This window comes from Paramormyrops kingsleyae, chromosome 13 (assembly GCF_048594095.1).
Source record: "Paramormyrops kingsleyae isolate MSU_618 chromosome 13, PKINGS_0.4, whole genome shotgun sequence".
In the NCBI taxonomy this organism is placed as follows: domain Eukaryota; kingdom Metazoa; phylum Chordata; class Actinopteri; order Osteoglossiformes; family Mormyridae; genus Paramormyrops; species Paramormyrops kingsleyae.
The window spans coordinates 25,712,946-25,766,072 of record NC_132809.1 but is presented as its reverse complement, the minus strand read 5'-3'; the positions used below and the strand labels follow the sequence as shown (position 1 = coordinate 25,766,072).

Here is a 53,127-nt window from a genome sequence, read left to right as displayed (position 1 = left end):
AAAGCGGAATGACATTTAAATTCTGGCGACTGTCCGATACAGATTACAGAATCAGAATCAGAATCAGAATCAGAATCAGAATCAGAAAAACTTTATTTATCCCGGAGGAAATTGCTCATGTTACTACAAACGGTCACACATAGACACAGGACAAGAACATAGAAGAAAAGAATATCCGATGTAAGTAAGAAGTCTCTTGCCTGTAAGTCTCTTGCCTGGTTTAAAATCCATACAATTATTGTACCATTATTATTATTATGATCTTGAATTTAATTCCGTATTGAAATGTTAACGAGATAAGATAAGATAATCATTTATACAAGTGGGAAATCTGAATCGTCACGGCAGAAAGCGTACAGTACAAGAATAAAGAAGCAAAAATGAAAAACAATGGGATAAAAACTATATATATATATATATATATATATATATATATATATATATATATATATATATATACTGGAGATATATAAATATAAATAAATGCACAACACTGTGGAATTGCACTCAAAGAAATATTGCACATAGAAACTACCATGGTGTATTGGATGTGTGTGTTTTGTCTATTTGTCTATTTTTTGTGTGGTCAGCTACAAGGATTTTGTTATAGAGTCTGACAGCGGATGGAAGGAAAGACCTTCTGAATCTCTCCTTCCCACATCGTGGATGCAGAAGCCTGCCACTGAAGGAGCTGCTCAGTGCTGTCAGAGTCTCCTGCATGGGGTGGGAGATGTTATCCAACAGGGATAACAGCTTAGCCACCATTCTCCTGTCACTCACAACCTCCGGATCAGCCTGTTCAGTCTCTCCCTGTCCCCAGCAGAGATGCTGCTGCCCCAACAGACCACACCGTAAAAGATGGCTGATGTCACTACAGAGTCATGAAAGGTCCGAAAGACCTAAACCTCTGCAGCAGGTACAGGCTGCTCTGACTTTTTTTGCATCTGTGTTATGAGTCCAGTCCAGTTTATTGTTCAGGTGAACACCAAGGCACCTGTAGCTCTCCACAGCCTCGATGTCCAAACCCTGGATGTTCAGTGGTTGCAGTGGAGGATGTTTGCACCTGCGGAAGTCTACCACCAGCTCCTTGGTTTTTCCAGTGTTGATCTGGAGGTAATTCTGCTGGCACCAGTGCACAAAGTCCCGGGCCAGTTCTCTGTACTCCTTGTCGTCCCCATCAGTGATGAGGCCGACTATTGCAGAGTCATCAGAGAACTTTTGCAAGAAGCAGTTGGTGGAGTTGTAGGAGAAGTCTGCAGTGTAGATAGTGAAGAGGAATGGCATCAGAACCGTTCCCTGCGGGGCCCCCGTACTACAGATGACCCTGTCTGACACACAGCCCTGAGTTCTCACATACTGTGGTCAGTTAGTGAGGTAGTCCTGGATCCATGTGAAGAGGTGATGGTCCACTCCTGTGTACTCCAGCATGTCCCCCAGGATTGTGGGTAGGATGGTGTTGAAGGCACTGGAGAAATCAAAGAACATGATTCTCACAGTGCTCCCAGTGGGCTCCAGGTGAGAGAGGGAACGATGTAGGAAGTGGATGACAGCATCATCTACCCCAATGCCAGGCTGATAGGCAAACTGAAGTGGGCCCAGTGATGAGCTCACCAGGGGCCGAAGCTGCGCAAGGACCAGCCGCTCCAGGGTCTTCATCAGGTGTGATGTCAGAGCCACCGGCCTGTAGCAGTTGAAGTCCTTTGGATGTGGAGTCTTCGGCACTGGTACCACACAAGAGGCTTTCCAGAGCTGTGGTACTCTCCCCAACTTTAGGCTCAGGTTAAAGATGTGCACCATTACCCCACAAAGTTCATACGCGCAGAGCTTGACAACCCTTGAGCAGTGAACCAGTGAAGCTTAGCTAAAATGGAAGCAATATCCTGTCACATTTTGCTTCTTGCAGGTAATTTGGCATTTTGTACTGACTTGTTCTGAATTCCTGGAAAGAGGTTTTATTGCTACAGGCAAAATGTTGTGCACCAATGACTAAAATCTCTGTTTTGTCTGAGTTAACATCTTATCATCATTAATATATGCTTGAAAAATTGATTCTTTAGAAACATCAGTAGGACTTATTGACACATAAAGTTATAAATCTTATAACAATGGAAATTAATGCAGTATTGCAGATAATGTGACCCAAAGGAAGCATGTCCCAAAACAGGTCCCAAAATAGAGCCTGGAGGGACACCACAAGAAAGTGTAGAAAATGAAGACATTTAATTTCCAACTTTAACCACAAATCTTTTGTTAGACAAATAAGATAAGAAACACTCCAGAGTAGTCCGTGACATTCCAGCCTTGTGCCTTAGTCTATTGATCATGGTTGAATGACCAATGGTATCAAAAGCTGCACTTGAATCAAACACTACTAAGACAGAAACCTCCTTGCATTTATTAAAAGATCTTTAGTAACCTTCGGTAGTGCTGTTTTTATGCTGTGATTTTCTCTAAAACCAGACTAATTGATTTTTGTTGTAATACTTCAAATAATTGCTTTGCTGCTATTTCTTCCTAGTATCTCTGAGATAAATGGGAGTTTAGACACTGGCCTATAATTATTTAAATTGGTACTATCCAAGCCAGGTTACGAGTTAAAACATTTTATTCAAAGTAAAAGGGGTTAATTCTCACATTTTTACTCTGTCAATGAAACCTGCTTCTCAGACCTTTCCACTGATGTTAGAAGGTGTAGTCAGCAGAGTGACCCTTGCACGGTCTGTGTCTTTGCAGTCCCTTTTAGTTCACGGACATTTCCCGTTGATGTAGAGTTTATGACTGTATTTATCATAGAGGATATCAAGTTCTGCTCCCTATCATGGCTGATGTCTCTGTTTTCTGGTTTGTGTTAAAATGTGTGCATTTGCATGCAAGTCTGCTTGGTAAATCAGCTAAATGCATTCATGTTTGCGCTTGACCAGCCTGCCACTGGAGGTCTCTTGTTCCTCTGCAAAGGGAGCAGACTTTAAATCTCAGAGTGTGCCAGGGCTGGACTGGGATTAAAATGCAGCCCTGGATTTTGGGGTCCCGCATGGCTACAAAGTTTGTCAAGTGTCCCCCACAATAAATTCCTGGTTTGGCAAATGCCCAGTCCAGTCCATGGAGTGGGTGGTGTCAACCAACCCTCAGACCACACATGTGCATGAGGCGCCTGAAGTTTGGGGACCCTCTGTTGGCCACAAACAGTCACTACACTATATATTAAATAAATATGTTTCTTATTAAGGACATGCCGAAACAGCATGTTCCGCTAACTAACTAGCTAGCTATGATATTCTGATTGTACTTGCTAGCTAATTATTTCGTTTTTGAAACATCTGGGAAGGAGGGCACAGGGTTCAGGTTTCTTTTTGAGTGGGGCCCCTGTACTGGCATATGGGACATTTTCCAGGTGGGCCGATGGGTGTGTGGGGCGGGAATAAAAATGGGGGGGGACTGCCTCCATTAGCAGATTTGTCACTGGGCAACCAGAAACAAAAACCCCATTCCTTGTCATATGCTGTCAATCACCCAAACCCAGATTCAAAGTAGGCTCCTTAATTCATTGAATGTTTAGCTTTGCATGTTTGTCATACTTATTCATGCTAACCTTATATTTTTTGTGTTTATGCCAAAGTTCAGAATCATGGTCAAGGCAAAGATAAACGAGATGATGGTGCAGAAACGCATCGTGACAGACAGGGTAGGGGCTCCTGCACGTGCGGGAGGCATCGGGGGGCTCGAGCCAGCACCCCCCATAAACAAAGAAACACTCCCACCCGGGCTTCCACAACTGTTCAGTACATTAAACATAACATGGAATTTTTAACACTCTCATACCTTCGAAAAGTAACAGGCACGTAACATGCAAATAATAAACGAAAATCTACGTGATTGGTATTTGGGTTTGGATATTGCCATCAACTGATATTTTACAGCATCCTGGATTACAGGAATAAATCAATTAGTTAAACGGCTGGTTGGCATCGATAAGATTATCGTCAGTAGCAGGGAGCCGGAGGATGTGCGTTGTGTCTGGAAGGCAGAGAGCAGTTAAGCCGTTTTTCGGTGGGCAGGCTTTCTTGGGCTGGGTGTTGCCCGTTTGCGCTCATTAACCGGGTCCCACCATTAAGCGAGCCGAGCTCCCCTTTTACTCTGCATTTCGCTCATTTCCCAACAGTGATACCTCAACGATGGCGGTGCAAGGCTGCACAAAATGCATCAAGTACATGCTCTTTTTCTTCAATTTCATTTTTTGGGTGAGTCGCTTCTTCTTACGCGTTTAAATAATCTGGCTTTTATGCGTGGTAATTTCACCAACCGCGCGTGGAGTCGTTTTCCGCGCGCTGTTTATGTTTACATGTAAACAAATGCAAAATACATTTTGTTGCATTGGCTTTAGAAAATTGTAATGTTGAGGTGTGAAGTTAAGCTAACGAAAAAAAACAGCAGAACTTTACTTGGAAAGTCTACCTAACTTTCGCCTGCTGTTGCTGTACGCACTTCATTGTTATATCATTGATATAACTGTTATCATCATAGGCATGGAATGTCTCAGTATTTAGCCATAACTGACACAATATGCATGTTATGATGATCTATTAGCATCAGTGTACCCAAGGGACCCCCAGTCGGACGCTGCCCCGTCTTCATATTAGGCTATAAGGGCTAAAATAAGACAAACCCCGTGCGCGTTTGAGTTTTCTACCCTTTTTAAAACGACCATAAAGCAGTTAGACATATTTAAACTATAACGCTGTCATCATAAGTCATTCTTTATTTGTACCGGCGTTGAAACCAATACCAAACAAATGAGGCTGCTTTACTTTATTGGTTTTTTTTAATAAATAAAAATGTGGGATTTTCTTTAGTTCTTTCGCTGCGATTTTAGTGTATGAAATGTCAGGACAGGGCTGTGGTGTTTATGGCTGGAAAAAAAACTGGAAAATGGTCTGGAAAACATTTATCACTATTTTCCTAGGCTGCAGAAAACAAAGAAAAGACTTCCTAGTAGAGTCTGGCCGTAAAATGTGCGTGAAGTTTCATATAGGAACCAATGTGATAATATGTGGGTATTAAAAACTGGATGTTTATTCACAGAAAACGCGCGTAGACTAGGAGTTGATCTGAGAAGCTTCCTCGGGTAAAACAAGACGAAAGCTTTCTGGTTTTAAGTATTAATCATTTTAACAATTACATTTAGCAATAAATAACCTTTATTTCAAATCGTGTCTTATTAAATCTGCATGATATAACTGTATACGTAACTGAGCACATTAAAGCCTTTATTATTATATTACTCTCCAACTACGTTTGTGGTTATTTTTTCAGTATTCGGTTGCATAATTAGTAAGATGTATGTAGTGATACGGCCAACCTATATAGCTTAGATTCTCTGCCCAGACGTGTGTAAGACATACCAATGCTATTTTAACATTTCTAGTTCTTGGTTATTCAGAGCAGGTTTACTACGTGTGCAAAAAAAAAAAAAACAATACGCAATGCTAGCATGCCAGTGGTTAATTTCGCCCGGGTTGTTATAGTGCTCCAGTGCGCATCTGGTTTCCATTAAGTGGCGTTCATCTTGTCTTGTGACTAACCGTGTTTTGTTTAAAAAAAAAAAATATATATATATATATATATATATATATATATATATATACATATATTTATATGTAAATATATACACACACACACACACACCAACAGGCTTAGCCAATTTCCAAGGAATTTAAAATGCTTACTTCTTGATTACACCTACGGTGAATGCATCACCCAAGAGGAAACTTTTCTTTCCAGAATTCAAAGGAAAAGGGGAATTTGAGTGGGGTGAAAAGATGAAAAATATCGAGTCACAGGACAACGAAACGCATATAGCCCCCTGCACCCACCCCTCCTGTCTTCCCCGACTGCCTTATGAAAGAGTGAGCAGGTTTATTGAGGTCTTGAATGTGATTTTCAAAATCCTGCTGTAAAAATGTACCAAAGTAAAACATTCCCTGGATACAATACTCAAAAGAGATACTGGAGGTTAAAGGATGCCTTGATATGCAGTGCTGCTTATCTCTGTGAGATACTCCAATGTCGGGTGGTCTTTCCAAAGGCGTGAGTGTGTTTTTATGGCTGGTCTGTGTTGTAATAGATTATGTTGGACTGGCCATGCCCATAGGCAGCTGCATGCTGAGATGAGGGGTATCGCCCCCTACAGGGCAGGCATTGCACACTGCTTTCCTGCTAACTGGGCACACGGCCTCTGGATGGCGCTTCAGCGCAGGGTCTCTGCGCTTTTGCTGCGTTTCTGTGGTTTTCACTGGCGCCGTAGACAGAGTTCCCTGTAACTGCCTTATCCATTACCTCAAGTAACCAAATATTTTTAGCTTTCCAGTCGACGCTCTGAAGGGCATGATAGCTGGGAACACTGGGAACTGGTTCATTATAAACAGTTTCACATCTGCATGGGGACTGTTTAGATTCGGTTGGGTTTGCTCTTTGATCGGCTGCAGAGCTGTAGTTGAATGCATCACTAACCAGGACCTGCATTTGCTCCTGAAGACCAGAGGCAGTGTATATCGCTACTCAAACCGCACATTTGTGTGGGGCCCCTGAGGCTTGGGGCCCCACCTGTTGACTACAAACAGGCACTACATTGATTTAACATATGAACACGTTCCTTATTTGCGAAGTTCTGAAGTAGCATGCTCTGCTAACCAGTTAGCTACTGTAGCTATGATCTTCGGAGTCTGCTCACTAATTATTTAGTTTTTAAAATATCTGAGGGGGCCCCAAAAACAGCAAACCTGCCCCTGCACATGGATGTATGGTTAGACTTTCTGGTCTCCGTTGCCTAGACCTTTCAGGTTGCCTGGATGTTTTAATGATTACTGGTTTCTTGTCTGCTCTGGCCATTTACTTCATTTTGTCCTCAAGCTCTCAGCTGTGTGTATTTTGCAAACACCTGACCTGCATCTGAGAACAGTGATTGGTTCCTCATGAGAGACTTCATTGATCAATGTGTGGAGAAGATTATGCTCTAGGGCCCTGAACATCATGTTCACTAGTGGACAGAAGCCCATAAATCTCGGAAAAGGGAAGCAGGTCATCGGAAATCTACTTTCTTCATCATCTCTTTCATTCATGCTGATTCAAATAATTTGGGCTCTTCTGTGAATGGGATTGGGAAATGGAGTTTAGGTATATAGACCTGTAATCCCAACCTGCCCAGATAATTTTTTTAAATGATCAGCAATTTTTTGATTTGTATGTTCCCAGCCTGAAATGAAATTTTAGGTTAGTCTCCCCTAGATCATTTCAGAGTTCCAAGGCAAGTTTATACAGCACAATTCAGATGTAAGGCAATTCAAAGTGCTTTACAAAGGCAATAGGGTCATATGAAAAATAGAACACAATACAATCACATTTAAAAGACAATAAAAACAAAAACCTAAAAGCCAAAACAAACAAATGAATATTTATCTACAAAGGAGTTACACTGTAGTTGCAATTGCCGAGTCGCAATGGAAGCCGCGCTTGATGAGAAAACGTTAACTCCTGCTGAGGATCAGGAACCTCTGTGCCCCATTAAAAGAAAGGCAGTGAAGTTGCTATGATCATGCTGTTTGCATCTCCTTACTCACCTAGCAGCCCAATCTGCTCATTCTTGTAGATAATGACTCTGCTATATCATACCAGAACGTTCAAACTGTAGTAAGTCCAGGAAGTCCTTCATTACTCTGAGTTACTGTAGGACCACCTCCCATTGCGTCTTCATTATAGGGGCTGCAGTGCCACTGGGTTTCAGGAACAGAGACTGTTCATAGCGTTTTCTGGGGGAAACCTTTTGTGCTCTTAGGGACAATTTAAACATGTTTTAGAACCACTGCTGGAGCACAGAAGCTTTAAGGACTTTGGGTCTGATTCCTTCCTCCTTGCCCATGGATACCCATCCTATCTGTCATCTAATTTGAGTTGGGAGCATCTGAGATCTTTAACGCATGTCTCCAGCAAAACTTCTCTTACATTCTGAGTGAGCCTGGAGACATTGAGCCTGAATGGGCAATGTTCCGTGCCTCTGTTGCTGAGCCAGCTGTGTGGCGCCCTGGCTATAAGGTTGTTGGTGCCTGTCATGGTGGCAATCCCCGATCCCGGTGTTGGACACCAGCAGTAAAGGGAGACTGAAGATGGAGGCCTTAGGGGCTTGGTTAGTTTGTGGGACTCTGGAGGTGGCTGACAGGTACCGGAGTTGGCAGTTGCGGAAGCAAACACTCAGTTGTAGGAGTTCAGTAAGGCCATGGAATATAACTTTTGGTCGGCTTCGAAGACGTTCTGACAAACCATCAAGCTACTCAGGAGGGGGAGTAGATCTTTACTCATGCTGCTCACAGCAGGGATGGAGTGTTGTTGACCTCAACAGGGAAAATAGTTGGACGGTGGAAGGAGCACTTCCTGGCCTCCTGAATCTCGCTGACACGCCTTCCTGGGAGGAAGTTGAGTTGGTGGACATTGGAGGAGGACCTCCTCCGTGACTAGGGCTGAGGTCATTGAGATACTGGAAAAACTCCAGAGTGGTAAGGCTCTGAGGGTGGATGAGAATCACATGGACCACAGTGTTGCCAGGTCATATCCCAGAAAATTATGTGTTGAGTGAGGTACCCAATCTGAAATTAACCCATAAATAGCATTTTGGTGAGAAGTATAGAACATTTAAATATAGTTAGAAATATCATGAAACAAGCTTAATGTTAAGCAAAAGTACAGGTAGTTTGAGTGTGTGAGTTTTAGTGGGCACCCATATAGTGAGTTTACTAAAACAATAACTGTGTATTAAAGAATAAGACCCCCACTCTCTCTGCCTGGAGTGCAAGCAGGGTGATTTGGAGGAAGCAGTGCTTGTTGGCTTTGGCCTTGATGTCCTTCAGCCTCCCTCCACCCGCCCTGCCTTGGATTTGCCTTTTGAACTTGGACATTTCGAGATGTTTATAAAGGTGTCAGACGCAGCCAAGCCAGCTCTTTGTTTACATGCCAGAGTGGCTGCGTGTCATTTTTCACTCTACAGAGCAAAAATAGGTAAAGTCCGAAGACATGAAGCTTGCTAATATTTCGGTGTCAGAGTCCTGTGAATTTATACGCAGTTTTAAAACACGGCTATTCTGCTTGAGATGAGTTTGGTGACTGTGTGGATTGGGGGAGAGGGAGACCCAATTCATGAGGGAAAGTCAGGTGGCTGTCTGTAGCTCTGCCCCTCCCATTCCTGGTCTTGGTAAAACGTGGTTGATTCCCCCTTCTTTCCACCCCTCCCCCATATAAGCTGAAGTTCACACACCATCTGCAAGACCCATATCTCTGGTTTGGATGTATTTTTCCCTCTTATTTGACATATCTTCTTCCTGGGTTTGGTCAATCCCAGACCAGCCCCCTTCCTTTTTCCCTATAAATCCTCCTCTGTCCCCCCTTGCCCTGCTCCCGGGGCACCTGGTTCTATTTAGTGTTCTGTTCCAGTGGCGTCCCACCCTAATAAGCTGGATCCCTAAGACACGCTGCAGGTGCCTTAAAGTGTTCCTGCTGCCAGAGGAAGTATGGTAGATTTTTCTTTGGCTGATTGCGCTGTGAGCTAGCAACTCCTGCATGTTCTCCACCGTGCAGGTTGCGGGTTAAAGCACACGTGCTTCCTCTGAACCCCATGTGACTGAGTTAGCCAATCAGCTGCTTGGACAGCTACCGGCCTTACCCTCAGCTATTTATAACCACTTGTTGCGAATTGATTGTCACGTCAGAGAAGGATGTGCTGCCTGTTTGGGGCGGGGCCTGTTGTGAGCAAGCTGATTGTTGCCATACGGAAAATGTTTTTGTGGTATATAGCACATTTAAACGTAGTCATCATAAAACAATCGTAATGTTAAGCAAAAGTATAGCTAGCAAAATGTGTGAGAGTTCCAGTGGACACCTGCATAGTGAGCTTACTAAACTGTCTATTAAAGAATAACCTTAAAACCAGAATAAGGCAAAGCAGATTCACCATGTACTTTGAGGATTGTACTATGTAACCTCTGCTTACATTTTATTATGCTTGTAAAGAACTTTATGTTGCTTTGGACAGAACGCCTGCTGAATAAATGTAGAGTAAATGTAAGGTCAGGTGTGGCTGCTGGTTGGTACGGACTTCACATAAAGCAGTGAAACCTGCCCCATTCGGGACCTGTGAGAACGGGGCAGGGTGGGGGCTAGGGTGAAAACGCAGACGGGTATAGGCAGAGGACACACAGTGACATACACACACCACTGCACTCTGTGGCACCCCCAGACAGTGGCCTCCCCCAGCAGCCTCCTGTGCTGCTGTCTCCTTGGCGTCGGTCGCCGTGGTAACCTCCCTTCCAGCCTGCTCTGATACTAAGAAAACTGGTTGCTCAGTAACCAGACAAATACAGTCACAGCCAAAGGGTGAGGTTTTGAAACATCTGTTCAGCAGCAGCAGGGCAGACTGGCCCCACCTCCCAAAAAGGCACCCCCCCCCCCCCCCCACAACCCGTGACAGCCGATCTTGTCCCGGTATATTAGAGTTTCTATACTGTACCCTCTATATACCCTCTGTGTGACTCTCTCTGCCAGTGCTGCTCTTAAAACATGGATCACTGGGTCTTCGGGGGCCTCTGAGGTGACTGGGTTTTTCAGTAGCATGTGGTCTCATGCCGGAACAACATGTGTTCGCATAACAGAAGCACCGGCTTTGGGACTGCAGCATCAACCGCTGCATGTAGGGTGTGTTTATGATGGGATGTTGCTGCCAGAGATTGGTAAAAGAAAGAGGAATGCAATGGTGATCCTTGGAAAGTAGAGGCGCGACGTGTCGACCGGCTGAGACGTCACACGCGGACTTGGATCCGACTCTCTGTGAAGCCAGATGATGAAACTGCACATTTCACTGTTAGTCACGCGAGCCTGACAGATGCTGAAAACCAAATATATGAAAAAAGAATATTATGGGGGGGGTGAAGATTTTTCCGTCTTATTCAAATGTATTTTGCTCTAACCATGAGTCTGTGAAAAACAGCCTATTATTTCTCTCTAGACAGTTACATTTTTATCTTGGCAGATATTTTTATCTAAAGCAATATACCTTTTTAACAGGTAACATCATAGTCAGGGGATCTCTTGCCCAAGGGCCCAATGGCAACATCACACTGCCAACCAAAGGATTTGAACCAGTGACCTTCCTATCTTAGACACAGCATTCTAACCCACCGCCAGACAAACGTGTGATTCCCAAACCGAGTGAGAAAGGCACAGAAATCCAGGCTCGCAGACAGGATCGAATCTCCTGATAGTACCAGATACAAAACAATGTATCCCACTGAGAAAGTACCATGCAGACTGATTTGCTGTTTACAGATGATGAACAGATTATTAAGGAAAGCCCTTTAAAGGCAATGGCAGTAATAAGTTAGGCCCGGTGGTTAAAAAATGCATTACACTGGCTGACTGTATTGATTATATTATGTATCTTTGTTATAGAGGCTAAATAAAATGTTAAGTCAATCTGGAAACCTGTCCTGTGTACAGTGCTCACAGAAAGTTTTAGGATGCTTTCAGTAAAAATATTGCAAATTGATGTTTTTTTTTTTTTTAATAAAAATCTTTACTTGGTTCATTTACAAAAAATATATGTCACATTAGAAACAAACGGAAGTCTTAGAACATGAGAACATAAGAAATTTACAAACGAGAGGAGGCCCATCAAGCTCGTTTGGAGAGAACTTAACTAATAGCTCAGTAAAATATTAATTTCAAGAACTAATAAATTGAAATCCAAATTGCTGTTCTAAGTTAAAAAGTTAATTGACCAGCAGTCTTATTGGGTGTTTTTTTAATTAGTAACACCTTTACAATAACATAAAACACCAAACATTTGTGATTAGTATCTCTTTGGGAGGCAAGGACTACAATTGCAATTAATAGCAACAAGTTAAGAACAGAACTGAATGGAGTCAGTCTTAAAATTATGACATTTAATAACAAGAAAATGTCTGTGTATTAGATATGTGCAGATGCATTAAACACTGCTTGTCAATTGACTTTTGTTATGAAATCAGTAAATTTGCAACATTATTACTGAATTAAGCAAGTGCCCCAAGACTTTCAGTGAGCACTGTACAGTAGGTGTCAGTGTACTGAATGTAATACAGGTGCAGCATTAATCATATGAAATGTTTTTAAACGACTTAAATCTTGTTTCATTCCATACTGATACAGGACAGCAGCAGGAAACTACAGGGCAGTAAACTGTGTGTTTTACATATAGCTATAAAAATCCAGTATATTTTACTGGAATAAACTGTGACCCTGTACTGGTTAGACCACTGTGTCTGTGATCAGAAGCCCAACTGGGCCTCTGAGCGAGGTCGTTAAGCCCCCGGAAAATGCTGATTCAGTTGATTCAGTCTGCACTCGGGGACCCAAGGAGAGTAAGGTGGGGTATGTGAATATGTACCTCTACTTATACAAATGACAAATAAAGCCCTCATGCCATTTAATCATCTGAATAAGCAGTTGGAATGTGAATCGGACTGAAACACGGTGGCACCGTGTGACGTTATCACTGACATTTCTCCTATATTAATTTCCCAAGAAACCAGTTGTACCATGACTAATATTGCTAAATGAAAATGAGCAGAGACTCATCACCTTGTGCTGAGGCTAAGTTAATTAAGTGATGGGAATAATTACGGATTTCTGCAAAGCTTGTTTTACATGCATGCCTTTCTTCTGCCATGTGGAACACGGTGATGTAAATACGTAAATTCTCACGGATGGTAACGGCCCAGAATTTCCTACTGAGTAATAAAATTATGCGTAACTTTGTTTAGTGTTGTGTATGTAGGTATAAAATGTATGAGCAGGTAAGCTACAGAGCCTGAAACAAGGTGGGAGTCTTCCTCGACTCTCAGCCTTCCTCCTCGTTGTCAGACTTCCTGTCCTTCAGTGGCCCCTGTGCCTGGATCCTCAACACGAGAGGAAACATCTGTGTTTGTGGCCCAGCTGGTTGGGACTGTGTGCCTGCTGCTGCCAGAGGGATGTCGCTCTTGGTTTCTTGAGCACGGTCTTGGTTGCTTCAGGGACGCTGACTGTGCCTACACTGTGACTGCCTAAGCTGACTGTCACCTGTACGTGTGTCTCAGGGAGAGCGTGACGGGGTCAGAGCAAAGACCGTGTCCCCATGGCAACGAAGGCAGTGTCGTAATTCACAAGGACCGCGCTATACGTCGCTCACAAGTCTAAGACCCATATCTAGATTCGGTTTAATTTTTCCCGCCTTCTTTTACGGGTCTCCTTACAGATTTAGACAGCCCCCACTTTCCAGACAGCTTGGCGGTGGATGTTGCTCCTGCAGATCATGCCTTGCTGTGCAGTAACAGCCGAGTAAAAGCCAAAGGTTACTTCTCACCGGGGGCCCGAATGTTTACATTACTCACTGCCTGACGCCACTCTGGTTTGCTGCCTAACGCACGTCCATTTCATCGTGATCTCTGGTAGGGATCGCTGTTGTGGCTAATAATCAGCTTTCCTTTGAGGTTTTTTTCCCCAAGAAGGGAAGTCTGCTTTGATTTCAGACACCCAAACCCTGCTTTAGACCATTTTGTTTTTCAAGGGAACCATTTTGAAATTTGTTTCTAAACGTACAATGGCAGCAGACCTCTTCAGAAACTCGTTCCTTGAGAAATATATATGACGGATGAAAATCCATTTGGAGAATCCTGAATCGTGAAAATATAAGTTATATGCAATTTTAGGGAACCTAAACTGACTCAAGAGCACATGTCATATGGAAATTAGTGGTTGGATAAGGTCCAGAGCTTTTAGAAATCCCCCCTTTCCGGATAAATTAAATTGAATAGAGTGAATATTTACAGGGGAGACACTACATTTGAGAAACTGTGCACAGATAATGGGCTTTGCCTTAAAATAGACTCAATAAAAACATCATGTGTCATATTCATGGAAAGTCCAAACGTGTAGACTGATATTCCTTTGTTGTTGAGTGTTTCGGCTGGGGCTGTTTTTATGGGCCAGTCTTTACTGCTGCTTTGGTCACATGACCAGACAGTTGGCTTCAGATGGTGATGTGACGTAGCCCCGTGGTGTAGCCCATGGCATGTGGATACTCGGCCACTAACTCTTTTATACATTCTTCTCTATCTTTCTGGAAGCTGGCGGGTGGCCTCATCCTGGGCGTGGCGCTCTGGCTTCGACATGACAACCAGACCAGCAAACTCCTGATGCTGCAGCTCGGAGACCAGCAGGCGCCCAGCACCTTCTACATAAGTAAACAACCGCTTCCGGCCTTATCGCCATGACAACACCTTTCTGTAAACTATCGACGTCATCTCCAACCTAACTTTTTGACTTTTTTTATACAGTGGTACCTCAGTTCTCGAACTCATTAGAACTCAAATTTCTTAAAAGTCGAACCAACCAGTTCGAAAAAAAATGACCTAGAACTTGATCTGAATCTCAGAAGTCGAACCGTGATAAGATAAGATAACTTGTGCACACGGGGAAATGAGTCAAGCGGCACGTCTCTCAGCGGAAACAAAGGGTAACGCTTCAGTCTCCGCCTCGCATTCGCTGTGATAGCATCGTTTGTTGATACAGCATTTTTTATTGAAAATACTGTATCAGGTAATACACTGTACTTTATATCATTTTGGTAGCCATTGCTCACCGAAATGTTACGCAATTTGCGATTTGCGAACAAATTAACAAATTCAGATTAATAATAAAAATAAACAATGGACCGCATGGCATAGTCTAGTGTTGGCGCAGTGTTGGGGTATGGCTTTGGGTTGTCACGATCTACCGAGCCGGGACCGGGGAAGCAGGGACAGGACTCAAGCAATCGGGAAACACGGGGTTTAATTGAGAACAGGCAGAACAACACAATGACGTTACAATGACCGGACTGGGGAAACAAACTGAAACGCGGACTAAATACAGAGGACTAATGACAACAACCAGAAACAGCTGATCAGACGGGGATTCCACACGAGGTTAATGAGGGAACGTGGCACACATGGAAGGAGCGGACGATCGGGGCAGGGGTACATTCTTTATCGTTTTGGAAACCATTAAGGAAAAATGCTCTTCTTGTTTTATCCTGTTCATTTTGTGTTTAAATGCTAAGAAAAACGATTGCCTGAAACTATTACTCAGCTCTTAAAGAGACTGAAAGGCTGTGCAGGCAATCGCCGCCTGAGGACTTTTATGTGTCTGTTTACAGCCTGGAAAGTTGTCTGGTAAGTAAATAAGTAAGGAAGGGGGATGTGTGACCCCCCCGATGACCAGGGGTTTGTGGGGGGGGGGGGGACTACATCCGGATCATGTGACCCACCTTCCTGGGGTCACATCGGCAGACTGCTCACAGCTACAGGGAAGGCAGTTGCCTTTTTAACCCTTTCCTTTCAGTATACAAAGACAGTGCTTGTGGTCTAGTCCCCATGGACACCTCCTAGCCCGTTCAGGGTATTTTCTCCCGTTTCTCTGAAGAGACACCTTAACGTCCAGTTGTTTACCAAAGCTTTACATTCTTTATTTTATTGGTGTTCTTTTGGCATCTCTCCCAGTTATCCCTGTGCTCCCAAACCCGGCATAGTAAACGGCCCATGTGCATTGGTTATGGGAACCTACATCCCAGATGCACCGGGGCGGAGGGAAGCTCACCAGCCTGGCCTGATACCAGCTGGCTGCTGCCTCCTCCCTCTACCACAAGCTGACAGCCCAGAACATCTGAGAAGGTCCCAGAACTCCTCGACCGCAGACTGCAGGGTTCTTGGGTCACAGAGCTCTGCACTGCAGATGCGTCTTTGCAGTGTTCAAATTTACACATGAGTAGTGAGGGCTTCAAAGAATCATATGCACTGTATATAGGTACATTAGGAGTTTTATTCCAGCATTCACCAAAGGGTGAATTTTATTGGGCTCCTTTGAATAGACGGGCCTCCATGAGATGAAGACAGAGAGAGTAGCGATGCGTCTGAGATGCTGGCAGGATGTAAACAGTCAGAATGCATCTACAGATGGGCGGAGGGTGAGAAAGAATGGGGGCGTTTGGACAGTGAAAGGCTGCCTGCATCTTCAGCTATGAGCGTCTGGTGGGGGGAGGGGGGTGGTCCAGGGCGGAGGGTGCTGCTGATAGGTCATCACACCCTTCTGCTCCAGACTACAGGACAGCTCTGGTTTGTTTAAAATTATACTCATTCAGTGCAGTAAAATAATCACACTGGCATGTTACAGTGATGGCATTTTCAGCAAGAATGCTTTAAAATTTGTGCAAAGAGTAGAAAATCACTTAATAGACTTCACAGTCTAACCAATGATCATAAAAATTATACGATTTTTCATAATTTTTTCCATTTGTTGGGCTTGGACATCTGATTTTATGGGTTCGTAAGAATGAGCCATATACTGTATGTGTATATTACACTCAGTTATCAATACATAACTTTTTGACATTTATAAAGTACTGTGGAAAAATCTTAGGCAAAGCAAATGAAAGCTATGTATTTGTGTAGTAAATGTATATTTGCTCAGAACAAAAAACAGAATTTAACTTTATAACACATGCAAATTAACAAGAAAAATGATCAAGAATTTCCTCTGTTCTCCAAAAAGTTACTGATATCTAGTTGAAGGATCAGATAATCACCCCCCAAACTTCTCCTCAGGGACAACTCAGCCATTCTGTGTATCTGTCAAATTTCACCACCAGCTCACGTAATTAATTAAATTAATTAATTAATTTAGTTTAAAAAGTAAATGAGATGCTGATTACTGATATGGGTATGCTAATGGTTGAGCCAAAAAATGCACGTGTGTTTTGGATGGTAGCTGCAATTTTAGCAGAAGATTTGAAATGATTCGAAAAGCTGACACACTTTGACAGGCAAAATATCATAGTTTCACACCAACATGAAGATCATTAAACATCGTTTTCTTTGACTGCCTAAGACAGGGGTCTAACACTCCAGTCCTCAAGGGCTGCAGCCCTGTGTAGTTTAGTTCTTTCTCTTTTCCACCACAAATGATTCAGCTGAAGAGCTGTGTGGTAATTAGCATAAGGAGTTGAATCAGGTGTGTTAAATAAGGGTGAACCAAAAACCGTGTAGGGCTCCGGCTCCCCAGGACTGGAGTTTGAGACCTCTGGCCTAAGACGTTGGAACAGTAGTATATATATATATACATGTACGTGTAACGTATTATATATGTATCTTATAGTGTGTGTATTTGTGTGTATATGAGGCAAAGTATCACACATCAGTCAGTCTAGCAGCAGTCATTATTCATGGGGTGGGGGGGTGGGGGGGTGGCTGGGTGAGGTAGGGAGTCATCAGTAGTTTCCTTCCTACTCTCCCCCCCAGTACAGACAATTGGTCTCTGTTATCAGTGTCCATCTCGTGTGCCATCAGTGTGCCAGAAAGACCACACACCTACACTCCCTAAATAGTCCCGTAACCCTAGCCAATGGGGGGGAGGGGGGCTGCAGGTTGTTTGTGAAAGAGAGGAAATGTCTGTTATTGACCCTCAGCTGCCCCCCTCCCCCCCAGCTACTGTAGTGTGACAAAAGGCCGGAATGGGAATGAATGCAGCTTCTCAGGAAATGCCAGGAGGCCAACGCAGTTTCAGGCTGGGGGGACTGAGGCCTCTGCAGTCTATCTAAGCAGCAGAACAATGACAGAGTCATGTCAGTGTCATTCCTGTGCCCCCCACCCCCTATGGGGGGGCTGACGCAGCTCAGCGGGGTCCCAGGCCCCTGTGTCTTGGGGTTTGAAACAGTGGTCATACCCCAGTGGGTCCTGCGAGTGACCACGGAGGTCAGTGCTGCGGGTGACCACGGAGGTCAGTGCTGCGGGTGACCACGGAGGTCAGTGCTGCGAGTGACCACGGGTGACCACGGAGGTCAGTGCTGTCCCTTACAGTTGCAGGTCCCATAAAGCCTCGCACCCCGTAAAATCACACCATAAAAAAAATAACGGGGCTTAGGGAAGACATAGTTGGGCCAGAGCAACTATGTCTATTCCGAAACATTCCTAGTCAAGCAAGCTTTTAGAGATCTCAGAGATCATCAAGATAGATTAAATCATTTTAAGGGGTACCTGAGTGATTCTGCATAGTACTGTTGCAAATTTGATGTGCCGTAGTCACACACAGACTGTGGTACGGCGCTCCTACACAGGGCTGAGATACCTGGCTAGCTGCACCGTTATAACCAACAACATAGCAGACAACCTGCAAATCTGCCATCTGCGTTGCTGTGTGACCTGTAAACCATGCCCACTGTTTTGGTTACATCTACTAGTGTTTGTTTCCATGCTTAGTTACCACAGTTTTTGCTTGAAGTCCATTATTATTAAAGGAAAATATTCCATGGCACTCTGTAAAAATGATTCATTGAATCATTGAAACAGAATGTCCCTGTGGATGGAAATGAAATGAATGCATTGGCTTCTATTTTCCATCTCTGACATGTAATTAAAAAATTCGCTGGCATACAGTAATACAGTAGTTTCCTTTTCTTGTCATAGCACCCTGTAGACGTTTCCTGCTTCCGGCTTGCAGCCTCTGTTTTTAGCAGCTCTTGTACAGCCCCTCTGTGTCTCCCTCGCCTTCCTAACAACAGGCCGTATGCAGTATAAGCAGGAATGCAAGTATGTTGCCGTTCATCCTCCAAGCTGGTCTGCAGGAAAATAAGGTGATGTCAGATTACTTAAATATTTTAAAGAAACAATGGCCCACTTCCCTGACCAGGATAAGTGGTTAGAAGATGTATGGATGTATGGATGGATGGATGGATGGATGGATGGATGGATGGATGCAAATATTATGTAGCCTGTTCTGCAGCCTGTGTCTAGGCCCCCATCACCTTCTGCTCTGGGTCACAGTACCTCAACAACATAACAAGAAGACCATTTCCTTGTGTTCACTAAAATTATATATCCAGCATAAAATGGAGCAAATGTCAATGGGATAAATGGAACAGATGCTACTTAGCCAACTAACATAAGATCCACTTCTAAAGACACTAAACTCCTGATAGTTACTGCAAAAGAGTTTTCTAGCACTGAAGTACCACTAAGGAATGCAACAATCTTTTTTTTTTTACACACTACACGGGTCTGTAAAAGAGCAGCTGAATGACAGTTTGCTTTTGTGTGAAGAAGCTGCTGCTTCAGAGACACACAGCCTTACAGCAGCAGTAAAATGTGACAATGCGATTGTACCCCTACAATCACTGGAAAACAAGGATCACTGCAACTGAAGAGCAGATATATTTTTGGAAATTTGACAGTAGTTCTTCATTGGGTTACATGAGTGAGTTTTTGTCTCCAATACTGTGACATATGATGTGGGAGCCTGACATTAAGTCATTGGCAGTCTCATCTCAAAACGACGAGAAATGAGTTTTGGAAATTTTCTCTTCAATTGTCTATTAACATCATCACTCAGAAGACAAACTCTGTCCATTATGTCCCTCTGGGAACTTGGAACTTGGGGTGGACCCCGAGCCCCCCCCTCCTCCCCACAGGGGACACCCCGATGAGGTGTGCATGACCCCGAGACCAGCATTTGTTTGGTTTGATAACCATGTGACGTTAGAGGTCACTTGCAGCGAGTGTACATGTCAGCGTGAGCAAGATATTCAATGCCACAGCAAACTTTCAGGATGCTGGGAAACGTACTGGGCTGGTATTTTTTAAAGTAAACACCCAGGCGTATCAAATATAGACTCTGTGGCCCGTTATAGCTGAGGTTACTCATCACGCATCTGCCTCACGCCCTGGCTAAGTAGAGGCAGCAGACGGCAGCCCTTCATTACTTTCTGTTTCAAGTGGTTTTCGTGAGTGTGCCACCCAGCTAAAATGGACTTTTTTAGGTTTTAAAATGAATCTGCTCCTGCCAGATTGAAGCCAAAGGGCGGCACTTTCCATAAATACCAGTAAACCTCAGTCTTACCATGGGAACGTAGGTCAGCAGATGCTACGCAGGACCAAACGTTTGCTGCTGCCGCTGAAGGTGGCAGGAACTTGTTTATGCTCGATAGAAAGTAGAAAGAGTGAGAGTGAAGGACAGCATACAGAAGAAGCAGAGAAGGCCAGTGAAATCAGGGAAGATTCAGTCAGGTGACAAACCTGACATTGATGAGAGCTAATGCGTAAGAAACAGGAGGCAATACAAATATATAAAGAAATAATCCCCATTCAATAAGGGGGGGAGCTTCAACTGGTTCTTTTAGTGAGCATTCAGCAAGTGAGCATTCAGTGTTCCTTTACTGAACATTCAGTGAGCCTTTAGTGAGTATTCAGTGAGCATTTAGTGAGTATTCAGTGAGCCTTTAGTGAGTATTCAGTGTGTTTAGTGAGTATTCAGTGAGCCTTTAGTGAGTATTCAGTCAGCATTTAGTGAGTATTCAGTGAGCCTTTAGTAAGTATTCAGTGAGTGTTTAGTGAGTATTCAGTGAGCCTTTAGTGAGTATTCAGTGAGCCTTTAGTGAGTATTCAGTGAGCCTTTAGTAAGTATTCAGTGAGTGTTTAGTGAGTATTCAGTGAGCCTTTAGTGAGTATTCAGTGAGTGTTTAGTGAGTATTCAGTGAGCCTTTAGTGAGTATTCAGTGAGTGTTTAGTGAGTATTCAGTGAGCCTTTAGTGAGTATTCAGTGAGCCTTTAGCGTTACACTCGTCCCCTCTATTTACTGGCCTCACCCGACACCTGTTTTTCCTATCTGTCACTCGTGTGCCCTCCTGCGTGTGAGTGTTCAGTGAGCGTTCACCAAGTGTTCAGTGAGCCTTTAGTGAGCACTCAGTGAGCGTTTAGCGTTATACTCATCCCCTCTATTTATTGCCCTTGCCGGTTGGCTGTTTTTCCTATCTGTCACTCGTGTGCCCTCCTGCGTGTGAGTATTCAGTGACCCCTGTGGAGCTTTTCTTAGGCCTTCGAGGAGGTAGAGTACAAGCTGAGGCCAGGTTGTTGTTTGAAAAATCAAAATGGAACCCCCCCCCCCCCACACACACACACACAGCCTGCATCATGCTGGCCCTCTTCAGCCCTCTTCTTGTGCATTCCGGGACGGGAGCCGGAGCTGCAGCCTCATCTGTTTATGTTTAGCATCTGCAGGATGAGCCTGGCCTTCGGTCACCATGGTGATGGCTTTAGATTCGGTGGGGAAGCAATCTGCCTCAGTCCCTGGAAGTGGCCCATTTTTGCGTTCCTACGCAGACACTCCTATTTGGTTTGGAGGGCGCCCCCTGCAGGCCCTGACCCCTGACTCCAGGAGATGGTGGCCTAGGGCTGGGGCAGGGGGCTGGGGATGGTCATCTGACACACTGATCCCCCCCTCCCTCCGTTTGCGTGCCCTTCCCATCTTATGCTTGTTTCCTCCTGAAGGCCAAAGACATGTGGTTTGGTTAGCTGGTGTCTCCAAATTGTGTGTAGCCCACGTGTGTGTAGGTTATGTATATATTACATTGTATGGCCCAAATGGCCCCACAATGTGATAAAAAAAATGTTATTTTGACCGCCTGGGGATCACCTTTTCAGGCCCCACAAGGTGAAACTCATTTCGATAAAACTTTATGACTGCAATCAAAAAACTAAACATGCCAATAGTCCTGTATTTTGTTTGGTTACTTATGTTTAAGGTTAGGGCTGGGTAGGGGTTAAGGTTGTCACTGTTAGGTTTAGGGTTTTGCCCATAGAAATGAATGGACGGTGTGTGTGTGTCTGTGTGTGTGTGTGTGTGTGTGTCTGTGTGGGTGGGTGGGTGTAGGCGTGGGCCCATGCCCTGCGATGGACTGGCATCCCATCCAAGCTATACCCCATCCTCATAAAGAAGATGGATGGATGGATGGATGGATGGACGGTTCTTTTTTGACAGGAATCTGAGTTCAAAGCTGTTTCCTGATGCCAGACCTGACTGGCTTGTGGATCATCTCACCCACAGGGTGCTGTGACTGTGAACATGATGTTGTTGGTTCAAATCCCAGGATCAGCAGAATGATTTCACCAATGGCTTCTTATCGCCAGTTATTCCAGTGACTAGCTGACCCTACATTCTTCAAAATTAATGTCTCTTTAGATAAAAACCTTAACTAGTTTAATGTCGTGTTTAGTGGGGTGTTAGTCTGTTGTGTAGCTCACCTTGCCGGTGTTTTAAGCCCCCACTCGCTCTCATTCTTACCTATTACTGTTAAGAGCTGTGGATATTTATGGGCTTCTGTCCGTGTAGCTGGAGGCAGAGTGTATATACAGTAGTGTGTGGAACACAGAAGAACCATTGTGTAGATAAAGATGGGGTCTCCTGGCAGCAGAGGTGAGAGAAATAATGAATTAGCAAGAGGAATACCAGGGGGTCAAGGGATATATGAAGAAAGCCTGGAGGAGGCACCAGACTGCTTGGAGGGGCAGCAATTTCCGTAGTTTTGAATTCATACATATGTTAGCAAGATGACTCTTTTTTTCATCGCCATCTAGTGGCAAGTAGTGAACATTGCATCAATGCTATTTTATCCATTTCCTAGACGTGATTTTTTTCTCTCTCTCTCATCGCCATCTAGTGGCAGATGCTGATTATTGCATAAAATTCTATTTTACCCTTCCAGTAAAAAAATAAGTCTCTTTTGACTACAAAATCTTGAAGGTTGTGGGATTTTAATGGGAGTGGGGAGCTGGATCATGTGACCCTGTTTCTCAGACGACCCTTTCATTTACAGGCATCTACATCCTGATCTCTGTGGGTGCTGTCATGATGTTCGTGGGCTTCCTCGGTTGTTACGGTGCCATTCAGGAATCGCAGTGCCTTCTGGGAACGGTGAGGCATGTACTGTACTGTTGACATAGCTCAAGTTCAGTTTTGCCTGAGCCAGACCATAACTGATTAGAAGTATTATTACTGTTTATTATTATTATTATTATTATTATTATTACTGTTTGATTATAAGTATTATTAACATATAATTATTAGCATTGGTAACACTTAAGGCTATGCTTTTAGTCATTTATAAACACATTGATTACAAATAATAATGCATTCACAAAGCATTATAAATATGGCTATAACTAGATAGCACTATAGATACCTTTATAACGCATTATAATGGTCGGTATAAGCATTAACGATGCTTTGTACTGCATTATAAAGGTATCTATAGTGCATTATGGATGAGAGGTTCATGGAGCTTTCATAATGCATAATAAATATGGATATAATGTGTTATGCCTTTTTATAAATATTTGTAGCCATGTTTATAATGCGTCACCAATGCATTGCAATGCATTATGAATGTTAATTCATAGCATTCAGCTTGTACTCTAGCTCCTAGAAGTCCTTACTAAAATAACTAAAAATATGGCCTTGAGTAAAGAGTCATCGAAGCTTTTGTGCCGTAATGAGCCCCTTGTATGCTATACCTTTGATGTAGCTCAGATTCAGTCTCTCCTGAGCGTTTGTCCCTCGTCCTCCCTGTCCCCTGTCTCTGTCCCATGTCGTCACCATCCCCTCTCGCTCTTTCAGTTCTTCACCTGTTTAGTGATCCTGTTTGCATGTGAGGTGGCCGCCGGGATCTGGGGCTACATGAATCGTGAGACGGTGAGCAACAGAGAGCTCGTCACCTTTTTCGAGAAGGTCACAGTAGGTCATGTGACAGACAGTCAGCTGATGCACGGTCTCTCCTCCCTACTGTCCCGCTCAGATCGCCAAGGAGCTCATCACCTTCTATGACACCGCTTACGACCAAAACATCATGAGCAACAATAAGAACCAGGCTGCCTCCACTGTGTTGAAAGTCTTCCATGAGACGGTAGGTCACTGGTCACTGGTCACTGATCACACACGAGGCAGTGAAAGGTCTCCAAGTAAACTGGCAGCTGAAATGCAGTGCAGCACAGACTCAGGAAAAAGATGGCCGGTTCTTACTTGCCCATGCAATTGGCAAAGTAATAAGAAGAATACTTTTATTCTAATAATAATAATAATAATAATACATTTTGTTTATATCTATGAAGTTTTTATTTGAAATAATAACAAATAATCATGATATATTCCATCATAATAGTTAATCATGAACAATGCACTGGTTCTGCTGATTTGTGTATTTTCAAAAAAATAAAAAGGTAAAATCTTGAAAGTCTATTATATCTTTCATAGGACATGAAAATAATCATTAAAAATGGCCACTGCCAACATTGCAAGGTTGCATTTGCGTCCCTCCCCCCAGAAAATAATCACCAAACAGACCTGATATAACAGATTGCATAGATTTTAGAGAGATTCATAGCCCGTGTTGCTTAACTTGCTTTTTAATAGCTTTAATAGCTTTTTAATTTTTACAGTGGTCAATATGTAATGTCTAGTCAAAATGGCAGATTAAACTTTTATTGTATGTACAGTATCCCCTAAACCCATCTGCAGGAGTCCCCATAGCTTGGCTGGACATTACATCCTGCCCGCTGTTGCTGCAGATGTTTGGGCGATCAGTCCAGTGATCCTCCCTAACACCTCTCTTTCAGCTGGAATGCTGTGGGAAGGGGGATCTGAAAAACCTCTTCACTCAGTTGGCCCCGGACCTTTGCCCTCTCACCACCCCTGGCAAGCTGGAGCTCACAAAGGTCAGTGAGCATCTGCTCTGGGTTTTTACTGCTTGTTCCCTCCCTTGAGTCAGAGATCTGTTAATAGCAGAAAGAAGAAATATGTGATGTCTGGCAGGAAGTGTGAGTTCATACCCAGGAAACCCTGCTGGCATAGTAAATGGGTAAAACAGCAGGGTGATATAGCTGTACTGATAAAATGAATGAATGACTGAAGTTTTTCCCTCCCTTTTCAAAATCAGAAAGCTTCTGCCTTGTCTATTATATCTGAGAAACTTGTCTTTGCATCCAGAATTGCCATAGCCAAGTGAAGGAACTCTTCGATGAAAAGCTGTACTTAGTTGGTATCGCCGCCCTGGTGGTAGCCGTCATTATGGCAAGTATCCATGCACGGGGCTATGGGCCAGGGTGTGGTGCCCTAAATGGTGTCATGCATGGCATATGACCTGCTAGCCAGGCCTGGATTTATTACTTGAGACTGATGTCTAACCATCTAACTTTTAATCTCTAGATCTTCGAGATGATCCTCAGCATGGTGCTGTGCTGTGCCATTCGCAACAACCCTGGGTACTAAACCGCTGTGGGAGGGGCCTTGAGCTCATGACCACCCGATGCACCAGCCAATAGCAAAATATCTGTTTGGTTTTGTATTTCCTGTCACTTTTAAATGCAGTTACTTCAGAAAAAAATAATGTATTTTTTAAAGTTACACCAACAGTGTTGGGTAGTCACAGCTAAAATGTCTGTACTGTATCCAGTTAAAATCACACAAATGCACACCTTTTATTACTTTTGTACTTCCTTGCATTATCTGATACATGTTACTTCGTAAGTGCCAAGGGTCACATGACTTTGCTGAGCTTCCCATGATCTGCTGTATAAACTGTATATATTTGCAGTATTTTATCAGTGACAAAAGTGGATGCTTTGTCATTTTTTCCAGAACTTCTTTGGTATATCTTGTTTGAGTTGAGACGGTTCAGTGAGCAGTGGCGTGTTATCTAAATCCAGTGCTGCATCCCAGGTTCAGGAGCTGAGGGCTCCAATTTCCATACAAAAAAAAAAAATCCCCATCACTGTATGTACTACACTTCCCAGCAATCTCAGGGCTATGGTAAACCCCTCCCCTTTTACAGGTGCATCCACCAATGAAGTGATTCCCATCCACCACCACCAAGGAAGCCACTCCCACCTCCACCCTAACATACTTAAACCACCAATTAAGCCACTTACACACACCTCCACCCTGGCAGAGTCACGCCCACCAGTAAGGCCACTCCCACCGACACCCTAACAAAGCTGCCGTCCACTACGGACAGAATTCGCCTTCATGCATAAACAAAGACCGATGTAACCTACACATTGTGGGTTCTTGCCGTACACAGACTGTATATCATATATTGTTCAGCCTAGGCAAATAACAAGAATTTTTAATTTCTTTTTTTTAATGGTGCTGGGCCGTTCTCTCCTGTTCCTGCGTGAAACTTTTCCTTCCACAAAAACACTAATTTGGTAGCTGTCCTGGTGTGTCTCCTTCACCATGTGCTTGGCATGAGCCATGCCATGGAAAGGCCTGAGCTGACGAGGCAGGTGGAGACATGCATCTGCCCTCTAGAGCAAGGTTCCTCAACCCAGTCCTCGGGGACCACCAGACGATCCACGTTTTTGCTCTCTCCCACTTGGCAGGGAATTGGGAGAGAGCAAAAACGTGGACCGTCTGGTGGTCCCTGAGGACCGGGTTGAGAAACCCTGCTCTAGAGCACACTATTGCTGCTCATTAGCACACGGCAGCACCAGCAGAAACCCTGGATATGAATTCACACCACTAGGGGGAGCCTTTGCCAAACATTGCATGTTGATCACGACATATCTGCAGTGTACCTTTGTATGGGTTGTAATGTACAAATTTATTCCCATCCTCAAACGTGCCATTTGTAATCCTGTGTGTAATTCGGCTGTAACAGCCTACTGCCAACATGTCCTGTCAACACATTCACATATTTACGGTGTCTTTCTAACCTGTACAGCTATCTCTATATATACTGTAATTGTACCAATTAATATGTAAAGGACATGCTAGCTTTTTTGTTAATTTCTGGTACTTTGTTAAAGCAGAATGTGTGGATGGGATCTGAATCAGGCTGAGCACAGGAGGCTTGAAGATGCTCAGTAAATGATTGGTCAGTGGTTGTTTTCAGCTTGTTGAAACAGTTGTTTTAAGATAAGAAAGGTTGAGAACATTGTTATTATTATTATTATTTTATTATTATTATTATTATTATTATTATTACCTTTTTCAGTTCTAATTCTTTTTAAATAATTTGTGTTTTTTTTTTCAGAACAGGTATAAACACGTTCGCTATCCTTTTAAAGAAGTTATATATGTTCGTCCTTTCTAGGATTTATTGGGTCAACAAAAAAAAAAAAGTGTAGAGAATTGGGAACTGTTAACGCTTCCCAGTAATCCAGCAGGAGAGGAGATTCAGAAAGTTAATCTGGTTTGCAGCGGCGCCATCACCAGTGAAAGGCCTGTTATTTACATTCCATCTCCGAATGTGTGACACGTTCCCAGGATGTCCGCTCTCCTGTGCTATTCGGCGCTTTCCCCTCGTTGCTGAAATTCCTGACGCGGTTTAACTCTATCTCTCCTGTACTGCGTGCTTAATGACCCCAGGGCTGATGTACCTGCTCCTGTGCTGTACACTGTGTTACTGTGCTCTGTGCCTCGCCCCGCATTAAAGGCCCTCGTGCCCCCAGTCTCGTGTCATGTGTCCCTCCGACCCTCATCGCCACTTCCTGTCCCACCCAGACAGCAGCACCTGGACCAGCTGGCAGTTTGCTTCTCACACATCTTAGTGACTCACCCCCCCTCACGTCAGCTCCCACCCCCTGTGTGACACCTATACAGTCTAACATGCCCCCCCCCCCATATGCCGCTGCCTGATCCCGCTGCACGCGTATCACTGCAGATCCCAACAAGCAAAGAGCTTCCTCTATATTCCTTCTACCAGGGGTCAGCAACATGGTCACCAACATGGTGCCCGCTGGCACCAGGATGCCCCCAAGGACCACATGAGTCGCCCGCGGACCAGTTCTAAAAATAGCACAACTCACCAGTGAGCAGCATCTAAAATTTAATTTTATCCTGTTGCTATTCTTCTTTAATTACATTTGCATTTATATAGATTTGAAAATGACAATATCTATTTAAAACATGTTTATTATATATGAAGTTTAGGATCTAAACTTAAACTGGTAGCCCTTCGTATGGCTCAGTACCCATGAAGTAGCTCTCAGTTTCAAAAAGGTTGGTGACCCCTGCCTTATACAATATTTGTTCTCTAATAAACATGGTCAGATCCGTGATGTCATTCCTCATTTCTCTGATGCTCTGAAGGTGCCAGCAGGACATATGGGGCTAAGGGATTGTACTCATTACCACAGAATTTTGTGGTTTGGGGGACTGTATTTGTGAACCTCTGACACGGTACTTGTTGGGGACTGAAGTCTGTAAACTATTCCGGTGTCTGCAACTGTAATAGATATGCATGACGAGGACACCGATTTTGGTGAATCTCCAATGGTATGTTGTGGGCAGCATGACGGCTGCAGTATGGACTTCCAGGGTTTGACTTCTGTCACGACCCCAGTGTGTGGAGGTCACCTGTTCTCCCCGAGTTCACATGGGTTTACTTTGATAGTCCAGGAATGCTATATAGGCAAATTGCTTTAGTATGTGTATCTTCCCAATGAAGAAAGTTCTGGCCTTGTTCCCTGTGCTTCCTGGAACAGGGTCTATGGACCAACTCCAGGTCTTGTCACAACCTGCATTAGATTAGGCAGTTCTAGAGAAGTGATCCAATACCGGACCCTTTATTGCTCTCCTCAGCAGACATTGAAAATTACTGCAGGCTCACACAACGCAAAACATTAACTAAAATGAACCTTTAGCAAAAAAAAAAAAATGGTTTGTTACTTTCACCTTGGTGATAAGGGTATACAGTACTCTTTTCAAATAACCACAATTACTCACCAATGTCCCCTGATGATACGACAATGCTTGCTGCAAGTTGCATTCTTTTGCAGGTTTGACGGCAGGTAGCGATGATTCACTCTGGATTGAGCGACTAAACCAGGGATACAGGTTTCCCTGCGGGTGGAGCCTTGTGACTGGAGGCTGAGGCACCGTCAGGCCCCTCTGCAGGACATACTCACCTCCAGGCTTGGGACTGACGGTGCCTCCCATCCCCAAGGGTGCAACCTGTCTACTCATGTCAAAGGAGTAAGTGCAACTCCCAGCCACCCAGCTCACAAAACCGGTTCTCAGGAACTCCCAGAGAAGCTCTCCTGGCCTGTGTTCATGTGCTGCGAAGAAATATCTTGTTAAAAGGTTAACACTGTTTAAGAGTCAAGAGTCCATCCCAAGGACACACCCCTAAAATGGGGTTAAAGGCGCAAACTATTATTTCTTGGCTCGTCAGGGATAATCACCCAGGTTACAGTCTGAACTTTCGAAGGTCGCAAATGCAGTTTTGGGCAGAGTGTGCCTCTGCAGGTTAGGATGCTACGAACAGGAGGTAACTGGTTCAAATCCCAAGGTCAGCAGAGTGATTTCCCCATTGGGCCCCTGAGCGAGGCCCTTAAGCCCCAACTGCCCCAGGCACAAGCTGACCCAAAAAAAAAAAATTTCACTTAGAAATGTAGACGATCTGATAGTCGGTCCACCCTAAATTTGAATCGCTTGACTTCTCAGGTTGAAATGGGTGGTGCCAGGCTGGGTGTGGCACTCAGCCAAGAAAACAAGTGTGTTTTGTTGTCTGCTGGTAGTCCGGCCGACTGTGTAGCATCAAAGGCACTAAGAGTGAGGACCCAAAGACTGAAGGAATGAGGGTCGCAGGAGGGACTGTGCTATTATTTTGGAAGAGGTACTGAATTTACTGGTGTAAATCTGTAAAGTATGCTGGATCGTTTGGTTCAATGAATCCCCACCCCCACCGTTATGAAACCATATACCTGATTCAGAGAACATTGCACAGCTTATTCATTCCGCACATGCTATTCTGATCCAGCATCATGAAACCGCTGCATTATATAGTGACAGTACACTGCAGGCTGGGTCTATGATTTTGCACCATGCCAGACCTATTCTGTGTAAGATTGGGAGTTGGGATATTGATACAGTAGTGCCAGAAAAGGGAGTGTGATGTGAGTATTATGGACCCAGGTCATGGTGGGAGTATTTTGGAGCTAGGTCAAGGATTGTGGTGGGAGTGTTATGGAGCCAGTTCAAGGAGCGTGGTGGGAGTATTTTTCAGTCACGTCACAGTGCATGGTGGGAGTATCATGACGCCAGGTCAGGGAGTGTGGTGGGAGTATTATGGAGCTAGGTCGGGTAGTGCGGTGGGAGTATTTTGGTGCAAGGTCAGGGAGTGTGGTGGGAGTATTTTGAAACCAGGTCAGGGAGCATGGTGGGAATATTAGGGAGCCAGGTCAGGGAGTGTGCTGGGAACGTTATGGGGCCAGGTCAAGGGAGTGTGATAGGACAATTTTGGAGCCTGGTTAGGGAGCGTGGTAAGAGTATTTTGGAGTCAGGTCACAGCACGTGGTGGGAGTATTATGAAGCCAGGTCAAGGAATGTAGTGTATTTTGGAGCCAGATAAGGGAGTGTGGTGGCAAGTGACAAATATCCATGTCAGTCGAGGGACAGTCACCTCTGTAACTCAAAGGTGTGTGTGTACATTATCCTCTGAAGTCCTGAGTCAACCAGAATGAATTCCATAGCACGTCCTGAAGAGAACACATGGCTGAGTGCGATAAACAGGTGCAGCGTGAAAATTTATTGGTACGAGTGCATGTGCGACAGCATGTGTGTGGCATGTGCAGCGGTATATGTACCTTTTCCCTGTACGTGTGCACGTGGGTGACAGTTTGCATGGATCCCCAACACAAAACTGACACAACCACCAACAGCACCTTTAGACGGGTCCATTTGGGAGAGAAAAACCTGATTAAGACATTACATTAAATTGTTCATGATACCAAGATGACAGTACATACACTTCTCTAAGTATTAAGATGATGTTTCCAAGCTGTAACCTTATTTATTTGCACAGCATGTAAGGGTTACATCCAGATTACATTCCAGGCACCACGCATGGGCTCCCAAACCCATTCACACGAAAATGTAGCTGCCGTATCAGTTACATGTCAGCTTGTACCATGATGGGGGGGGCAGGTACACAGATTACACACCCACTTTGGGCGCAGCAGAATCAGGGGAAAGACTGAGAGACATTAAGAATGTTGGTTTACTTTCTGGAATAGAATCTGCTCTGGCAGATAAAAGAATATAGGTGTGTAGAATTCCTGGGATTTTTTTTCCTTAAAACCATCATTATGGAGCCAGAAGAGGGAGGGTGATGGGGCCATTATGATTCTGTCAATCATCAATCATCCTAAGAAGAGTGAAGGTGCAAAGAGTGAAGCATGACAGCAGCTTTGCAGCTTCCAGGACACACTGACAGCATTCACAGGACTGAGCATTCACAGGACTCAGCATTCACAGGACTGACAGCATTCACAGGACTGACAGCATTCACAGGACTGACAGCATTCACAGGACTGACAGTATTCACAGGAAACTCCCGCGTTTTCTGACAACTCGGTTTCCTGCAGGAACAAACTGCAACATGTGCCGATGCGCTGGCTGGCGACATCCCAGCCAACTTGCAGGCATGCAGGGTGTCTCTGCTGAAGGGAGGCGTCACCAGGCGGCTGCGACTGGCTGGCCTGGCTGCCATACGGATGCATCTGCTTTGCGCCTATAGACAGGGTGGGGAGCCTCACAGAGACATGGGTGTTTTCTCAGCACCAACATGGTTTCTGTGTTAAAATGATAAACTACTTAGTCATCAGTCCGATGGTTTGAAGAACAAATCCATAACCGTGACAGAATGCCACATTGCTAAATAACTCATTCAAAAGCTTATCTGTAAATCAGTTATATAAAGTTGAAAGTTGATATACCGGATAGAACCCACTTTATTAGGTACACCAAGCTAGTACCGGATAGGACCAGCTTTATTAGGGATACCTCACGAGTAGGGTCTACTTTGTTAGGTACTCTTAGCTAGTTAGGTAGTACCAGATAGGACACACTTTTATCTCCGTAACTATTGCAATGGTAGACCAGTTGTATGTTCAGTGAGCCCTTTCTGCAAACCTCTGCTATCCTGAGCTGTTCTGAGCCTAACCTGCCATTCTCCTGTGACGTCTCTCAATAACAGGATGTTTTCACTCTCAGCAATGCTGCAGATGGATGCATTCTCTTCATCACGCAACTTTCTGTTACCTCTGGCAATGCAGTGTGCGAGAGTCCAGGAAAGTGGCTGTTCCTGAGTTGCTGGAGCCACTTTGCCTGGTGCCAACGGTCACATCACATTCAGAATCACTCAGATCACGCGCCTTAGCTGCTCTAATGTTACGCTAACGCTCACCCCTGTCTATGTGATTCTGTATATATGCAGCTACAGGTCTCCCTAATGCTAATAAGCACTGCTCATTTTTAGTGTGATTCAGAACTGAAAGCTTCACAATAAAACTGCTCCCTGTCTTAGATGGCTGAATTTGTTATGCCACAGTTAAAGAAACAGGGACCAGGTCAGAGGTTTATTTTGCTTGACCACAGCATGAAGGGAGGATTTATTTAGTCTTTCACGGTTGCTTTCTTGACAGCGTCAAAATACTACACGCAATTCTGCACTTTTAAAAAACTCTGATTAGTAAAACCAAACATCTGCTCCTGTCGTCATTGTCACGTCTAAACCCTTTGTTGAGTTACACCCACTGGCTCACCTGGAACCTGCCCACAGGTACTCAGCACATACCTTTACCATTTTGGCTGAATTTACGTGCTGTCTGGGCGTGGGCCTGTCTGACAGTATAACCCTAACCCTCAAATAGAGGCGACGACTGGAACATAAATATTGCTCAGAGGAACAGCTCCAAGCAACGGCCACCTGTTTCCATTCGTGAGCAACCAAGCCAGCATTCATGGTAAGGAGCATCTGACGATTCCTTCTTGTGGTTACGAGGGCTCTTATCAGCACTGTGCTGTCATGGGTGTTTTGCTCTTCAAATTTCTGGTTATTAATTAGGTTGTAACACTTTATAAATTAGTAATAGACAATGTTAAACAAGTTATAACACAGTTTTCTTTTTATTAATGAGCCTTATTGTAAAGTGGTCCTCAAATGTCTTTAGCAGAATCAGATACCAACTGCAGCAGATACAATTGTAGAAAGGTTTTGATTACAACTGTGTATTGGATTCATGGATGTAGCAGATGAATGGATGGATGGATGGATGTCAAGACGGATGCAAAAACGGTATCTTATGCTACTTTTGTAGAAGATAAGTGAAAGGCCACTTCACCAAAGCTGTCTGTTCCTGTGGTCTATTCAGACTCTGCATGCATACTGTATGTAGTGGATGTGAATTTTTCAGTAAGCCAATTTTTGTCTGTAGAAAGAAAATAGCTACAATACCAAACAACAGAAATGTATTCTTTCCATACTATAAAAAAGTATCTCATGAGAAGTGAACAAGCTATTTTTTGTGACATCTTGCACCTGTTCCAACAATTTTCTACGACTCAGTGCGAATTCCAAGATATCTGAGAGTCAGCGAAGGGTATTAGTGTGGGAACCGATAAGGCTGGCGTGGGTGTAGAGAAATTTTGGAAATGGATCCTTAAAAGAGGTACCAGCATTGCTTTTTGAGGAGGATGGTGGATGAGGAGAACATAGCCCCCCCCCCCCCCCCCAAATGTCCCTCTCACTCGACAATATCAGGAAGTAGGGAATGAAAGACTTTATTATTTATTTATTCATTATTATACCTAATCTACTGTACATTCCGATCTCTTCATTGATCTTTTTAAGTGTGTTACAAACAAAACAATGTTAATCATGTAACAGGGTGCAAACGGATGCCCTTCAAGGGGGGTGACAAGATTTTCTCCCTAAGTTAACAGGTGACATACAGCATCTGTGAAGTGGGTGGGGGGCACCTAAAATTCTACTGTTTTCAGAGCAACACCCTCAGCCCCACCCTGGCAGTGAATTGGAAAGCCAAGGTGCCACCCCCTTTAATAGCCAGGCTCCTCTCTGCCACGCCCCGTGATTCTGGGTCCAGCAGTTTCACACTCGCCTTCACACATGCCCAGGCAGCACGTTTACTTGTTCGACGGTGACTTTCACCAGTGATGATGTCACCAGCCACAACCCAGAGTCGGAGGTTAATGTTCTCACAAGAAAATTTGTGCATCATTACATCACTAGACCATCACCTTCCATGGGGGTCACCACGACTGTGCGGTAAAGCAGGTGTTGCGTATGGTATTTTACAACAAGGGCCTGTTTCACAAAGCAGGATTACTTGCTTAGCCAGATAACTTGCCAGATTTAAGGTAGTCTGGGCTAAAAGTAAGTTGATGAAAATAAGGTCTATTTAGCCCAGACTACCTTAAATCTGGCAAATTATCTGGCTAAACAAGTAATCCTGCTTTGTGAAACAGGCCCCAAAAATGCCTGTATAAAGGGCACAATGCAATTTGAAGCTGTATCAGGCACTGTAGACACAAGCAAATAAATAATTCATTCATGTAACATTATCATCACTGTGCCACAGCACATAATGAACAGCCCATTTAATTGAGTGTGACGCAGCCGTGCAGCCAGTTAGCTGAACGTGCAAAGGAAAGCATTGTAAGTGTTTGTTTGGAGAACAAATTACAAGGGAATTCCAGTTCACACCAATGTACCATGTGATTTTTTTAACAGAACTGGCCTATATTATTCAGCTACTAGCTATTCTGAACATAAACTATTAGTTGACTGGAAAGAAAAGCAAACTGGTTCAGTTAGCCCAAAATTCTCTGAAACATTTTATATGACAATTTCCAGAAATAGGTAACGTGCCCCAAACCTATCATGATCAGGTCAGATTAGGGTGGCGACCTAAACGTCATGATGGTAAGACATAAAGATCTGCAGGAGAGATGTTCCTTCAGGAAATCTTCATTTTAAGTTTCAGGATACAGGTTAATGTGCATGTGTTTGGGGAGGACAGACATTTTTATGTCACAATTGTGGGGGCGGGGGGGGGGGGATAATTGTGCAGACAGCAATGTGTTACAGTACATACAGCAGTGAGATATAGGACAGACAGCAGTGTGATACAGGACAGAACTCAGTGCGATGCGGGACAGACGGCAGTGTGATACAGGACAGACGGCAGTGTGATACAGGACAGACGGCATTGTGATACAGGACAGACGGCAGTGTGATACAGGACAGACGGCATTGTGATACAGAACAGACGGCGGTGTGATACAGGACAGACGGCATTGTGATACAGGACATAAGGCAGTGTGATACAGGACAGACGGCATTGTGATACAGGACAGACGGCAGTGTGATACAGGACAGACGGCAGTGTGATACAGGACAGACGGCATTGCGATACAGGACAGACGGCAGTGTGATACAGGACAGACGACAGTGTGATACAGGACAGACAGCACCACAGCATTGCAATGAGAAGTGACAATAAATATACAATAGACAGATGGCGCCTTGGGGGAAGATGTGCAAATAGCCACAGAGGAAGACGGTTCTGATAAAGAGCCTAAGTGGAACATGGGCAGTGGAACATAACACTGTCCAATAAAAACAGAGGCAGATGCCTGGTTGTTTAGCAACCTGATGGCTTGGAGGGGGAAACGGGTGAATTGGGTGGTGATGCACTGGTAGCGTTCTTGGGAGGGCAGGAGTGTGTGAGCTGGGTGGCTGGCTGGCATCACAGATGACGGACTCGGCCCTCTTCTGGCACCGAAGGAGGTAGATGGATTGTGGGTGAGGAAGATCAGCACAGTTAGAGGTCCTGAACAGTTAGGTTACTCGTGATGACTATAGGCTTATTATAATATTCAATAAGCTTAACTAGAAGAGGGAACTAACCATTGGAGATGTAGATTTAATATATGAGGCTTGTGTTCCTGTGTGCATGAAAGTATATAATTTTATCAGATGTGTCTATAGCAGGCCTGGGTAATTATTCAAACAGGGCTGTGTTTACTGTTTACTCTCATGACTCATGGAAGCTGCGACAAAAGACTTGGTCTTTGAATGCTGTTATGGAAGTAGCAATTATTTATGTAGTTATCCATTTCACAAATGACAGTTATTTGTGATCCCTCTGTGACACATAACAGCTAGTCATTTCATAATTTATGGACCTATTGATTGTCGGGTAAAAGCTAGAAAAGTCATAAACGATCATGTTTAATTCATAAGCAACCAGGGATATTTAATGATGGGAAAAACGTTTGTTGGGGTCGCACAAGGAATAATAATAATAATAATAATAATAATAACAATAAATAATAATAATAATAATAATAATAATAATAACAACAACAAAAATAATAACAATAAGGTTCCAATGCACTACGTGCTTTGGACCCTTAATAAACAATAGAGATTCAGCAACTACTGTATACTGCTTGGACAGCTATATTCTCTTGACTATTACAGAGAATACCGGGATAGATCCAACCTGAATCCCCGCCCAGCTTTAGTCACCAGCATACAGACCGACGCGCATTTAATAGCAAAACGGAGCCGTGCGTAACAGTCCTGTGGGGACGTCTTACTGTGCTGGTGAAAAGAAATCAGACCTTCAAACAGCACTTCCATATCTTGGTGAAAAGACGGAAAACTTGGAAATTCAGCGGAGCTTAAACTTTTAAAAGTGCTTTTTGTAAGCAGGGAGTCTGCACTGCTAGACCGGAGTGTCGCACCGAGCCGGAGCCGCAATGAGCTTCAGCGCGGCCGCTGAGAAGCCCTTTCTCTCCACCCTACAGCCCAAATCCCCCGTCACCACCTATGCCATCCCCTCGGAGTTGCAGCTGGGATATGCCGGATCCGGGGCGGACCAGGAGGCGAAGAAAAGCCGGGTGCAACAGCAGGTCCACCTGCGGATGGCGGAGAAGTTCAGCAGCACCTTGCCGCAGATGAACCGCACGGCTTCGTACACGACCACGGGTGAGAGCCGCTCCCATCCTCGGTCTCCGTCTCAGCGACGGGAATCAAGGTGTTAAGGCGCTCATCTGCCCTCTCCTTAACTCCCATGTGTGAATGCAGCCTTTGTTTGATGTAAATGCGGAAGAAAGGAATTCAATATCATAACTGTGTGCTGAGTGGTGATGGAAAGGGCAAACATATTTCATTGCGCAGCGGACCTAGCAATCTCTCTCACAATTTAATTTCTGTAGCCTATAATGACTGCTAAAAGCCCGGGGAAATAATAATAATAGGCTAGTAATTATTATGTGTAATAATTATTATAATTATTATTATACTGTAAATGTCGTATCACTTTTGAATGCTTTAACGATAAAGTGATTAAAGTCAATTTGTCAGTGTTTGCTGGTGTTTCCACATCGGATTATCAATTTGTTTGGATCTTTATCCAAAGTAAACTAAAGAAGAGCAGACGGATTACATTCCCCACAACCCACAGAACATGAAATCTGGGGGATGTTTAAAAATCAGAATGCTAGGATAAATACTGTGTCAGGCTCTTTTTTTTGTAGTTTGAATGGGAGGAATGCGAGCCTAAGACCCTGAATGCGGCTGTGAACTTTCTAGAGTTTTTGCTGACATGCTGTGGGAATTTGTGGGAGTCTTTCAGTGCAGAGCGGATTATTCCAGAGCAATTACTGTTTCAAAATGGAGTAATTACTTCACTGTACATATACTGTATAGCTTTCACACACAGAAACTCGCCCAGTTGTCCCCGAAACAACTACTTTCAAGCACAAATGCCCAGGTAGAAGGTACTTTACATTATAGCTTGAAGAAACTGTGCATTTATTTTGTTCTAAAAGTACCAGAAATGAGGGGAGTCCCGCTCACCTGTCCTGTTTTGTCTCTTTAAAAAAATCCTGCGCTGCTTTTTAAACATTGCGCAAAAACAAAACCTGACCTGTTTTCGGGAAATATGCCTGATCCGTGTCATGTTTCTGTTAACTTATCTTTTTAATTTGATTTTCGAGCCTCAAAAACATGAACGCTTCTGTTTCAGAAAAACTGGTTTCCCTTTGAGAACCCTGTTGAATATGCACCTTGTGTTGTGAACGATGATATAGTTGTTTATGAGCTGAAATAGCAGCTAACATAGGAAAGGGGAATCCTGTTTATTCCCGACTTAATGGGCGGTTTGTCCCGTTGTGACAATACATGCCCTTGAAGTGCGTCTGACTGTAGAACTGTCAATTCAAAAAGACTTCATGTTATTAAATCAGCTATAGATTTTTCCCTATTAATCCTGAAACACCGTAAAATTCTCAACCGCAAATCTTGCCTAAACAACAGTCCCTGATACTCAGCAAGTCAAGCCTAAAAATTTGTACGTTTTTATCACTTGAAAATTTTCTTAGAAACAGTCTCCATTTCAGACCCCTAGCACCGTGTTAGGTCTATTTTGCAACCAACCTCAAAGAATCCCTAGACTACTCATCATTTAATATTATACATTGCACTTGATATTTTACTTATTTACTCAGGTGTACTGTTTTTTGTGAAAGGTTTGTGACTTGGCAAACTTGTGGATGGATGGGTTTTCTTGACTGGCCCAAAGATAAATATTTAAATGCCTGGCACATTAATAAATACAGTATTAATGAATCAGTCAAACAAATAAATCATAAGTGGTTTTTGCACACGATGTGCTCCCTTCAGGCCGAGACACTGAACATCCTGGTCTGTTGTCACACACAGTGTTTCTGAACAAGGAGGGCTGGTGTCTCTGACTTAATGAGACAGATTGGACCCTGGGAGTGGCACTCCCCCATAAAATAACCTCACACTTCTGTGCCCGTGAGATCCCAGCAGTAAATGCTGTGTGTCCCAGGCTTAAGCAGCTGCCCATGGCCCCGTCCAAGGCTCCCAGGCTGTGTTCTACCAGCTACATAAGCTGCCTGCCCTTGTTGTTCTAGCTGAGCCCAACTTGTTCTTCTGGAGGTCGCCCCGGGGACCTGGAACACAATCCCAGGACGTAGTGGGTAATGGGACGTAATCCCCTACTTGTACGGCGGCCGCCACTGGCACCCCCCAACTAGGACCTCTGTGGCTTATTTTCTCTTTATTTGATCATAAAAGGTTGAAAGTGAGAGAGAACATAATTTAATCGGAGGCATATAATGTTACACCAAAAAAGTGTTGTGTCGTTAGGTGGATTTAGGTCTTCTGTGTTATTGATCTCCTTGCACTTTTCTGGGGAGTTTCTTCCCTCTGTCCGTTTCTGTTGGGATCCTGAAGTGTGTTTGTACTGGGATGTGTGTCCCTTTGCGAGGGTCGCTGTCCTTATCCTCTCTTCTGGCCCCCCTGGCTCTCAGCTCTTATCTGGCGTCGCTTCTAAAGCAGGACACATTCCAGAACAAGCTCAGTAAGCTTTCTCACATGTGCAGAGCGATTGCTGTCAAGCCCCGGATTGGGCAGGGAGAGGCCCAGTAAAGTGCTGGCAAAGAACAAAACCAAAACACCTATAATTTCAGACCTGCCCATTACTATTGTAAATATACTCATACTGCAACTCCTATCAGTGAGGCTGACATGCCTAAACAGTGTTTTTTTTTGGCAAAATATCGTAATACAGGAAGGACTTCCTATAACTGTCAGTTTAATGACATCTTAGGCGAACTGGCAATCAGCTAACATGTTGAATTAAAGTTAAAGTTGGAAGCAGCAAATTATACAAGAATAACAGCAATAATAACAACAACAACAATAATGCATGAGATGCATGAGAGCATTGCAGGCTAATTTAAACGAAAAAGTAATTTACAAGCTAATTAATTAACCCTTGATAAATTAGCAACTGTGTCTAAATTTTAATGGCTCGGTTTGTATTGGTAGGAATCATTTGGGAGCTGGATTCAAGCGATTAGCAGCTGTTAGCTGTCATTGCGGCGCTGGTGAGGCTGACGGTTTGGGGCTCTGTACCTGAACCGCAGCCCCTGGCACAGCGACCCATCTCAGCTATGCAGCTCCGCTAGGTGGGCGTGGCTGTAGCCTCCCCAGGCATGATGGGACACGATGTGCCCTCGATTCACACAAAATGCAGGGAGGAGTTGGGTGCGCCACTTTTTCATTGTTCCTTGCCAGTGCAACAATACTGGTGACTGTTAGAAGGTGCAGAGCCACCTCAGCCTGGGGAACGGAACCAAGGAACCATTGAGGGCAGCCGCCATGTTTGCCCACCCACTGAGCCACACACCACACCCTTGCGGATTTACACAATACGAAGCATTTATCTCGGCACTCCTACGTGGCCCAGGGGTTTAAAACCCTGGACATTACTTCTGATTAATTAAAGGCAATTTAGCTCTTTTTTTGACTGATGTCTGGCAAAGAAATTCGACGTTTTATACGTTAGCCGTTTTCTAACAAGTCCTTCCTGCTTTCTTCCGTAGACTACGGCAACTCCACCTCCGTGAAATATGCCACCTACAAGCCCTCGTTCACCACCAAGTCTCAGATGGTATCTGGAAACCAGACTGTAAGTGCGACTCGGCCTCCTAAGCATTTCTCAGATGTTTGCAAAGCTCAGTTGCTGACCCCATAACACCCAGTGCAAAGTCACTGGTCGCCATGGTCACAGGCACACGTCCACTTCTGGCCTAGCATGGCTGCTGGTCTTCCTTGAAGTCATGTGACTTGCTGTTGGGATTAAAGGTCCAAAACCAGAGATGGAAATCCAGATGTCTGAGTTTGTTTTCATCCTACTCCAATCTGTTGGTCCAATTCATTGTTATTTATTTGTGTCTTTTATACAAAACAATGGGATTAACATGAAAAAGTGCAGGTTCTTACAATGACCATGCACATCTTTAAAAGTAATTATGCTAAAATCCCAGATCGAGAAACTACATTTTTACTAAAGTAAAGCACTATATATAGATCTATATAGTGATTAGTAAGTGAGTAGTTTTAATATACCCCATCTTGGTGTCCACAGAGGTGCAGACACGTGCATATGAGGTCTTGGAGTGGAGGGTCAGCCAGCGTTCGGAGGCCCTTCAGCAGTTTGGGTTAAGGGTCTTGTCCAGAAACCACAGGATTCAAAACCAGAACCGTCCAGTCAGGGGAACAGATTCCTAACCAGCTGTACTATACGCCTTACCTAGACTCCGACCGGAAAAGTTTTAGTAAAACATGCATCTGTGCAACTAGATAAAGGATGTAGAAATGTAGCGTAGAAAAACGTTTGACAGGAAATGATAATAACAATAATAATGTCTGACGGAGTGGTATTTGGAGTGCTGGGGCACTGAGGTATTTCACAAGGGGCCTCCACATCTCGCTGTGAATATTCCAGAATATTTTGTGGTGTGGCTGCAGCAGTCACGCAGGAGACTGAGCTAAGCTAAGCCGGCAATGTGGTGCAGGTCCTGGAAGCGTGAGTGGCAGCATTATGGTGACGGTATCTCGGGACGGCACAGTGAGCAGGATCACACCAAACGGGCCTTGGGTGGAGCCTGACATGTTTACTGGGGACGGGATGTAAGTAAATACATAAAATAAGGAATTCGATCTGGCTGCGCTGGGAGGAAGAAAAAACAAACTCAACCATGTCAGACATAGACAAAACAAAGGAGGAATTTTGCTGATACTGGTCTTGGAGATGAAGCCGTTCTGGGTTACAGAGCGATGGACAAACCCGAGGTGAGGTCATGTCCATGTGTGGAGTGAAGGGTGTGAAAAGGATTGACTCCAACATTTAACTGTGAATCTCAGTTCTGCACAACCTGCATCATGACTGATCAAGAAGCATGTGTTGAAATGGAGAAGTAATCCATGCAGCTGAGGTCTGGCGTGTTTGGGATGAGTGATCCTAAAGTCCACCGGTCCTCTGTTGTGGAATTTTTGGAGCTCTTTACAATTTCCTCTGTCTAAGCTTTCGGGAACTGTGCTCTTGAAGGACTGCAGGTGTAGAATAGCTGTGATGCAGTTATTCTGTCTTCAGATCCGGCGAATGTACAGCGTGAAGGTCCTGGATCGTTCCCATTGAACTATCAAGATGAAGTCACTGCACTATTCCTGAACTAAAAACCAGTTTCTAACCCATAATTATCCAAAGAAACAGGTCAGCTTACATCTTAGTCTAGTCAACTAGCTATTATCACCTCTTATTTAGCTGTCTGTTCAAAGTGTCTAATTAGTGACCAAATAAATTAACAACATATAAAGTGAGTGTCTTATACAACAGTGTAAATAGCTTCAGAGGCACAGTACTTGGTACATTAGGTATCTGGATGGGTCTTTCCCAAAGATAGTACATAAGGGGACTTATTATGAAATCTTTTGCCATGCTCGCGTAGAACAAAGAACCATAAAAGCTGACTCTGTAGCCCTAGAGGATGCTACGCTAATAAGCTTAAACCAGGATTCTTCTCTGGCAGATTAACAGGGTGCCACAGTACAGCTCGCGCTCTATGGTGGAGATGGACGCTCATGGGGGTAACAGCTTCTACCAGAAACGAGCAGGGACCATGTCCCCAGCCTCCATGAGGCTGCAAGGCCAGTCACCGGGCTCCGCCTTGACGAACATCGACTTCCTTAACGGCAACGTGGGGTACGACGGCGGCACCCCCCTCCAGCGCCAGTCCGCTTATGGGGAGAACGGCTTCTCCATGCAGTCGGCCAAGTCGGGCCAGATGAGGACCATGCAGCGGAGTCTGAGCGGGACGCTGATCGGGAGTGGCATGGTTAACGGCAACATGGGCGGCAACATGGGCGGCACCATCGGCAGTGGCACCATCGGCGGGGGCACCATCGGCGGGGGCACCATCGGCGGGGGCACCATCGGCGGCATGGAGCAAACCCAGCAATACTCCTTCAAAGGCCCCGCCTTCCGCACCCTGACCCGCATCAACCGCGTGTCCCGGCCCGGGCCTCCCCCAGTGCAGCAGATATCCTCTGGAGGCACCATCCAGCGCTACTCAGAAGGCTTCACCAATCATGTGGGGCAGACGGTTGCGACGCCGCAGATCCTGATGCAGCAGCACAGTGGCTGCAGCCTCCCCCGCAGCGGCTCCGCGAAGAGCCTCACCAGCCTAAAGGGGGCCGACGTCTTTGATGGCGCCATGGACAATGGACCAGGATTTACTGGGTGAGTTGCTGATGGGGGCCCGAACCGCACTGGTCAAAAGTCACACTTAAGCTCTGCAAAATTACCTCTTAATAATGAGATTGGGGCAGTTTGCAAATGTTGGAGTGGATTCCTATCCATGCTTGTACTTGGATGTCCAGCTAGCCAGTGGCGTGAGTGTCTGGTGGTTCATTTGTGGTTAATTTTGGGGGAGTGAATTGTAAGCGTGTGAAAACTTTCAGCCCAGCGGGAATCAGAGATATCACCGTAGCTGCAGAACCGGTCTGGGTGCGGCATTGGGATAGTGTCTGGACCTGTTGTCTTTGCCATAGCCTGGTATTTATGCAGGTGTTCAAATGTTCACACGTAAAAGTCAAAAGTTTGGCATCTGTATAAACGTAAAAATGGGAACCCAAGGCATCCTGTGTCACATACTCAGGTGTGGTGGGTAGCTTAGTCATTAAAGACGGGCTTGTGGGTTTAAGTCTAGCTGTACCACCCTTGATGTTTGAATTAATAAAACAGAGTAAAGATAATAGGTCTGTCTGTTTGATTGCTGCTGGGTTGATGACCAGTGGGAGCTGGGAATTCTTCATTGTGTCAGCACACTTTCCGTCTATTCTTTCTCCATCTGCTCACTCACCTTCTGGTCACTCTCTGTTTGCTCACTCTCCATCTGCTCACCCTGTTTTCACTTACTGTCTGCTTACTCACTCTGTGGTCGCTCACTGCCTACTTACTCACTCTCTGGTCACTCACTGTCTGCTTACTCGCTCTCTACTCATTCCCTGTCTGCTCACTTACCCCCTGGTCACTCTCTGCCTGCTCACTGGCTCTCTGGTTGTTCTTGGCGTAGGCTTGACATGGACACTGCAGTCTCTTACCTGAATGCATCGGAACCAGAAGTACAGGTCCAAGGCACTGCTTTCATCCAGCACGAGTGCTACCATAAGGATCAGGCCAAGACCAAGGTACCTAACCGCTGACTTTCCACATAGCCTGACTCTGCTACAAAAGATACTTGCTGTGTTTCCACTGATATATGTAAATATATTACATCATTCCTGTGTTAAGTTCACTGAAGTGTTTCATGCTGAAATATAAAGTAAACTCAACCCTGCATCCCACTGGTTCCTTTTCTAGCCGTAATAATTTACCTATTCTTATAATTATAGCCAGAAATGTTACTTGTTATTACTGGGTGGTCTACTAGTCATGAACTGCATGTGTAACTAATGCACTCTGGACAAAAAACTGGGATGTAAATCAGTTGTGAATGGACATATATGCATGTTTAACATTCATGAGCTCAACGCAAATGAGGTTTGGCTGGCTTGTTCACCTCCCAGCTGCGGGAGCTGAAGGGTATCCCTACCCTGGTGAAGCTCTTCACCAGCCCGGACCTGGAGGTGCAGCGCTACGCCACGGGGGCCATGCGCAACGCCATCTACGAGAACATGGAGAACAAGACGGCCCTCATTGAAGCGGGGGGCATCCCCCGGATGGTGGAGGCCCTCAACGAGCCTGATAGTGACCTTCGCAAGAACATCACAGGTCAGGCGCCACCTGTGGCTCGAGGAAGACCTCTTTGGTGTCCTTGCCGTGACGGAAGCACTTCCAGGGTGCTAGTGAGGAACGTTCAGCCCTCAAATGGCAGGTTGCTCAACAGGAGCCGTTGTGGTAAAATGCCAAATAAATATAAACAGGTATAGAGATAGTTGCTAGGCTGCCAAGTAACTTGGTGATGCTTTGGTGATGGTGATTTGCCGATTTCCTCTCTCCCACTCAGTTTATACTCTTCAGTGGATCCATGTGCACGTGTATTTTGTTGTGAAATCTTGGTGTTTAATGGTGAAATCTGAGCTTTTAAAATCTGGTGGGTCTTTAAAACCATGTTTTTTCTGTGTTGTTTAAAAGCTGATCTGCTGAAAAAGGAATCAGAACCTGGCTCATCAGACCTTCTAATAATCTGGAAAAACATCTGCTTTTTTCAACTTTTCTAGTCTTATGAGTCAGGCATTCTGCAAGGTCAGCACCCCGCTGGCTTGATTCCATCAGTGATAAGGACCCCTATAGATTATACAGGAAATGGAAGGATTTCACTGGGAGGGCGTGGCAGGGGGTGCAGGTCTGGGTTTTTCGTATCAGACATAACTCACATCACCCCGCCATGTGAGTCAGACAGTCACTTCAAACCTAGACATTCCCTGCAGCTGACTAAAAGATTTCTGTTCAGTTCAGTTCATATATACAGCACTCCTCCCAGCATATTTTCCTGAGGGAGATCAGTACCTCAGTAAGTCGAGAGTGGGTAGGTAAAGGAAGAACAACTGCGCGTCAAAGGGCACATCCAGAATGTTCTATAAACTAGGATCTTTCTAACAGAAGGCTTTGTAGTTTTTAAATTGTTTTAAAATTATGGTAACACTTAAAACACTCATGTATAATGCAGTATAGCTTCCTTCATAATACATTATCATACATATGCATTCATAAAGTATTATAAACACGGCTATAAATATTTATCAAAAGGCATAGCACATTATAGCCACGTTTATTATGCATTATGAATGTTTTATGAAGCGTATATCTATAATGCACTATAAATACCTTCATAATGTATTAAAATGCCTTATACTGACCATTATAATGCATTATCTATAATCTATAATGCATTATGATGACTTTAATTAAAGTGTTACCAGAATGATTTTACATTTTGTGTTGTGGAGTCTGGGAGTGCATTTTGGACTGTACATGTTCAACTGAGCTGAATAAGAAAGGAATGGGTTTTTGAATGCCTTACATCCAAGGAGAATAATTATAATTTTGGTTGAAATTCCTGTTGCCTCCTTTTGGTGTTGCTGGCTGAAGGCTTTGCGGTCATTCTGCGTAGATGTGACTCGTGGTCTCGGCCCTGAGATGTGTTGGTGGTGTCTGACGAACTCCCCCTCTGCATCTGCAGGGATCCTGTGGAACCTGTCCTCCAAGGACAACCTGAAGGAGAAGGTGGCCAAGGACACCCTTCCCCAGCTGACCGAGAAGATCCTGACGCCTCTCTCTGCTGGCAAGGACTCTGATGACAGCCAGCAGAGTGCGTCTGATGTGGAAATCTTCTGCAACACCACAGGCTGCCTGAGGTACTGGCACAGATGAAACAGCCCCCTTCCTACCTTCCTTTCAGACCTTAGTGCCGGTGCGGCGGTGTTCCTCATCATGACGTGACGTCTGCCTAGCTCCTGTCCTGCCCCTTTACTGGCCGGTGACCTGCTTTTACTCCGGCTGCCCGCAGGAATCTGAGCTCCTTGAATGAGAAGACACGTCAGCAGATGCGTGACACCCCCGGGCTGGTGGATTCTCTGGTGGGATACATCCAGGGCTCCCTCAATGATCTGAGCATGAACGGCAAGGTCAGCGCCCACTCCTCGCTGCTGATTGGTCTGAGCGTAGCTGTCGGGGTTTATAGTGCCTTGATATGATCTGTCTGTTGAGTGTCATCCACAGGCAGCAGATCACCAAATCCACACCTCAGCGTCTCACCCTCCAGCCCCCATGTAATTTGGAGTTAGCATGTGCATGAAACGCCACCCTCAAGGTGTCATCATGCCAGCTCTCCCTGCTTACCTCCATGTGGTTGTCTTCCAGGGAGTGGAGAACTCCATCTGCGTCCTGAGGAACCTGTCTTATCAGGTGTACAGCGAGATGCAGCCCTCCACCCTGCGCCGGCTGGAAGGGCCGTCACGTTCTGAGGACAGAAACACCAACCCCGTCATTGGCTGCTTCACCCCCCAAAGTCGCAAGGCCAAAAATGTACGCTGCTTCTTTTACTTTCTCAGGACCTGCCGTACTGTCAGGATGTACCAACCACACGAAGGTGTGTAGTGTAAATGCTGCTAGAATGAGCTGTGGGAGCCGTGTCTTCAGGTCAAATTACTGTTCTTGGCTGTTTTTTTTTCTGTTGATGTGTAAATGTCTTTTTTACTTATGAAACATGTGTTATGCTACTGTAAACCTGCAGTTTCCCTCCTCCTATAAGTGCGGTTTTTCCTGCAGGCACTCAGCTCGGATGTGTCGTTCACGGAGGTGGCCAAGCAGCCTAAGGGACAGGAGTGGCTGTGGCACCCCCAGGTGGTGCCGCTGTATAATAGTGTGCTAGAGAAGTGCCAGGAGAACGCCACCACGAGGGAGGCGGCCGCCGGGGCCCTGCACAATATCACGGGCGGAGACCAGAGGGTAGGATACAAGGCCTCTTAGGCCTCAGTGTCTGTTGGCCCTGGGATTCGACCCAGCAACCTTCTGATCCTTCACCAAACTGTAGGGTTTAATGGGAGCTGCCTGCTCTGTGCTCCCCCCCCCCCCCGTTCTTCTCCTCTGCAGTGGGCGTCCGTGCTGAGCCGCGTCGCCCTGGACAGGGAGCGCTCTCTGACCGTTCTGGTGGACAGTCTGTGTGCCACTGACAGTGATCAGGAGCTGCGCTCGCTCTCGGGGCTCCTGCGGAATCTGACTCGCCAGTGCGGAAGCAAAGACACCATGGGTGAGCTGGAGCAGGTCTGCTGTTTCTGGGGCCCTTCTCAAAAAGTCACTTTGGCGCCCCCTGCCCCACCCTCAGATGTTTCAAAAGCTAGATAAATAGCCGCGGAGCAGAGTCAGAAGATCATAGCTAGCTAGCTGGTTACCAGAACATGCTGCTTCAGAATGTCCTAAATAAATTTTTATTTAATATTTCGTGTAGTGTCTGTTTTTGGCCAACAGGGGGAGGGGGGTAAACCTAAGAGGCCCCACCCAAATGCGTGGCTTGAGTGGTGGTAAATACCTCTGCTGCTGGGCTTACGAACCAGGGGGATACATGTTTGAATCCAAGGACAGGAACTACTTTCAAACCATGATTCTGTGAAATAAAAATGCTGAGCTGTCAGAAAATCGAGAATGCATGAGTATCATGTGGAAATGCTTGGCAAACACATGCAGGGACGCTGTGGACACTGACAGGTCTGCGTCTCCCAAACAGTGACCAAGCTTGTGAGCCCCCTGGTGTCGCGGTTGCCGAGCGACGGCCGACAGAAGGAGCCGTCCAGCGAGGTGGTGATCAACATCTGCGGGGCCCTCAACAACATGGTGGCAGTCAGCTCCAACGCTGCCCGGGAGATTACCTACTGTGACGGGCTGCAGAAGCTGGTGGCCATCAAGGACTCTAATGACAGCAGGTGGGCAGGATAGGGGAGAAGCAGGGCTTTCCACTGTCCTTAAGCTTGTAGTATCAGGTCTGCTACAGGTGAAGCCGGCACAGTAGTTGAGAATGCTCGTGGTCAGGCGTGGGAAACTTTTGTGGAGCCTTTGTATCATAGTCTGCCTCAATATTACAGCTTGCCTCTGCAATCTGATTTGCCTCTATAAGCTGACCTGCCTCTGTATTACTACCTGACTCCATAACCCAAACTGCCCCTGTATAAAAGTATGCTTTCATAACCCAACTTGCCTTTATATCCCAGTCAGCCTCCCTCGATCTGCTACCATAACCCGACCTGCCTCTGTATCACGGCCTGTCTCCATAACCCGACCGGTCTCTATAACCCAACTTGCCCCTGTAACTCTTTTCTGCCCTGATAACTCAACCTGCTTCTGTGTCACTGCTTGCCTCCATAATTCAACCTGCCTCTGTTAACCCGATCTGCCTCTGAATCGTGTCCTGCCTCTGTAACCCAACCTGCCTCTTCCCCCCCCCCCCCAGCACTGGGAAGATAAAGGCAGCCAAGGCAGCATCCACAGTCCTTGGCAACATGTTCCAGTACAAGAAGTTACACAAGGATTACAAAGAGGTAAGTAACTAGGATGGTGCAGGGTGGAGCACATACCAGGGCGGCATGAGCAGATGTGGAGGTGGGGCAGGGGCTGGGGTGCTGTGGACGGGTTTCGGGTGTGCAGTGGGCAGGTACTGGGGTGGGGCAGGCGCTGGGGTGCTGGGAGGTATGGGGGTGCGGCACAGTTGAGTATAAGGTTCCCAGAAAGAGAGCAGCTGTGTAGGAAGCCAATCTACTGAAGGGTGATACTTTGGATGAGTAACCAGCATGTGTTTGTGGTCAGGATGTGGCGGGAATCTGGTGTTGGATTGACTCCCTATCAGTGACCTCTCCCCCGGATCTCACTGCTCAGCTGCAGTGCGCCCTGGTTACCAAACCCCCCCTTTGGAACGGGGCTTATCTGCAGGCTTGAAATAGAGCAGGACAGCAACTACCACCCCAACAGCATGCCTTCCTCCCTCTCTCACTCCTTCCCTCCCTCCCTCTCTCCCACCCTTTCTTCCTCTCCGTGGTGTTATTCAGCTTTTCACTGTAATTCGATATGCAGGGACATCGCGGCACACGCGTTTATTTATCGGAATGTACGCAAATATGCGCACGTGTGAGAAAGTGCCGGAATGCCAGCGCTCTTGCACCAAAGGGCGTCTGCTGACACCAGCCACATCCTGCCCCCAGGCTGCGCTGCACTATGCGTGAAACACTCAGAGATGCATGTCCTTGCTCGCATTTCCCGTCTGTCCTCATCAGCAAGGTGGTTATCTGGTGAAACTCAGAACAGCGCATGTTCGTGCCTCAGTATTTACATGCAGTCCGGGGTGATGACCTGCACTGAGCTTGGGAAACCCGCTTAGCCGTTATGCCACATTCTGCACTGCTCATTGCTCGTCTCTTTTTTGTTTCGCAGAAAGGGTACAACAGACCCGACTTCGCTGAGACCATTATGTAAACTAGGACCACCCCCCACCGCCCCACCCCTGCCCCAAATGACTGGCCACGTTGACTCGAGCGCCACAGAGAAGTCATGTATAGAGGCCATGTGGTTATCCCATGCGACCTCCCTCGGAGTTTGTGATAGGCTGAAACCTACAGCCAGTCAACCAATGGCAGCGGTGAATTGTGCAGTCTGATTGGGAGCTTCACTTCACATGCAAATCTGCTTTTGCTTCACTCTTCCAAGAAGAACATAATAATCACCTTTTTTCTGTTTATCATTCACTTAAAAAAAATCCTGAAGTTTATTCTTTGGAGTATTGGACTGTTTCACTGCCCCGACGGCCCAAATGTGTAGCTGGTCCAGAGCAGCAAGAAATCTCTCCACTTGCGATGTTCTCAGTGTTTTTGAAACATATTGGCAGCTGGTAGTAAGGACTGAACCGGGCCGGACTTGGAGCTGTGATGAAGCAGGGGCTCTCGTTGGGAAGCACCGTGCTGATGCTGCTCTGATGGATGGCAGTTCTCTGCCTCCACTCCCCTCCACCTAAGCACCGTACTGTGCTCTGCAGCCGGCACCGGAGGCCCTTCTTACAGAACGCTGCCCTGCATCCACTGATCCATCTACCGGCGCCGGGAAATGAACGCAGGCCCGAGGACACAGGGTCTGAGTGCTCCTGCTGTCGATGCTCAGTGACAGGCAGCCCCCAACGGCCCCACAAAGCCCTCCCCTGCTCGACGGCCTCATTTGGGCCCGAATCGTCAGTCCTGTAACGGCATCGATTTCTGTAAAGTGTTTGGGAAACTGATTGCGTGTGCCTTAACTCTGTAAGTTATAGTGTAAAAATATAATACGTGCTAACTAAGTATGAGATTACTACTGATGGTGGTGAGCTGGCAGTAAAAAGCCAAATTTCAGATGGTTTAGACTTGTGCATAAGGGATTGTTTTATTTTTTTTTTAAGATTTGTTTAGAATGAAAAATTAATGTGATGTCACACATGCTGTGTTCCTGTCCTGTTGCAGGCAGGTAACTTTTATTATTTGCATTTTATTATTATTCACTGTCAGCTTGTGGTGACCATATAGGCATTCCTCTGGAATGTTCTGTCCCCAGTCTGGGTCTTCTGGCTTCCCAAAGGCATGTTCATTATTGTGGTGATTGAATCCATCTGTTTTATCTCTTGTCCTACTCATCTCTTACCTAGTGCCTGGCCTGCTTAATAGTGCCAAATAGGTTCTTCTCTAATATTGTAGTGGGTCTTTTTATAAGGCTATTCATTAAAATACAAAATGTTTTTTTTTTTTTTTTAAATAAAAAATCTTATTCGTAGTTTCACTGCAGTATCTGTCAGACAAGTATGCTGATTTCCTGGTTTAAGTAATCTGCAGCCAGGGACATAATTACAGTATTGGCGGTGCTCCATGCCGCTATGACCCCCCCAGAGCACAACATGGGCACATCAGCATACATACACCATGTACATGCAAATGTAATGATGGACTTGTTCTCTGTTTCATTTTTCATTTTACTGGCAATAATAAAGGCATCTTTGGTTTATATGTGACTCGCCCTTTACTTATATGTGATTTCCAAGCCTCTTTGTTTGTCCAGAGCAGGGTTATAAATTTTTTTTTTATCTGTACTCACTTTTTGATTTTTTGCCTTTAGTTGCAGTTTTTGTTGAGTACACACATAGTTGTAGTATTTATTTGTTTAAAATTGGTCTAGTTTCTTTGTGCGAGCTTGAAGATTATTATCGGCTCATTGTTAAGAAGTCCCAAGTCAGACTCTTGTTTCCTTCCAAATCGCATTACCTTCTGAATCGCTTTACCTTCTCCAGCAGTCAGTCGGTTAGCGTAGCCACAGAATGCTACATCAGAGCCCATACTTAAGACATCACCACCTTCTGGGTATTTGAGAATTAGCAGTATGGAATGGATCTATTTTTAATTGGATAAAGTCCATGTAATGGTCATACCAAAGCTGAAGACGTCTTTCTTTTCCATTTTATTTTTGTTTTGTAATGGAGATTGGGGCTGTCGCGATATAATCGTGTTAATAGAGGTAAGAATCTCATTGCCTCTCATCTATATTTGTCCTGACACACTTCCTGTTGCACTCACTCTGGACTCCTCTGTCTGCTGCTATCCCTTTCTACATTAAATACAGATTTATTATTATTATTATTTTGCTTTAACAAGTAAATATATATTATCTAACTATAATCTATTATAAAACCTAACCCTGGGTGAGGTATACTACCTTTAGCACTGAAAACATTATTATACGTATTATAATAAATTCTAAATAACTTTTTAACTTAATGAATTTGGACAGCCTAATGCTGACCAGTGTTAATTTTGACAGCAATTTTTTTATTTAGTTTTAGCCATAGTCTTTTGACTAAAATGTAATTTATTTTTAGTCATAATTTAAATTATTTTAGTTTTAGTTGACTAAATACCATTACAGTCGACTAAAACTACAGTTGATTTAGTCGACTAAAATTAAAAGTGCAAAGTGTAATGTTTAAAGTTTCCCTTCTAGTTCTGAAAGTCATTATGTTCACCAAGATGAAATGAAACCAATGTTAAGGAATGGTGTTAAGGTCTCACTGTGCAGTACACAAAGACTGGCGTAGTTTATTGATTTCAAGTTCGTTTAAGTTTCCGCTTTTTAACAATTAAGTGTATAAAGTACTGTAATGTTATTTGTTATATAAATCAACTCAGGTGAAACAAAAAATGTACGTTTTCATGACTGCCAAATCTCAAGCAACTGGTATGACAGACTAAAGCAGGAAATCTTACGGCAAATCTATATTATACCATTATAAACCTAAAATTAGCTACGTACAAAGTGTATTAAACGGTCAAATACAAAAGCAGACAAGGTAGCTGTTACATGTGTGCAGACATTTCGAATTGAAAATCTCACTCCAGCCAGCTGGCCGAAGTTGCCAACCCCGCGTTTTATTTGAAATAAAAAGTAAAATGCGCTGTTTTCGCCAGAAACGGCTCGTCATTCCGTTTGCGTTGTTACTCCGACAAATATAAAACGAATATGAGAAAACACAACATGTTACGTTTTATATCTTTTCGAAATAATAAGACCGCCCATATCATAGCCTACTCTAATAGCGATTAAAGTTCGTATGTATTTATATTAAAACGAGAATTTTATTACCGGTGTGGGATTATCGAAACCAATACTTAAATCCATGAACGCTAAAATATATGACATAAACACCACTGCATTAGGGTTTTATGTCTTAAGTTAAGCACATTATTTAAACTTGCACAGTTTTCACATTTTATTTATTTTCTCATATTTTGAAATGCAGCCCTACTTTTATTTAGCAAATGAGAAAACATTATACATATCGGCAGTCGTACATATGTTCAGTTCTATGTTACGTGACAATAAATATTGTCAAAAATTTGTTTGTGGGCGTATCATGCCTGCGGTGGTGCATCGAGTGGTGGGTGCGGCAACCTCCTCCTTAGTACCAAACTGTGGTGCTATCATGCTTTTGCAGGATTCTTGTTTTTCTTTCATATTTAACTGAAATTTTGGC

At 44.6% G+C, this 53,127-nt stretch overlaps 2 protein-coding genes across 3 annotated transcripts; both read left to right on the top strand.

Moving 5' to 3' along the window:
- Positions 1 to 4,042: 4,042 nt before the first annotated feature.
- Positions 4,043 to 27,358, top strand: LOC111835436 (CD81 antigen-like). Its single transcript, XM_023795750.2, has 8 exons — positions 4,043 to 4,238; positions 14,178 to 14,292; positions 22,730 to 22,827; positions 23,530 to 23,604; positions 23,708 to 23,815; positions 24,525 to 24,623; positions 24,895 to 24,978; positions 25,114 to 27,358. Exons 1-8 carry the CDS (start codon positions 4,173 to 4,175, stop codon positions 25,174 to 25,176), a joined length of 708 nt encoding a protein of 235 aa, XP_023651518.1. The 5' UTR covers positions 4,043 to 4,172; the 3' UTR covers positions 25,177 to 27,358.
- A 5,146-nt stretch (positions 27,359 to 32,504) lies between these two features.
- On the top strand, positions 32,505 to 51,107 carry LOC111835441 (plakophilin-3-like). Of its 2 annotated transcripts, XM_023795768.2 has the most exons (14): positions 32,505 to 32,657; positions 36,529 to 36,709; positions 40,141 to 40,226; positions 42,130 to 42,839; positions 43,675 to 43,789; positions 44,168 to 44,372; positions 45,784 to 45,958; positions 46,111 to 46,228; positions 46,464 to 46,628; positions 46,872 to 47,051; positions 47,196 to 47,352; positions 47,827 to 48,022; positions 48,547 to 48,634; positions 49,521 to 51,107. In XM_023795768.2, the coding sequence occupies exons 1-14, from the start codon at positions 32,655 to 32,657 to the stop codon at positions 49,560 to 49,562; spliced, it is 2,421 nt and encodes an 806-aa protein (XP_023651536.2). In that variant the 5' UTR covers positions 32,505 to 32,654; the 3' UTR covers positions 49,563 to 51,107. The 2 variants fall into 2 exon arrangements, with proteins under 2 accessions (XP_023651536.2, XP_023651535.2); XM_023795767.2 differs by lacking the exon at positions 32,505 to 32,657 and having other exon boundaries at positions 36,235 to 36,709.
- The last annotated feature ends 2,020 nt before the right edge of the window (positions 51,108 to 53,127 follow it).

Coding starts and splice junctions, on each gene's coding strand:
- LOC111835436 (XM_023795750.2), top strand. CDS start 4,173: ATGGCGGTGCAAGGCTGCACAAAATGCATCAAGTACATGCTCTTTTTC. Junction 23,605..23,707: donor GCTACATGAATCGTGAGACG/GTGAGCAACAGA, acceptor TGTCCCGCTCAG/ATCGCCAAGGAGCTCATCAC. Junction 23,816..24,524: donor TGAAAGTCTTCCATGAGACG/GTAGGTCACTGG, acceptor CCTCTCTTTCAG/CTGGAATGCTGTGGGAAGGG.
- LOC111835441 (XM_023795767.2), top strand. CDS start 36,481: ATGAGCTTCAGCGCGGCCGCTGAGAAGCCCTTTCTCTCCACCCTACAG. Junction 42,840..43,674: donor AATGGACCAGGATTTACTGG/GTGAGTTGCTGA, acceptor TTCTTGGCGTAG/GCTTGACATGGACACTGCAG. Junction 46,229..46,463: donor ATCTGAGCATGAACGGCAAG/GTCAGCGCCCAC, acceptor GTTGTCTTCCAG/GGAGTGGAGAACTCCATCTG.